Source organism: Cynocephalus volans, chromosome 2, assembly GCF_027409185.1.
Source record: "Cynocephalus volans isolate mCynVol1 chromosome 2, mCynVol1.pri, whole genome shotgun sequence".
Lineage (NCBI taxonomy): Eukaryota > Metazoa > Chordata > Mammalia > Dermoptera > Cynocephalidae > Cynocephalus > Cynocephalus volans.
Genome location: NC_084461.1, coordinates 211,462,014 through 211,534,102, shown reverse-complemented (window position 1 = coordinate 211,534,102; position 72,089 = coordinate 211,462,014). Strand labels below are relative to the sequence as shown.

The window sequence follows — 72,089 nt, the reverse complement described above, 5'->3', positions numbered from 1 at the left end:
ATACTATTGAGTGTTAAAAGCTTTTAAAGCTCAGAGGGAATTTCGATTGAAATTGCCAATGCTACTTCTAAGGCCCTAACTGGTGATCAGGCCTGATAAGGGTTTTTTAAGAATGCTTTGTAAAACTGTAATAGGGTTCCTGAAGATCATTTAAGGATCTTTGCTATAGGAAAGAGGGATTTTCTATAGTTAGAGGCTGTATTTCTTACCCTGCTTATACACAGAAAACTGAAACTGTTTATAGAAACAAGATCAACAAAGTGGTTTTCTTCAAAATATCTGCTTCAAAAGCATTCTACATTACAATTTCTTTAAGAAAAAGAACTAGGTTCATGTTCAGCTTTGTACAGTGAACAGCTCTGTTCACTGTCACTTCCTGGCTGACACTTTAAGGGCTGCTACGTGGTCTGGTGTCTTTTATTTTTCCTCCATGCTCTTGGAGGTACAGAGATGGAGCTTCTCTCAGCCTGAATCCCCCATGAGTGTCCAGTGTGAAGCAGAAATCCTCAACAAACCCACAATAGGCATGTAGCAAGAGCAAGAAATAAACCTTGATTTTGTAGCCCATTGAGAATTTGTTGGTATATACGCATAGGCTGTCTTATCCTGATTGATATTTCTGCTTACCTATGATTTACTTAAATAAATGTTCTTACAATCAATTTCTTGATTTATTAGGTGGAATTCTATAAAATTGTTGGTTTTAAAAATGATAAATACGTGAGGTGATGGATATATTAATTAACTTGTGGTAATCATTTCACAACATATCCATATATCAAAACATCCCATTATACAATGCAAGCATGTATCATTTTTATTTGTCAATTATACATTAATGAAACTGAGGAAACATTGCTGGTTTTAAGCTAAACACAGTCAAATGGGGCACACATATTTTTACTTGCCTGCAACCATTATTTATCAACAATTTTTCATTATTTTCTTTCTATTAACATTCAAATATGAATATTTTCATGTTACTATGAACCTTTTCATAGATTTTAATGACTCCATACCTCCTTTTGTAGATTAATTAGTTCACCCAAACATTATCTGCAAGATTGTGTACGTCTCGTTTTTTAGTACAATTTATTTTATAGTGGCCATCTCTGGGAATCTACTATTTTGTATTATGAACATATTTTGAGAAACACAATGGGTAAAATATATAGGTATTTAGAAGACATTTGATGCATAATGACAAATTAAATTCCAGAAAGCATTACTAACTAAAATCCTGAGGTCCTTCCATGTTTTTCTCGATGTATGTTCATGACTATAACAATTCCACCTCCACATGGCATGGATGAATCAGAACGAGGTGGTCGGAGGTGAGGCAGTCCCCTTTCCCTTAGTGTGAGCAGGGCCTAATGACTAACTAAGACCCAGCTCTCACCCAAGCCAACAGGTGTACAAAGTGAGGGAGGGGTGGATCCAATTGGCACTCCCTTCCAATCTCCTCTCTCCTGGTGTCAGCCGAGGCCAGCAGGAAGTAGATTTTGCATTTCTACTCAAAGGAAATGAGGTTGTACAAGTTGACACCACACTTTCACCAGGAAAGTATCAGCAGAACCAGGGTGGAGTTGAACACCCACTACACTCTTCTGCAATGAGAGGCAGGTTGCATCAGGGCCATGCTTTGCTGGGGTGGTGTTGACTGGGCCCAAAAGGAATGAACACACACACACACACACACACACACACACACAGCTTTCAGGCTACACCTCAACAGGGAGATTGCGTGCTAAAATAGGAAGATTAAATGGGATCTAGAGTTTCAAAATTAAAAGAAAATGACATAGCCAAATTTCACTATATAATCAAAAGTTACTTCTTCTATGAAGAATCAGAAAAATTACAATATAAATGAGAAAAGAGATCAACACAAAGATAAATCAGATGTTGGAATTATCTGACAAGGACCTTAAAGCAGCCAAAATAAAAACTAACAAACAATTATAAATTATCTTGAAACAAATTAAAAAAGCAGAAAATCTCAAACAAGAAATATGTCATTAAAAAAGGACCAAATACAATTTTAGAACTTAAAACTACATTCTCAGAAATAAAAAAAACTCCCTAACTGAGCTCAATAGTAGGTTGGAGATGACAGAGGACAGAATCAGTAAACTTGAGGACAGATCAATAAAATTACCCAATCTGAACAACACAGAGAAAATAGACTTTAAAAATGAATAAAGTTTTAGGGTCCTGTAGGACAATTTTTTAAAAAGCTAACTTTCATAAGAAGAGAGTCTCAGAAGTAGAGGAGAGAGTGAGACTTAAAAAGCACTCCAAGAAATAACACCTGAAAACTTCCTAAATTTGGTGAGAGACTACACCTCCAGATTGAAGAAGGGGAGAAAACCTCTATCAGGATCAACCCAAATAAATCATGCTAAGACACACAATAATTAAAAGTCTGAATATTAAAGACAAAGAAAAAACCTTGAAGTGTTCAGAGAGAAATTATGCATTACTTACAGGAAAACACTAATTTGAATGATGATGGATTTCTTCTCATGTAAAAACCTTGGAGGCCAGAAAGAAATCACACCATATTTTTCAAGCACTGAAAGAAATGAACTGTCAACTGTGAATCCTAATTCTTGCAAAATGCCCTTCAGAAATGAAGAGGAAATAAAAACATCCTGGACAAAGCAAAACTAAGATCACTTTTGCTAGCAAGCTATCCCTAAGAAATGTCTAAGGGAAGTTCTTTAAACAGAAAGGAAATGGTAACAGAAGGAGGCTGGGAACTTCAGAAAGAAAAAAGAAAAACAAAAAATTGGAATGTGTAAAATAGGGTTAAATATAATAGACTATCCTGATTCTCAAAAGTTTCTTAAATCATATTCGACAATTAAAGCAAAAATTATAATACCATCAGATGCGATATGCTCAATGTGTGTATAGGGAATACCTGAAATAATCATATTTATAAAACGGGATAAAAGGACCTAAATAGAAGCAAAATTTCTTCACTCAAGATCATAAAATTTTTAAATTATTGGACTGTGATAAGTTATGTTGTAATCCACAAAGCAACCACTCAGAAAACTCTTTGAAGCACTGTGCTCAACACACAATAAGTAAATCAAAATGCAATTCTAAAACATGTACAAATACCAAAAGGAGAGTGAGAAAGAAGAAACAGGAATGAGAAACAGAGAAAACAAACAAACAGGAAACAAATAATGTCAGATTTATGCCCTAATATATCAAAAACTAACTTTTGAGTTTATAAGCTATTTTGAAGTATTCTGGCATAAGGTATAAAGTTAATGTTGAGGGGTTCTTTTTCTTTTCTTCTTTTGCCTATGAATGTTCAATTCTTCCAGAAACATTTGCCGAAAAGTTCTCTATAGAATTTATTTTGCCCCTTTTGTCAAAAGCCAATTGGACATATTTGAGTCAATCTATTTCTAAATTTTCTATTCTGTTCTATTGGTCTATGTGTTCATCCGTCTGCTAATAGCTCAAACAAGAACATAAAACAATCCTAAATATGTATGAACCCAATAAAGAAGCTTTACAATACATGAAATATAAATGGATAAAGATCAAAGGAATAGACAAATCCAAAACTATAATTGGAGATTTCAAAACTCCTCTCTCGGCAATTGACAGAATAATTGAACAAAAAAAATCAGAAAAGATACTGTTAAGACCAAAAATTTTACGTGCTGCACCGGCATCTTCGAGCCTCACAGGGCCCCAGAATCCTAACCATGAGTTCCCCTGCTGCTGCCACATATGCTCTACCCGCCCAGCTAGTTCCCCTCTAAGCCGGACCACCTGTCACCCATCCAGCTCCTCAACCTCCCTGCCAGCCCACGCAAGCCAACCACATTCTCCCACCCCACCCAGCCTCCTCAGCACAAAGCCTGCCTCCCACAGTCCCTGGTTGCTCACTCTCTTGCACAGTGCAGCCCCCATGTGGCCCTGTATGGTGTGTGGTGTGTCCCCCCACCCCCACCCCCAGATCACATGTGACTCATAAACTGCTGCTCATCTCATTTGTATGGTTCTGGGCATCATATGTTTGGCCATCTTATACTATTACTATTCAGGGCGAGGCATCCCTGTGGGGTGAAGAGGATATGATCAGAATAGATGTAGATCCTTGAACCACACTATCGATGAACTTGACTCACTGATATCAAACACTGAACTCAGCAACAGCAGGATATGCATTCTTTTCAAGTGTTTGCAGAATATTTACTACAATAGATCATATTCTGTCTTTAAGACAAGTCACAATTAATACAACAGGATTCAGATAATACAGAGTGTATTTTGTGATCACTGCAGAATCTAATCAGAAATAGCAGATATATTTCTGGAAAATCCTCAATAACTGGAAATTAAATGCATAATGTTGGTCAAAGTGGCAAATCACAATCGAAAGTAGAATATGTTTTTTAAATGAATGAAAAAATTTTTTAAAAGATTGTGAAATACATATTACACAGTTTTCAAAAGAAATGTATAGTTTTAAACAGTTACATTAGAAAAGAAAGATCTAAAATTAGTGGTCTAAGTTTCCGCCTTAAAATGAAAGAGTAAATATCCCCAAAATAAGAAGGAAGTAATAACAATATAAGACTAGAACACAATTCATTTAAAAAACCCACATTTTTCTACATTTTTCATCTATTTTTTTAGTTTATCTGTCTCTATTTTCTATTTCTCTTTTGTTTAACAGAAAAAAATACAATCAATTAGAAAAAGCAATAGAATTAAAAGCTATTTTTTGAAAAGAACAACAAAATTGACACACTTCTAGATAGACTGATGAAAATAGAGACGCAAATCACACTATTAGGAGACATAATTACACATCCTATTGACCTTAAAATGATAAGGTAATATTACAAACAACTTTATATCAATAAATTCAATAACTTAAATAAAATGAATGAATGATTTGAAAGGAAAAAAATAGTAAAACAGATTCAAGAAGAAGTAGTTACATTTGAATAGCCCCATGTCTACTAAAGAATTGAATACCTAGGTAAACGCTTTCCCACAAATAACACTTGTGGGTCCACATGGCCTCACAGGTAAGTTCCATCAGATATTTAAGAAAGAAATGACACCACTGCCACACAAACTCTTTCAGGAAATAGAGAAGGAGTAAACACTTTGCAGCTCATTTTGAGAGGCCAGTATTAATCTAATATTAAAACCAGAAAAAAACCAATAATTTTAAAAATACAGAACTATGATCTGTACAGTTTGACACAAAAATTCTTTAAAAAATCAACAAATAGAATTAAACAATACATAAAAAATGATAGGACACCATGATCTAACGGGGCCCATTCAGAAATCCAAGTGCGTGTTTTTTTAACCTTTTTGTTTTGATATAATTACAGACTTTTTCTTGTGGGAAGTTGCAACAGTAGTATGGAGAGTCCCCATGTACCCTTCACCCGGCCTCCCCGTTGGTTATGTCTCACAAAACTGCAGTGCAACATCGAAACCAGGAAAGTGACATTGGTACAATGTGTGTTTAGTTCTTACTATGTCATCTTTGGTTAAAGTTCTGGCTTAAAACTTAGAAATTAGAAAAGCAACTATTTATCCTCTGAATTCTGTCATGAAATAACATGCATAAAAATGTTGAAATAAAGATTGGAAAGTGTCATATGCTGAGAGATTAAAGAAACTACAAAATGGTTCACGTTACATCTATTAATATTGTTATACTTTAATTTGTATGTTAAGGGAAAGAGCGTAATTTTTACTTGCATATTCTACTGCTCTGCTTAAACACAGGAGATAAAATTTTTAATTAAATACAGATGTGTATAATCCAGGCTTATCAGTTAAATCCCTGGTGCAGAAAATGTCCTTTTTTATATGTACACGAGAGGCAGTATGTTTTTATTTATTCAGACATATAGAAATTAATTTTTAGTGGAACTTGCAGTTTAACAAAAACTTGGATTATGCTAGACACAGAGATAAACACTTATTTATGGGCTCTTTATTTAGTTCTCGTGGGAAGCCTGTAAGTCAAAAACCAGATCATAAAAATGAGCTCATCACTCTTAAGAAGCAGATAACTTACTCAGATAAGATAATAAATGTCCCCAGTCTTTACTTTGAACTCAGATTGAACTGTGCCTGAACCCAGGAGGCTGGATTCCCACCCTAGGCTGCCTTTATTTTCTTCATCCTTTCACTTCCTGGTTGAAGCCAAGGTGTCAACATGCCAGCAGCTTCTAACCCAAAACCACGTCCTCACTGTCTATCGAGCCAAACACGATCACGGACACGCTGGGAGTCCTTCGATACAGCTGGTTTCTATCACGCTTTTATGAGGTTTCACCCGACACACCATTGAATGAGTTTAAAAAGTTGTACATGAAAAAATCTTTTAGAGTTTATATATTCAGTGCTACATCTTGGTGATGCCAGCTCTCTATTATTCAACAATTTCCTGAAGACAATTTATGTGCTTAAGCATGGCACTCAGGATTTCAGCAATGCAGCCTCCACCTGTCCTTCCAGCCACGTCTTGAGTCGTACTGCCACCTCCTGAAGCTTTCTCATTTACACGGTGGGTCTTCCTCTGTCCTCTGATGAGCCTGAATAACTTTCACGTGCTAGTTACTGGTCCACCTTTTGTGGGTGCTGAAAATATTCTTCCCTGTGTTTATAAGCAGTTGTACTTCACGGTCCAGCTCTCTCGATGAAATGTCCAGGGACTGCATGTCTGATTGACTGAGCTTGGATCATTTACCATCCCTTCTGCTGGCCAGGAATGTGAGGATGTACTTGGATTGTACAGGATAAATCTGTGAGCAGATGCTGCCCGTCAACTTAGGGGGCTATCGGGTTCTGCTGGGAGAGAAGCACAGGAAAATACAGGAGTGTGATAAGGAGGTCGTTTAGCCCTAGAACTCGTAAGACTGACTGCAGGTGGCAAATGAGGGGAGGTACCCTGTCACCTCACTCAGACTCTTGGCTTGAGGGATGCGGGCAGATGGAAAGGCCATTTGTCGAAACTGGAGGGCCAAACTTCCATGAATCAGTGTGGAGTATGTGTGAATATAAAAAAGGAAAGTGCCATGTGACAGGTCCAGTTTCTGATGTTTCTGTCCAGTGTCCAGGGGATTGCAGAGAGACTGCATGCACTCCGCTGGAAGCCATGGCAGTGTTCTGGACTTGAGACAGTGCATGAGGACGCGTCCATTTAAAGGAGGTGGCTGGTGCCATGGGCAGAAAAGGCTCCAGTCTTGTGGCCTCCCCTCAACTGCAAAGGCTGGCCACCATCAGCACTGTCATCTACTTGAATTTCTAGAGTCTGGTGTGAGCTGCACACTGTCTGTGCATCATTGTGATCTTCGGTCCACTGATAACGTCCCCTAATAATTATGAAGGACTCATTTTAAGTCACGTGCTATTCCAAGAATGTGTTTTAATTTATTTAATCCACACAAAACCCTGAGAGATAGACATTTTTAACATCCCTATTTTACAAAAGAGGAAACTGAGGTACAAGGAGATAAAACCAGACATTACAGAAAAAGTAAGAGTGAAAGTCAGGATTCCAACCCGAGACTCTTTTACCCTGAAATCCATGGGCCTCACCACGCGTGAACCGCCTCTTCCCAAATTCCACCAGGTGTCACACTGCTCATCACAACTTGCTTACTAAGAAGGGGCTACAGGAGAGCTGAAGGGGCCCCTCTCCTGAGGGATTGCAGGGTTCATGAAGAGAAGATTTACTCTCTCCTATCACTGTCCCCAAAGCCAGGCAAGGGTGACCACCAGAGCTGTATGATGTTTAGAGGAGTCTGCAGGAAGGAAAACCTGATCTTGTTAAGTCCATATTACAGGAGATGCTGTACTAAATTATAAATTTCTGAGCTTTACTTCCCCATAGGACTTGAGTTTTTGAGGGCAAAATTTAACATTAAACACTTAAGCCCTTAAACGTTAGTGCTTTGTCAGAAACATGCTGCCTCTACCCCTCCCTAGGGAAGTGGGAGGAGAAATAAGGCATTTTATCATGTTTTTTGATCATACAAGGTCCAAATATGTAAACATATTCTTTAAGGAAATTTTAGACATTTAATTGCTAGACATAATTTACAGCCCATGCATTTCAGCCATTTGGCTTGTAGAGGAAAGAACCAACCACAGAGAAAGTGAATTCCCTACAATCATATACACAGTTAGCACTAAACTTAACACTTGAACCTGAGTGTTCAGACTCTCCATCCTGTTTAGTGTAAGCTGTACCTATCATTCTCAATTCTCTACATATTACATCTATAAATCAATTTTTTCAAAGAATATGAGTCCTGACATTATAAAAATGCTCCCCTCCTTTCTTTTATAAGAGAAAGGCATGTATGTTTTAGCAGGGATTCTGCTCTACATTTATTATTTATATCAAGTTTACAGGCAGCCATTCTTGGCTTTTGGGAGATCACAATACCTTTGACTATCTAATGAGACATTGGTATCCTTTCCTTAGAAAAATAAGCATAGACATGCACCCTTAGCTAGTCCTATAATTCCAGGGTGGGGGCTGGGGGAGGCTAGCATCTCAAGTTGAGAAACTTAGGATGTCGTCACTTGGTCAATGTTCTTCCAAATTATTACCACCTGAATTGAGCCTAAGAAGCTGGGTAATAACAATAATAAATAAAAGCAATGTCTGAAATACAGGAATTGAACACGTGAACAATAAAGATCACTTAAATGCCAAATTCTGTATCTAAAAGCTGCCCAAATTGATGCCAGATGAATGGTCTGGGAGGCCCAGTAATCATCCTCAACCTACCTCATCGACTTACCAGGTTCTTGGCTTTGCCACAGGAAAGAATTCAAGAGCAGAGGCACAGCAGAAAGTGAGAACAGTTTCACTATAATGAATAAGAGATGCAGACTTCACAGAGAGAGCAGGACATAGCTCCAGAGCCTGAGCATAGCCTGCACCAAGTTTAACACAAAAGTGAGAGACACACTTAAGTTCAGTACAGAGTACAGGATGGCTGAAGAGAGTGAGCAGCCACTTGCTGAAAGTAAGTTTGATACAAAAGAAAACATACATAACCTCAGCCAGAGATGCGTGGGTTGGCCCCAGGAAAGTTTGGACCGAGGAAAGTGAGCAACAGCCCCACCTTCTCCTGGGATTCCGCTTTTATAGTTCCACTATCTAATGCATATTCATGACATCTAATGCATATTCAATTAAGGAGGTGGTTCCCTGTTATGTAACAGTCTTGCACATGCTCCGTTGGTCTCTTCTTGAAGCATGTTTGTTGGTCAGATCCTATCACATGCACCAGACATAGTCAAGAATATTCTGTGCTCTTTAGTGCCCCTAGTGGAATGTCATTCAAAGGATGAACTCCCTTCCACTGAGCATGCTCAGCTACCAGGGTTCTATAAGCCTTCTCTACTGAGCATGCCCAGCCACTTAATCTGCATAAGCCAGCTTCTTGTGGTCTCATTTTCCCCATGTTGGTGCCAAAAATTGGTCTAATAAGCAACCATAACTTTCCTCAATGGGAGGGCACAGAGGAGGGGCCTGAGACCTTGGAGAATGGCTTGAAACCCAGAGGTGTGTCCTCAAACCTGAACCTATGGAAACTGAGCCCCTCCTATCACAGCATGGTACAAATTAAGAAACAGATGATGGCATTTATGAGACTCCATCAAACCCTTCCTTGTAATCTGGTCCAGCCTCGCTTGTCTATTTCTGATGTTAGTGGTGGGTGTGTTACTCTATTTTCTCAGCAGGAGCCACACCTGGCCTGCCCAGAGAGCCCTCCTTGATTGGGACGCGTGACTACAGAGAGAGCAGCCTCCCTCTCTGCATCTCTTTGTGTCAGCCTCTACCTGTGTGTAGTAAAGGCCACATTTGATATTTGCGTCTCATTGCATGGAAGTGCAAGCATACTGGTACCTTCCTCACTGCTATGTTGCATGCCGAGTGTTAAGATACAGAGGCACCCCTTGCTACTCATGGTTTATTTATTCATCCTGTCCTGAAGCATGGATCTGCTTGGATGTGCAGCATTTCAATACTTCTGACCCTGGCTCATGCTCTTCCCCCAGAATTAGGGCAAACAACCTCACTCCACCAAAAGACCATCGATTTTCCCCTCCTGCTTAACAAGCTTCTGCCTCCCCGTTGGTCACCACAGCAGCCCCCCTCCTGCTTTCTGCTTCTCTGTTCCATTTTTCTTATGTTTCTCTTCACGTTGTAGAAACCAGGAGCCATGAGGCCTGGCTGTGAAATTCAGTCCTCTCCACCAGCTGACTGTTAAAACTGGGAATGTTTCTCAAATTCTCAAAGCCTTTACATTATCTGAAAAACAGCATGTAGCTCACAGGGGCATTGTGAAGACTAAATAAAATAATGCACCTAAATCTATTTATACAGGATTCTGTCCATAGTACACAATCAATAACGTGTCACTCAACTATCATAATTAAAATATTGGTGCCAGTCTCGTATAACTGATGTTGGAGGTAGGGAACACAGGGCCCAATAGTCAGTCTCAACCCACTCCATCCTCTTACCAGGTTCTTGACTCTGCCACAGGAAAGAATTCAAGGGCAGAGTCACAGTAGAAAGTGAGAACAAGTCTAACATAACAGATAAGAAATACAGGTTCCACGGAGAGAGTACAGCATAGCTCCAGCCACTGAGCAGGGCCCACACCAAGTTTAACACAGAAGTAAGTTCAGTGCAGACATCAAGTCTAACACAAAAGCAAGAAAAACACACTTAAAGTTCAGTACAGAGTGCAGGCTGGCTCAAGAGAGGGAGCAGCTGCTTGCTGAAAGTAAGTTAGATACAAAGTGAAATATACACACCCCAAACAGCAAAGTGCACATTCCCTCCAGGAAAGTGAGCAACAACCCTGCATTCAGCTGGGATTAGGCTTTTATAGTTTCTCTGTCTCATGAATATTCAGTTAAGGGCGTGGCTCCCAGTTATGTTCCCCAGGCATATTGAAGAATGCTGTGTGCGCTCTACTGAGCGCGCCCAGCCACTAGACTTTGCATAATCCAGCCCCTTGTGGTCTCATTTTCCCTGTGTTGGTGCTAAAAATAGGTCTAACTGGCAACTGTAACTTTCCTCCAGGGAGAGCTCAGAGGAGGGGGCCTGAGACCTCGCGGAGTGACTGGAAACCCAGAGGCATGACCTGAAACCTGAGCCCAGGGAAACTGACCTATATTAAAACCACTGTTTCTTCTCTACCCACTCCCACTACTGCTAAGGATAATTCCTTCTACTTTTTCCTGGTGACATCCTATCCTCTTCTGGCCTCGATTATAATATGCCTTTTCCACGAAGATTATGTGGATCCTTCCAACAGAATGCATCGTGTTTCTGCTATAGAGCTGACCTTGTTGTGTTATAACTAGTTATAAGTGTGTTCCTTACATTGAGCTGTGAGCAAATCAGGCTTAGGGACAGCCTCAGTATCACTCATCCCTGCATCCCCACAACCCAGAAGATTTATTACATAATCCTCACTGCACTGAAGGAGCTGATTTACTTATTTCCTCCAGGACAGTCACCTCCTCACAGATCTTTGCTGACACTGCTGGTGTGAAACAAATGGATATATGAATGAGTGAATGAATGAATGAGAAGGGACTGAGAAAAGCAGAGGTAAACTGGATAACTATGAATGTTTCCTCAGAAAGAATCTTCCATTCCATTTTGGGATAAGGGAAACCATCAACAGGGTATAAGCCACGACCTTTTGAAAATTAAGACAAGATATGGTGGATAAATATTACACAGCACTTGTAATGCGTAGGTGGCTCCCCTCAGATCAGCTCCTGGTAGACAGTCTTCCATGCAGGAGGAGAATGTTGACTCAAAAGAGGAATTTGCTCTGTTGTTACAGAAGGATGACAGCTACTGATCCCATTACAGTGAGCACAGAGCTGTGTCTAGGTGGGACAGTGTGTAGTACCAAGGCAGGACCTGTTCCCTCCGAACAGCCTCTCCAGAGAAGCATCTCCCAGGACAGGCTGGGCCAGGTGGTTAGCAAGTGTGTGCTGCATTCCTACTCTGCATGAGGTCTGGAGATGCACGTGGGGGCACTCTCTCCAACATGTTCTCAACTCAGAAACAATGGCCAATAAGGGTCAATTTTACTAGGGACAGATTTGGGTCCATATTTCTCAGGTGATAACTAAACTCACTACCAAAGAAATGGTGGTTGCAAGTGGGAAACATGGAATTGCACTTCAAGAAGGAAGGAACTGAGGGTAGGATAAGGAAGAGTGAAATACCTCGGGCCCTGGAGGCAGGTAGGCAGATACCACCTGGAGTAGGTAGTGTACGGGTGTCTTCATTTTGGGAGCTGGGTGTGGCTCACATACTTGAAGAGGTTACATCACAGGGTGAGGTACAGGCAGGAAGGTACAAGAGTTTCAGCAGATCTGAGGCTGTTAGTGTGTGCAGAGGTTCTGGCTCGGTCCTTGGACCTGAGAAGACCTGAGACTGACCTGAGTTCCAGGAGTTCACTGCAATGTCTCTGTGACATGGCATCTTGCCACTCCCCTTGCAGGGCTGGGGGACTGATGCAAGGCCGTGTTCCTGCCACACCCGGCAGGCAGTGGGCAGTCCTGAGTGGCAGCTAACACTGTTGTCACAGACACATCCTCCAAGTTCACTGGTCACTTTAGACATCACTACAGATATGCCAGGTCTTTATCTCACAGGCTGGTATGTACAGCGTGTTTGCTTTATGTCAGCACCGGGACATGATGTGAAGGAACTGAAGAAAAGGCTAACCCTGAGCTCAGGAAGGCCCCACTGTCATCGTGAGTTTCCAGTTTTTTGGAGGGTGTGCCAGTTTATTCATTGCCATTGTGTGAGCTCTCCTGGCCTTTCCATTTACCTTGAGCTGCAAGTCACCATGAGGACACTAAACATGATCTTACAAGAAGGTCTCAATCCTCCTTCTCTTCCTCATGTCCTTGCCCCAGCAACGGACACGAGGAGCAGACAAAGGAACACCTCATTCCTTCTTAGGACACTTCTTGTGGGTGGGCCTGAGAGAGAAGATGCAAACAGGTGTCCAAGTGTGCTGAGGCTGTCCTGCCTGTGGCAGACAAGAACAGGGACATGGAGGCAGAGCTGTTTGGGGGAATGGTGCTGGGGACAGAGTGGGCTCCAGGGCTGGAAGATGCCTGGTGAAACAGGCAGGGTGCAAGAGCTCTCAATGGCGGCTCAGGGGTTCTCAAGGCTGAGGTCTGTCTTGGAGTGAGGGGCATAACCCAATCAGCAGGCAAGACTGTTCAGAGACCAGCCAGGCTGCCCACCCGCTGGCAGTCCTATGAGCACACTAGAGCTCTTGCAGGGGGTGAGGAGCAGTGTACGGGATGGCAGAAGCAGGCAGACCCAGGTCTGAGCTGCCAGGGGCTATGCAGAGGATGGGGGTGTGATGTTGGTGTTTTCAGCATCATGCCCATAGCTGGGGCAGCTCAATCCAAAGTGACCTGGTGCTGAATGTCACAATGATGGATAAGACTGTGGTTTAGAAGCTGGGGAGCCCAAGTTTCCCTGGAGGATCTTCAGGGGCATTTGGGGGGAGAGATGTGTAGCCCTCCCCTGCTTCACCCTTCATCTCTTGTGTCTACTGAGTTTGCACTTGAAGCAAGAGATTTGCCTGTGGAATTTTCTAAAAACACCTGAGTAACCCTTTATGCATGGGATGGAGCTGGATGGAGGAGACAAAGGAAATCTAGAACCTTCCATGTGCCACCTCTATTTCTGGACAGTCATTGACCCTTACTGATTTTCTATAGATTTTCACACAAATGAAGATAATGTATATTTTCTCATTCATGGTATGAGGCTGCATGAGACGACCTGTGCGAAGCGCCTAGGCTCTCACAGAAGCTCGGTGACTGTGGTTATGCTTCTCCCCCTCCCCTGCTTAAACCTCAGCCCACCTGCTACGGAGAGACCACACCTGCAAATCAAGTCGTCACAGCTCTCTGGAAGGGAGGAAGCAGTGGCCTGGGCCCTGCAGAGGCTCCATGGTGCAGGGCTTTTATGCTTACCATGCCGCCTTGCCTTTGAAGCCACCTTTCTCTTGGCCATCTCTTGCCTGCCCATCCCACTGCCCTTTTGCTGGGAAATGGCCCCAGCAAGCAGTGTGTTGCAGACCTCCTGGCCCTAAAGGGAGGAATGCTTCACACAGCTGGGGTGTGCTGGGTGAGCCACACATGGGCATCAGGTGCCAGAGCAGGTGTGAGCCAACACCTGACATTGTGGTCACCAAAGCACTCCACCCCCAGCAGCCCTACTGAGGGGGCATCAGACTAACACATATTTGTCTAGAGGTCTGGAAGATTAGAGTGGGGATTTTGAGAGGCATGCATGTGGGATTTCCTGTACTTCCTCTTTCTAGTCAGGCCCCAGAGGCTAAAGAGCATTGCGGAGCTGTCTGGAATACCTGGCTGAGAACAGCAGGTGCAGATAAGTCTGGACACACCTGAGGAATGGAGAAACCAGAGGCCAAAGAGCTCTCTTCCTCTCTTTCCTGGTGATTATTTAGTAAGTCAAAGTTTATTTTATAGAAACTAATGCATTTATCCTTGTTTCTTAATCTTCCGGCAATTTAATTAGAAAGCTTCCAAAATGAAGACAAATAGATAATTTACAGGTCCAGTAACCATTCACAAGAAAGCAAGAATCTGAAATGAAAATACTGGATCATCTAAATTATGGTTTGTTTTATCCCAAAGAAACAAATATTATTTAAATCATGTGAGTCTGTAGAAAAATTCGTACTTCAAAAAGTTCATGGACATTGAGATACCACCTCACTCCAGTTAGACTGGCTATGATCAAAAAGATGGTGAATAACAAATGCTGGCGAAGGTGTGGAGAGAAGGGAACACTGCTGCACTGTTGGTGGGAATGTAAATTAGTACAACCACTTTGGAAAACAATTTGGAGGTTTCTCAAACAACTACAGATAGATCTTCCATATGATCCAGTAATCCATCTTCTGGGCATATATCCAGAGGAATGGAAATCATGTTGAAGAGATACCTGTACTCCCATGTCTATTTCAGCTATGTTTGCAATAGCCAAGATATGGAACCAACCTAAATGCCCATCTATGGATGATAAGGAAACTGTGGTATATATGCACCATGGAATACTACTCTGCCATAAAAAAGAATGAAATACTCCCATTTGCAACAACATGGATGAACCTGGAGAAACTTATATTGAGTGAAACAAGCAAAGCACAGAGGGATAAATGCTGCATGTGCTCACCCATATGTGGGAGCTAAGAGACAAAGGAAGGCAGGAAAGAAAGACCACAGTCGTCCCATGATCCAACAGAGGGAGGGAACGTTCCTAGGGCTACAAATTGAAGTTGAGGGGAGAGCGGGAGTGGGAGGGAGGCTGGGGGATAATTGGAAGGGGACAAAGGGTACAAAAGCAGTTTCTGGTACTGAGTATGTCCCCAATATGAATCTGGCCCCCACATCATGGGCAGGAGGGGGGACAATCAGCTTTTGTACCTCATGAATATTTGAAATAAGTTTTTTTTTAAAAAGTCTGTGGAAAAATAGATTAGTGTTATCTTTCGATTCTATTTTCCACAAACTTTTTGACATACCCTTATATATGATAGACTAGTATATTATAAATGTATATATTTTTTATAATACAGTTATGCATTTGAAGGAAAAAAACAATGTTTTGGCAACACCATGTTTAAGTCAGTAATCAACACACATTTATTAAAGCAGGAATGTATGTCTGTGACGCTTCCAGGATGTCCAGGTTGCAGGGGTTGGAGGGTGGAGACCAGTCACCCCCTACTTTGGGCAAACTGTGTCCCTGAAGACGGGGCCATGTGCAAATAACTGCAGCCAAACCCCAGGGATTGGAAGAGCAGAGGCGAGTGCTTGAGGGTCTCCCCTGTGTGGCTGTGAAGGGCTGAGGCCGTCTTCCCACGTCACATTCCAATGCACCCTTTAGCTGGTGGCTCACCGTCCTCCGCAGCATAGTCCATTCTTCAGCTACACTAAGGAGCAGTATGAGCCAGGAGGACAGTGGTCCTGCAGCTGTGCCCAGCTGTGTGGAGCTTCCTGGAGGTCTCTGTCCCTACTCATACCACCCGCGGCCAAGTGGCCAACGGGGCCGGACCCCAGGGACAAGGCAGTGGGCCATATCTAGGAAGTTCCTGAAGTGTCCCCGCCCCAGCCTCTGTCCACCTCTGCAGGAAATAAGGGGCTGTGGACCTCACACGACCTGCATTCACTTCTGACAAGAAATCTGCTCTTATCCCTCTTTGTCTCTCTACCTCTAAAAATCATGTTCTCTCCAGCTGCTTTTAATATTTTCTACTTGCTGGTTTTGAGCAATTGCACTGTGATGTGCTTTGGTACAGTTTTCTTCAGGGTTTTTGTGCTTGGGGGTTGTTGAGCTGCTCAACTCTGTGGTTTACAGATGTCATCAAATTTAAGGTCGTTTATTCCTTCAAATATTTTTCTGCCCCTTGCCTTCCTTGGAGGCTCCAATGACACATCTTCTGACCGCCTGGTGTGGGCCCACAGCTCACTGATGCTGATTCTTTATTTCCCTGTCTCTCTTCCTGTGTGTTGTTTGGACACTTTTCATCGCTGTGTCTTCATACTCACCAGTCTGCTCCTTAGCATTTGACCTGTTACGCCCACTCGGTGTGTTCTTCCTCTGGTGTTTTGTCATCTTCATCTCTAGAAGTTTGATTAGGATCTTTTTTAATATCTTGTGTGTCTCATCTTATCACGTTCAATCTTTCCTCTGCTTCTTAAACTTGTGGGACACACGTACAGCAACTGTTTTAATGTCCTTTCCTGCTAATTCTAACATCTGTGGTCAGTTTCAGTGATTCATTTCTTTCCCCTCTTTCTCTGCATGGTTCTCGTCTTTGATTGGATGTCTCTTGAGAATTTTGCCTTATGATGTGCTGGATACTTTTGTATTTCTACAGATATTCTCAAACTTTTCTCTGGTACATGATTAAATCGCTTGGAAGCAGTTTGATCCTTTCAGGTCTTGCTTTGTCAACTGGGATCAGAGCTGCTATTTGTTTTCTCCACTTCTGAGGCAGAACGCTTCTGAGTCCTTATTTCTTTCTCTATGTGAGCCACAGGGATGGTTCCCTCTAATCCTTCCAGGTGGTTCTCTCTCCAGACTGTGCAGTTTCCTCATGTGCATGGGCTGTTAGGTACTCAGCTGAAGTTGAGAAGAGCCCTATGCTCGTCATGGAATTGTCTCTGTCACTACCTCTCTCTCCTCTCTGTACTCAGTTCTCTGAGCTCCCCAGACCCCAAGCTCCATCTTGCACTCAGAGAGACACCTGGTCCCAGGTGTGCTCTTCCTGCACTATGGCTTGGAAGTGATCTGGGGCAACTGCAGGCATCACCTCCTCTGTTCCCTCCTCTCGAGGGTCAGTGACTTGTGCTTCCTGACATCCAAAGTCTTGAATACTGCAATTGCATAAGCTTTATGGGTTTTTGTTTCTTTTAGTTGTTTCAGCTGGAAACGCAAATCCGGTTTCTCTTACTCCGTCTTGGTTGGAAACGGAAGTCCTCATGCATGCTTAAACGTTTTCACTGAGCCCACTTTTCACTCTGAATTTCTGTGCCAATGTCAGCGTGTCCATGTGCGTTTGCCTTTTCATGCTGTTCTGCAGATACAGTCAGAGGGGATCACTGAATTAATCGCATTAATAGATCCATTCATTTATTCAATTTTATTCATTTTTACCAAATGACTCCTAGGCTGAAGTCAGAAAAAAATAGTGAAGAAAAAAGCCATTGTGCCTGCCATCCTGGGAAGTGGAATTTGGAGTCTGTCTTGTGGTGTTGACCACTATCAGCAAACACAATGCCCAGAGGAAAGCACATTGACCAATTTGACACGTTCTAGTCAAGACAGTAAATGGGAACTCTGAGAGAGTGCATGAGGGAGGATGAGGTCAGAAGGATGCTCAGGCTGGCTGCTTGAGCAGGTGGCTTAAAGGTGAGCCCAAGGACAAGAGAAAGACATCGGTACCACTGAGCAGGAAGAGGACTCTAAGGAGGGAAATTGCATATAGGGTGGTCCCAAGGAATGCATAAGGACTCTTTGAGGACCTGAAGAAGACCTGGATAGATGGAGGATAGTGAGCAAGGTGGGTGGACCCCAGGAGGTTGGAGAGGGAGACCAAGGCTTCATCACACAGGGCTAACGACCAGGAGTTTGGGTTTCATTCCAGGTGGAGATAGTTGAAGTGGTTAAGTCTAAGGTATGAGGGTGTGGAGTTCTATGACAAGACTTGACTCTGGATTTGTGGGGATTGAGTTGTAGAAGCGGCAAGAGGCACAGTGAGGAAGCCAGTTTAGGGGCCGTGGTGGTAGTATTGCAAGCCACGGGGGTCTCTTCTGCTGTGGCAGCAGGTGTTGGGGATAAAAGGAAGTGATATTTAGGGTGTTCTAGAAGATCTAACTTTTCCTTATGTCTCCTTCCACATTCATTTTATAACAGAGTCAGCATTTCCTACAAAATGAATCTCTGACAAATGGGATCCCTGTGATGGATCTTAACCAATGATTCCTAGCAATGTCCCAATCCCCATCAGATCACAGTGTGATGCAGCCACCTGTACGCCCAGGAGAGAAAGATGACACAAGGTCCTCATAGAATTTTATGTCTCATAAAAGTATTCATCAGCTGTTTATTGGGCACCTACTGTGATAAATCAATATGATAAATCTTCTAGAGCAGTTTTAAATTAAGGACAAGGGAAACAGCTTGTGGAGATGGTGATAGCTCTGTGGATAGACATTCCTACGGGGCTGAGGCTGGCAGGAGGAACACTGTGTTCACTTTCCTAATCAAGAATGCCAGAGCTGAGAATGCACCTGGGAAGAGAGGCAGTCAGAGAAAAGTACCCCACTGTGGGGCCAAGTGAAGATGGGGTTGCCATAGGGATAAGGACTCGGGTGAGCCAGAATTCCATGTTGAAGGAGCAAGAGTGGAAGGCACTTCTGGATGTGTCCATTGCACAGGTGAAAGTCCCTGTGGCTAGCTGTCAGAGGTCCTCTGTTTTGAAACAGGTTTCGTTTATGGAACCAAGAGTGGGCTTTCCTGAGCCCTTAATAATCCACAACAGAAAAAAGCATGTCTCTCGACCACAGACCACTGAATACTAGTAGTAATAAACAAATAACTCCAAGCAATATGGATAGTTGCACAGAGCTTCACAGTTACTCATCAAAGCACTCTACTATCCCTTCAATTCTATTATCCCTTCAGATTTCCAGATAAGCACCTTCCCCAGGGCTGATCCTTAGGAAATAAAGCCAAAGTGCACCCTGCTTTTCTCTGATGTAGTCAGCAGGGCCAGATACATAATTTGTGGATCTCAGTGCAAAATGCAAATGAAGGGCTGCTTGCAACTTAAGAATTGCAAGATTTTGACAGCAGAGCTTGAACCAAGCGTGGTTCTGAGTGAGATCCTGGATGACCATGGGCCTCAAACCCGTGAAGTCGGCCCCACACTCAGACCTCAGCCCCTACCCACTGAGTGCAGACCTCTGACTTAGTCCTGGTCAAGTCAGGCTACTACTGTGACATCTGTACTTAAAGGTGCTAGGTCAATTTCTTTCCCCAAGAGACGGAAAAATCTCTTGAAAGTGTGGTTCGACAGCAACTCAGCAGTGTCCCCTACTGGCCATCACTCTCTGGTATAGAAACTGGATCCTCTATTCAGTAAAACGCAGAGGCCTCCCCAGTATATACAACAAGTCATTATGCCTTGGCTGCATGGTTATGACAGGAGATGCACCCATGATAAGCTCTATTGATCTAAACTCCACTGTTCTCTAAAGTAAGGTATCATCATCCCTAACACAGGCACCTTCCATTTTCCCTTCCTGCTTCCTTATAAAGTCTTCTCCAATTTTTGAGCCATATTTGTGAAATTAGGGATTTATAAAGCATGGTCTCAAGGTCATGCATGTTCTTATCACACTCCAAATAAATGATGTTTCAGGGACGGCTGGGCTGATGCCACATCCTTCAGCTTACTAGCTGAGGTTATAAGGCCAGCATTCCAACCAGACTGGAGGAAGTGAACTGTCTCAGGTTCAAAGAGGGAAATTTAGCTTATGCCTGGCGACTTCTCAGCCTTACTGGGGGCTCCTTCAGTTCTGGGCATTTTTCAGATGGCACTAGTGTAATCCTAGTTCCAAAACACAGTCTTCCCTGAGATGTAGCCTACTGATCTGACTTGGTGGCTCCTGCTTCACTTGCCTTAATTCATACTCTCTTCAAAATTCAAACAATACCTTGAACAGAGACATTTGATGCCTGTCCTTGAGTGATGGAATTAACTCCGCAACCTTGCCTGTGCCTTCCGGGCTGCCGTGCTCAGCCTGTGCCACCCTGGCTACAAATTGTCCACTGAAATTGAAACTTTTCATGCTTCAGAAATGGTGACTTTTACTAACATTTTTGCTGAGCGTAAACTGACGTCCTCTTCATGTCACCAGCTACAATCCTGCCATTGCCCTATCCACATGCTCATATGAGAATGTATAGGTAGATCCATCTCTGTAGCTTCCCTTTCAGCCATTTATCCATCCATCTGACCATCGCCAAATATGTTTGAATTTCTTTTATACACCACTGCACTGTTTTAGATGCCTAACCGTAAGTCTCCTAAAGCCTAATCTGTTGGGCATCGATGCCCAGTGTGAGGACAAGACTGGGTGTAGGCTTCAGTGGGAGGGAAACTCACTCAGACCAAGAGGGGTGGGCTAAGGAAGGGGTCCCAGGAAGCCAGTGCCCAAGGTGAGAAGTCAAGGACAAGTAGGACATGACCATCTGCTGAAGGTACAAGGGTTCTGGGCAGCAGCACAAAAAGAAAACGAAACCATCAGAGTTGGGGGAACTGCAGGTGGTTCAGCATCACCACAGCCTGGAGTGCAAGGGGGTGAGGCACAGGACCTGTGCCTGAAGAGGCGAGTGACAAGGAGCACAAACAAGGCCCACTTGCCACATCGAGGCATCTGGACTTGACACTGACCATCACTGGTGAGCTTCTGAGTAGAGGAGAGACGTGGCCAACTTTGAATTCTAGAAAGATCCTTCTGGGGACCGGATGGAGAATATACTTTTCAAAGATTGTTACAAGAATCCAAATGAAAAATCATTACCTGAATAAAGTTAGCACTGGCATAGGGGATGGAAAAAAATGTGGGCATTGGAGTGAATAAAAGAGATGAACTGTACAGAATCTGGCAGTTGTTAGGAGAGACGGAAATGAGTGTCAGGGGGGACTCCCGAGTTTCTGGCTTGATCCGTGTGGTTGAATGTGGTTTACTCTACCAAAGTGAGGAACACAGGGAGAGAAGCAGTTTAGGGGGAATCGATGAGCTCCGTTATAACACGTGTTGACTATAAGGGGTCTGCTGACCTCCAGGTGGAAATATCAAATAGTATTTGAGCAATGGGTCCAGAAGCCAAGGAAGGGGAAACCATCTAGCCTGGGATAACGCAGATATAAAGTGTACACACATCATCATGAGCGCAGAGGTGGCTGCCGAAATCATGGGAGTGAGTGAGATGATCCTAACAGTCCACACATACATATTACTTCCTACATGCCTGGCACTGTACCCAGGTTACACACGTACCATTAACCCAGCTAGTCCTTATACCGTACAAGGATTTTTTTTTTTTAAATAAGGCAATCCTGGCATGTAGAGATTAAGCAACCTGCCCAATTACCCCAGCTGGAAATAGGTAGAGCTGAAATGGAAGTCCAGGAAGCTAGGCCCAGAGTCTGAACTTCCAAATACTGGGCAATCCTAGCCCTTAGAGAGGCATGGAGAGTGCTTGCCACAGGGGAGGCATTCAGTAAATATTTACAGAGTGAGTGAATTAAGGAACGGAGTTCACAAGAAGAAAGGAGATCCCGTTATAAGCCCAGCTCCAATGTGTCCACAATGAAGAATGTCCTGAGACACTCTGGTCAGAGTGGCTCATCCTCTCCATATTTCAATGGATTTACAGAGAAGCATCTCTCTACTGTGCATAGAATGTGAAGCCATGGCCAGGGGAAGTCTGCACATCTAGCTAGTGATCAGTGACCATGCCACCTTCTGGTTTCACGGAGTCACAGATAAAGCACAAGCTGAATCGTGGGCCCAGGACACTGAGCTGTCACATCCAAGGCAGAATTGCCCAGGTGAGAATAGAAAATGGGTCCACAGCAGAAGAGCCAACTACATGGATCCTTGCAGATTTGGGTTAACCCTAGGAACCAGGATCTAATGGCAGAGTTGCCTCATTTTTCTGAGCCTTAGTTTTTTCACTCTCTAAAACAGAGTTAAATTTGTCTGTCTCTCAGGGTTGATATGGGATCCAAACTTTCCAAAGTCTTTAAGCAAAGAGCCTGCCATAGGGGAAACTGTTTTATCAATAATGCACAATGCCAAGGGTTACTGCCACCCTAAAAATTATGCAGTGTGATAGATCTATATTATATCAAATCAAAATCACAGGTGCCAAGTGCCAACAGGCATGAGCAAAATCAATGGAGTCCAGAGTCAAATCTGAGATCAGGGCTTGATAAAGCACCATGGCCAGGGCTAGCAATTGGAAATCACATGGCATGCTTGTTGGTGACCTGGGACCTTCACACTCCACCCTCTCCAAGCCTGCACAGTACTCTGGCCTAGGTGATTGACAACCCCTCAGAAGCCCATGAGTATAGGTATTTCACAAACAGTTCATTTATCTCAATTCTTTTCCTTTTACATTTTCCTAAGATGATGGAAGGGAAATAAATACACATTCACCCTTTACAGCCAACATTATTATAGAAGTTAAATGATATAACTGCTCTGTGGAGTCACCCCCTTGAGTCCTTTCTGGGAACTCACACAGGTCTTTTACCTGGCACAGACAGGTGGGGATTCTATTGTCCCTTTAGGTCCCCAGTACCTCCCATAATTTTGCTAAAGATGAAATGTCAAGCCCCCCAAAATGTATTCCTAGAGCGTTCTTTTCTAATTAACTGGAATTCACACAATAATTCTGTGATTCAAAGAATTTTTGAGCTGAAAAAGGTCAAGAGTAGGAGGTACACTTCCCAACGGTGTGGTGAAGAGTTTTCTCAAAGTCACAGCCAGGACCAAAACTCACGTCTCACTTTCTAAATTCTGCACCCTTCCTTCTCTTGAACGCCAACACCTCTCCACATGTATAGTCTTTAGCGATGGTTATACTTGTGATCTCTTCCTGAAGAGATTAAAAATTAAATTAAATTAAAAGGGTTTTGGGGGGGCTGGGCTGGTGGTGGTGTTGGTGGTGGTCATGGTTTGTTTTTTTTTTTTTCTTTTTGTCTAATTTTGGGTTAATCTGGGAGTGGCTGAAGCTCATCTTTGCATTGATTTAAATAATTTCTATAAATATGCTCATTTAATCCATGTCACAAATATATATAGTATAATTGCTTTATATCCTGATAGAAATTGTTCTAAAAAAAAAATGTGCATGTTAACAAGGAAATCACAAGGCAGGCCACGCCCTCTGCCAGTTGCTACCCGCAGAAGGTCAAGACGGTTCATGGAGGCAGCCCTTGACGGCTACAGCATAAACTGTCCATGTCATGCTGCGTGCAACCGTGAAGGAAACGGGGTTAAGGAGAACGGACAAGGAGGCCAACGTGATGACATCAACCAACAGATCCTAAACGGTGGGACAGAGAGGAGTCCCAGGATAAGCAGTCTGCATCTGAGAATGCAGTGAGATGTATGAGGATGTAGTGAGGATTACGAGGTTTCGCTTTGGCAAATAACATGATGGACGTCAGGACTGGAAAGCCTGCTGACACATAGGGAAGGGGAAATTACCATAATTACCAGGAAGTATTAAGTATCTCTGATACCATCTCATTTTTCCCTTGATGGAATAAACGTATTTGCTCTAAATCGAGGGGGAAAGAACAGGGAAGTACAGCAACTGGAGAGTTATGTGAGTCTAGATCACCTGCAGAAACACGGCGTGACTCGTCCATGGCGGGCTTTATCTGTATGCGCCACGCGTATTCGCAGGAGAGCGGGTGAGATGCAGGCTGTTCTCAGACCATGATTAAGAAGTACTAAAAAGAGGGTTAAACCCGACGTCTTGGATCAGACACGTTTGGGCATTTTCTGACCCTTTCCTGAAGAAGTTTATCCCACGTCCTTAGGAGGGGACCCTAAGATGCTAAGTGTTGGTATGACTAATGAGCTCACCAGCACGACAAGGAAGGTCACCAGGGAGAAGCATCAGGGAAGAGAAGAGGAGCCCATGAGAGGCAGGCATAGACCCACATCACCCCAGAACCCACCCAGATGATGGGGACCACACAGGCCAGTGACAGGGAAGATATCATTTATCCACGATTCTGTTCTGGACCTCAAAGCTCTGACTCCTGTCGCTCCCAGTGTTTCTGTCAATTGCAACATTCACCAGACTGAACTGACATCATTCACTGGCTTTTGTGAGTCTCTCTGGGATAGGAGTTTGATCTAATTTTTAAAAATTTCAGTGCCTCACAAAGTATTAAGTACAGAGTAGGGACATGAAAATGTTTGTGGAATTAGTTAAACACATATAGACATATCTTTGTTTATAATGTATGTCTTAATTCCTCTCTTCTTCACCCTTCCACTTCCCCCTCAACCTGAGAAGGGTTCGGACTCCCCCCTGGGCTTCCCAAGCCATTGCCCCTATTTTGTCTCACTGACATTAAATGCGGATGTGTTTGTCTCCTGCACTATTCTTGAGCTGCTCAAATCTTGGCATTCCTTATTCTCTTTGTTTCCTGGTATGTAACCCAACAAGATGCACAGATCAGGGACTTGGTAAACAGGGGCAGAGTGGACCAAAGAGTTCAGGAAATGGTCATGTGTTGGCCTGCTCATAATGTGAGAAAACATGGGGTAAACCATTCAGACACAGACTGGACGGAGTAGGAGCATGATGTGACAGGTGGGGTTCCTGGTTCAAGATGTCATTGACACAGTGGTTCTCAAAGTGGGGTTCCCAAACCCAGTCTCACCTGAGAACTTGCTGGAAATGCCAACTCTCAGGCTCCAGACCTGCTGAATTGGAACCTCTGAGGCTGGGTGCAGCTCAGCCCTCTGTGTTGCAACAAGACTCTCAGAGACTCTGACGTGCACTCAAGATCAGAGAATCACAGAATTAAGGAACTCTACAACAAGCATTCATCCATTCCATTGATATTTAGTTATAATCTATGAAATAGCTGTTGATATAAAAAGATTTTATTGTCATTGAGGATCCTAAAATCACATGGAGGAGAAAGCCATAATCATAAACAAAACAAGGTATAGATTAGGTAATCAGGGAAGATTAAATGAATAATTTGAGCTGGTCCTGTCAGATATTTAGAAATATGTTATGTTATTTCTGGGACTGAATTCTTGCTTACTAGGTGTCAAATTTCTTTCCCAAGATTGCAGATGTTCTTGGCATAATGAACCATATCTCATTTATATGTGTACTCTCAGTTTTGAGCATAGTAGAGCACATTGAGTTTAGGTGAATGTGCAAATGAATGCATGAATGAACGAATGATTCCTGGCAGAAGAGTGGACAGTAACAAAAGTAACTGAGACTAGATCCAGTCCAAGTAATGAAAATGTAAAGAACATGCTGTGGCTGGAGTGTAGGATGCCCATTTCTGACAAGTAAAAATAAGGACAAAAAACTCATCAGGAGCAAGATTATTGTGGGATCAGAATGTATACACAAGGACTCTGTACCTTATTTCAGTATCAGAGGGGTACTTTAATCTAATTTACGTGATTGTGACCTAATTAAGTAAGTTTTACTCAACTGGTGAAAATTCATAACCTGAAGTTAGTGAAACATTTATCCCCAGAACATGTGTTTTATTGATGCATTGAAGGTATTCTGTGATCATTGGCAGGGCTAAAGAGTTATACTTTACATAATGTCACTAGGTCTATGTAACCCAAACAGTCTGACTCCAACACAATTGCTGCAATTAACAAAAATCAAGCAACTTGATATTTGGTGCTGCCAATTGCTCCACAAGGAAGTGTGAGAACATGAAATGATAAAGTGGCAGAACAATAATCCAAGACCCACACAGTCACACCCTATAAAAGTCCTCATGATCCAAGGGTGACTCTCAGACACAAAAGGGTTTGGGAAGTTCACACGTTTTGGAAGCCACATCAGATGGGTGATTCTTCTGCATCCTCTACTATTTAAATACTGGGGAAAATGGTTTGTATTTATGTGGTCTAATTTGGAATGGAATATCAATCGTAATGCATCCAATAGATGACATCATGTATGGTTTTAGTCTCAGGGGTTTAGCAAAGCTCCCTAGTCCCTTAGTGCTCATTTTATTTCTCTTTGATTTTTTAATACTTGCCTTCAAAAAATAAATAAGTACAGCACATATAACTTTTGTAACTCAGAGTTTCTTCACTCTGATGTGCTTACAATATGACTTTCAGCTATTGGATTTTCCCCAGCAGATGAGAAGGTATTAAATAAACCACACAAAAAAATCATTAATGGCAATGCAGGAGCCCTTGCAGTAAACCACTGTTCCAGGAGTTCCCCGAAGTTATTCACAATCACAGCATCAGTTACAGGTAACCCTTTGATACCATGTAGTGATTCAAGTTAAAATGTCCACCTCTGGGATCTCACTCTCTTATATCCATGCAAGACAAAACTCTGCATGTTCCAGGAAACACACCTTGTCTTGGCTCCCTCTGGACATCAGCTGACCTTACTCCTCCTGTTGGAAGCCCTCAACTTTGCTCATCTGCTGATTTGTCAATCCACTTATCTCCCTGATCTGTCCTGCAGATGTTGAGAGAAGAGTGTATTTTTTCACTATGGCAAAAACAGTGAACACATTCAGATTCAGAAGTGTCCCTAAAGAGTCATATGTTTGGAGAATGACAGCACACCCCAGCAGGTCTCTTGAGAACCTCCATGGTCATTGATACATGGAAGAAAATGATGGGGTTCCTTGAACAACTTCTATGTGAGGGGTGAGGTGGGCTTTGTGCAGGCTGAATGCTAGCCAAACACACAACTTATTAGAGCATAAATACCTTAACAATGTAACTACTTATAATATTGAATTTCAGTGACAATGGTCCATAATCTCTAGATTGAGGACTATAGGATCAGAGACTAAAAACTGAAGAACTTCACATTTTGAAGGAATCAGTAAGTATTTAAGTAACCCCAGATCTCCAAGATTTCAAAGTAGAGAACAACTATGACATTCAGTTAATCTTCCTCTCAATTCAAGAAGACTTTTTCCTGGTAGCTGGTTTAACATTATTTAACTTCTGGGCCCATTCTCAAATGCACATTGAACTGGTATATTTGATGGTATAAATCCTTTAATGGTTTAAATCATGGACTGTAAAACAAAACATTTTAAAATAAAATAACCAAAGAATATATATATTCCTCTTCAAACATTAGTGTGGTTCTTTTAGCAGGAGAAGTTCACTATGGAAGCATATAAGTGCCTCCAAGGAGCTCCACCATGTCGACCTTTGTCTGCGAGAATGCATGTGCTAGACACGTAAGGGAAAGAGTGCTAACACTTACAGCAAACTGCTTACAAAATGATTAAGTCATCTAGCATGTGAGAAGGTATTTTCACAACTAAGCAGAATTTAAAAAGCAGTGGATTAAAAGGCTAAGTATCTGAACATGAATTTTAACTCTACAGTTCAATAAGTTATTAAAACACCCTGAATCTAAATTTTCTCCTCTACAAAGATTGAGATGGACTTTTACATGTGTTTGACTGTAACATAATATACAAAGAGGTTCTTGACACACAATGGCACTTCAGGATGTGACTGAATTAAAGGCACGTGCTCTGGAATTCAATTAAGCAAGAATCACACACACACAGTTTTCAAAAGCATCTCAATGAAGATAGAAACTTCCAGAGCTCTTCCTACTTTCTGGTCCATCTGCAGCCAGATGGAGTCAAGGGGACCAGATGCATAGAAGCTAGGTTGTCTTTGGGAGACTTCAGTGCTATTGACCAACACCCCGTTCTTTTCCCACCCCTTTGATCAAGGTATGTGACCTGCTCTTGCCAATTCAATGTGAGCTGAAGAAAGGTATTTCCCACTCGGGTAGAAAACATTCAGAGCTGGTACACAATTTACCATGTTTTTCCTCCTGCTACAGAGACCAGAAATGCTCCAGGTGGTGAGGACTTGGTCAGCCTGGGTCTCTGAGTCAAGACGGCCTGGATCTGACCACCCAACTTGCTTATGATTGACATGCAGTAAAAGTGATAAACATGCCTGCATTGTTTAACCCACAGACAGATCCTGGAGGTGTTAATGACTACAGCATCAGATAGTGTCCCAACTCATACGGCAAATGCTACCTGCATTAGTTTGCTAGGACTACCATAACAAAGTTTCACAGACCAGGTGGCTTAAATAACAGAAATGTATTCTCTCACAGTTCTGGAGGCCAGAAGTCTGAGATCAAGGTGTCAGAGGGATTGGTTCCATCTGAGGACAGTGAGAGAGAATCTGTTCCAGGCCTCTCTCCTAGCTTCTGCTGGTTTGCTGGAAATCTTTGGCATTCCTTGACTTCTACTGTAAGACCCAATCTCTGCCTTCATCTTCACATGGTATTTTCCATGTGTGCTGGTCTATATATGTCAAAATTTCCCCTTTTCATCAGGACACCAGTCATATTGAATTAGAAATGAGTATAACCTCATTTTTATTTAATTAATTACATTTACAATGATTCTTTTTCCAAATTGAATCAAACCCCCAATACATTCATAGGAACTGAGGTTACAACTTTAACACATAAATTGATTGGGGGGGCACAATTCAACCTATAACAGTACCCAAAGTTTGGCAGAATAAAGGTATATAATACATAAACTAGTTGTTGCATAGTGGCTGGAAATGAAATAGTTAACCAAGTCTGGAATCCAGCAATCTATTATGATGTAGTAAAATATTTGGTAACACTTCCATCTCTAGTAATTTGTGAGATCTAGGAAAAGTGATTAGAAAACAGAATATTAGTAGCATGTGCTAGTTGCTGCTGTACAGTATTGAGCAAGGCATTGCAAAAAAAAAAAAAAAGGAAGCATTCAGAAAAGAATTGACCATTTTGCAAACATGAATGAAAGGTAGTAGAGAACCCACAAATTTAGGAGCTTGCAGTGCTGTAAAGAGAATAACACATCACCCACAAACATTACCAGGAATAGTGAGAAATATTCTAAAAGAAATAAAAAACAGAATGTTTAAATCCCAGATTTGCAGCAAGGATCAAATAAAAGCCATGCTCTTTACATCCAGTGTAAAAACCTTTGAACAGATGTTTCAGAGTTAGAATTTAAGTGTGGCATCCAGTAAATTATTTTCAATTTTATCCCGTGCCTTATGGAAGCATGACTAAATATATAGCTTTCCCACTAAATCTAATAAACTGAAGTTACAAGAAATGGTAATTAAATCAAGAGATAGATGAGAAGAAATAAGCAAAGATATTTAGCAACTCTGAGGGCCATGTCTAAAAAGCGGGTGGGTGTGGCTACTGGCATGTAGAAATCACATAGACGAGGTGCCTATTATGTATCTGAGATAAATGTACTGCCAAAAGAACAATAAACTGGACAAGATAGACTCTGACCACTAGAGATATAGTGACCCACACACCCACCTGCATGTCTGTGGGCAGAAGATGGGTAAAGTAAAGAATCTTCCAGATGGCAGATCCATCAGCCATGAAGAAAAGTAGACAAAGGGGCTGTTCCCAAGAGAAAGAATCTGAGTCCAAGCAGGAGCATACCCTGGCCCTCAAAATGTATGTCCAGGGGAATTCAAATTGCTCTATCCCAGAATATCTTTGTGTGGCTTCTGTCCGTTTGCACCTGGGATACTTGTTAAGGTCATTCCAACTCTATTCCACCATTACATAGTGAGTGTGTGGTGAGGAGGCAGGGGATTTGCCAGGCTAATTGCAACTCACCCATCAGGTTCAAGGTATGTACCATTTTCTAGAGCCTTGCTGAGGGAGTGGGGTTTGCCACAGCATGATACTTCCATGCGTACATGCCACATTCCAGCCTTCACCTCAGGGTGCAACCCTTGCATCCTAATCTGGAAGCTCTGCAAATAGACTGTAAGCTCCTGGAGGTCAGAGGGCTAGTTTTTGCTCCTCTCTGTAGTAGGCTAGTGACTTTTCAGGTGTGGTGAAAAGCGGGTACCAATAAACAGCTGTTGAAATGGTAAATACAGGCTGATGTGAGACCCCTCAGCCCAGGACAGTCCATGGCGCCCAGAGAAGCCCAAGAGCCTGCAGGCCCACAAGCCCCAAGCCACCCACACCAGAACAGGCAGGCATCACTGCAGGACTCCCAGCCCAGGCCAGTCCACACTGCCCAGGGAGGCCCAGGAGCCACCAGGCCCACAGGCCCTGAGCCACCCACACCAGAACAGGCAAGAGCCACACCACAGGAACCCCAGCCCAGGCCTGTCCCAGCGACCCAGAGAGGCCCAAGCTGCCGGTCCACAGGCACTGAGGCAGCTGGGATGAATTGGCAGTTCCTGAAGGGTCCTAGCCAGACACTAGGGTTAAACAAATGGACTGTGAAATCCCCTGCCACAATGATTAAACACCAAAGGAAAGATACCAGAAATATGAAAAACCAAGTACAACACCACTGAAGGAAAATAATAACTCTCAAGCTCTGTGTCCTATAGAACAGGAAGTCCTTGAAATGACTGGCAAGGAATTTCAAGCAACAATTCTAAGGAAATTAAATGAGGTACAAGAAAACTCAGTTAGACAACACAACAAAATGAAGAAAAAAAATACAGGACTTGAAAGAAGAAATGTACAAAGAAATCAATGCCCTGAAAAACAGTGCAGCAGAGCTTGCAGAGCTGAAGGATTCATTCAATGAAATAAAAAACACAACAGAGAGTTTAACCAGCAGGCTAGAACAAGCAAAAGAGAATTTCTGACCTTGAATATGGGCTGTTTGAAATAACACAAGCAGACAAAAAAAAGAATTATAAAAAATTGAAGAAAATCAGAGAGATAACAGACAACCTTAAGTGCTCAAATATCTGAATCATGGGTATACCAGAAGGGGAGGAAAATGGAAAAGCCATTGAAAACATATTCAATGAAATAACGGCAGAAAACTTCCCAGATATAGGTAAAGACACAGGTCTTCAGATTCAGGAGGCTCAAAGATCCTAAACATTTTCAACCTGAAGATGTCCTCTCCAAGAAGTGTTATAGTCAAATTCGCAAAACAAAGAGAGAAACTTAAAAGCTGGAAGAGAGAAGTGTCAAGTCACCTATAAGGGAGCCCTAATCAGACTAATATCAGACTTTTCATCAGAAATGCTAAAAGACAAAATACTAAAAGACAAAAATTGCCAGCCAAAAATACTTTACCCAGCAAGGTTATTCTTCCAAAATGAAGGACAAATAGTATATTTCTCAGAAAAACAAAAACTGCAGTATTTCACTACCACATGACCAACCTTACAAGAAATTCTCAAGAGTACTGGGTTTCGTTCCTGAAAAACCACCACTACTGCCATAAATATTCAAGAATGAACAAAACCCACTAGTAAAATTAAAATGCTAACAATAAAGAGGAAAAAAGTTCATCTATCACCCCAAGAAACACAGAAGACAAACAGTAAATCAAAAAGAAAGGAACAAAAGATACTTAACACATCCAAACAAAAATCAATAAAATGCTAGGAGTAAATCAATACTTTTCAATAACAACTCTTAATATAAAAGGGTTAAATTCCCCACTCAAAAGACACAGACTGACTGACTGGATTAAAAAGGTGTGCCCAACTATATGCTACCTTCAAGAGACTCACCTCACCTGTAGAGACACACATAGACTGAGACTAAAAAGATAGAAAAAGATATATCATGCAAATAGAAACAAGAATGAGGTGAAGTAGCTATACTTATGTCAGATAAAACAGACTTTAAACCAAAAGCCACAAAAAGAGATAAAGAAGGCCTTTATATAATGATAAAAGGATTTATCTATCAAAAAGACATAACAATCATAAATATATATGCACCCAACATTGGAGCAGTGAGAATTATAAAGCAGACATTATTAGATCTAAAGAATGAGATGGACACTAATATCATAATAGCAGAAGAACTGAACATCCCACTCTCAATATTGGACAGATCATCTAGGCAAAAAGTCAACAGAGAAACACAAGATCTAAACAACACTTTAGAACAATTGGACTTGGCAAATATCTACAGAACATTCCATCCAACAACCGCAGAATGTTCATTCTTCTCATCAGCACATGGAACATTCTCCAGGATAGACCACATATTAGGTCATAAATCAAGTCTCAACAAATTCAAAAAAATTGGAATTATTCCACGTATTTTTCAGATCACAATGAATTAAAATTAGAAATTAATAACAAACAAAGCTCTCAAAACTATACAAAAACATGAAAATTAAACAACATTCTACTTAATGGCATATGGGTCCAAGAAGAAACTAAACAGGAAATCAAAAAATTTATTGAAACTAATGAAAATAATGATACATCATACCAAAACCTGTGGGATACTGCAAAAGCAGTACTAAGGGGGAAATTTATCGCATTAAATGCTTACTTCAGAAGAAAGGAAAGATGGCAAGTAAACAACCTAACACTTCACCCTAAAGAACTAGAAAAATGAGAGCAATAGAAACCAAACATTAGCAGATGGAAAGAAATAATTAAGATCAGAGCAAAACTTTATGAAACTGAAACCCAATAAACAATGCAAAAAATCAATGAAACAAAGTTGGTTTTTTGAAAAGATAAATAAAATTGACAAACCATTAGCAAGACTAACTAAAAAAAGAAGAAGAAAGGCCCAAATGACAAAAATTAGAAATGATAAAGGTGATATTACAACTGATACCTCATAAATACAAGGAATCAGAGACTATTATAAACAACTATATGCCAACAAATTTGAAAATCTGGAGGAAATGGATAAATTTCTGGACACACACAAACTATGAAAACTAAGCCAAAAAGATACAGAAAATCTTAATAGGCCAATAACAATAAAAGAAATTGAAGCTTTTATCAGAAGGCTCCCAACAAAGAAAAGCCCAAGACCGGATGGGTTCACTGCAGAATTCTACCAAACCTTCAAACATGAATCGATACCAATTCTCTACAACCTACTCCAAAAGATTGATACAGAGGCCATTCTCCCAAACTCATTCTATGAGGCAAACATCAACCTGATACCAAAACCAGACAAAGATACAACAAAAAAAGAAAACTACAGGCCAATATCCTTGATGAATATAGATGCAAAAATCCTCAATAAAATACTAGCTAACAGAATACAACAACACATACCCAAAATTATACACCATGATCAAGTGGGATTTATCCCAGGGATGCAAGGTTGGTTTGACACACACAAATCAATAAATATGATATGCCATATTAGTAAAATCAAATAAAATCAATAAAATCAAGGACAATGACCATATGATCATCTCTAAAGATGCTGAAAAAGCATTTGATAAAATTCAACATTCGTTCATGGTCAAGACTCTCTACAAGTTAGGTATAGATGGAAAGTATCTCAACATAATTAAAGCCATATATGATAAGCCCACTGCCAATATCATCCTGATATTGGAACAGGAACTAGACAAGGATGCCCACTCTTGCCACTCCTATTCAACATAGTGTTGGAAGTACTAGCCAGAGCAATCAGAGAAGAGAAGGAAAAAAGTGCATACAGATTGGAAAAGATGAAGTCAAACTGTCCCTGTTTGCAGATGACATGATCCTATATATTGAATGGCCAAAAGCCTCTATAAAAAACTCCTAGAGTTGATAAATGATTTCAGCAATGTTGCAGGATACAAAATCAACACACAAAAATCAGTAGCATTTCTATACTCCAACAGTGAACATGCAGAAAAAGAAATCAAGAAAGCTAGCCCATTTACAATAGCCACCAAAAAAATAAAATACTTAGGAATAAAGCTGACCAAGGATATGAAAAATCTCTATGAAGAGAACTACAAAACACTGTTAAGAGAAATTAAAGGGGATACAAGAAGATGGAAAGATATCCCTTGTGCTTGGATTGGAAGAATTAACATTGTGAAAATGTCCATACTACCCAAAGTGATCTACAGATTCAATGCAATCCCCATCAAAATTCCAATGATGTTTTTCTCAGAAATGGAAAAAACTATCCAGACATTTATATGCAAAAACAAAAGACCATGCATAGCAAAAGCAATCCTGAGCCAAAAAAATAAAGCTAGAGGCATAACACCACCTGACTTCAAACTATATTACAAAGCTATTATAACCAAAACAGCATGGTGCTGGCATAAAAATAGACACACAGATCAATGGAATAGAATAGAGAACCCAGGAATCAGTCCATATGCCTACAGCCATCTGATCTTTGACAAAGGCAGCAAATCTACACAGTAGGGAAGAGACTGCCTTTTCAACAAGTGGTGCTGGGAAAATTGGATACTCATATGTAGGAGAATGAAACTAGACCCATACCTTTCACCATATACCAAAATCAACTCAAAATGGATTAAAGAATTAAATATACATCCTGAAACAATAAAACTCCTTAAAGAAAACATAGGGGAAACACTCCAGGAAGTAGGAGTGGGTACAGACTTCATGAATATGACCCCAAAAGCACAGGTAACTAAAGGAACAATAAAAAAATGGGATTATATCAAACTAAAAAGCTTCTGCACAGCAAAAGAAACAATCAACAGAGTAAAAAGACAACCAACAGAGTGGGAGAAAATATTTGCAAAATATACATTGGGCAAAGGATTAATACCCAGAATATATAAACAACTCAAACAACTTTATAACAGAAAACAAATAACCCAACTAAAAAATGGGGAAAGGAGCTGAACAGACATTTCTTAAAGGAAGATATACAAATGACCAACAGACACATGAAAAAATGCTCAACCTCATTCAGCGTCCGGGAAATGCAAATCAAGACCACTTTGAGATTCCATCTCACTCCAGTCAGGATGGCTAAGATCCAAAAGACTGAGAATGATAAGTGCTGGAAAGGTTGCGGTGAAAAAGGAACTCTCATACACTGTTGGTGGGGCTGCAAAATGGTGCAGCCTTTATGGAAAATGGTATGGGGGTTCCTCAAACAATTACAGATAGATCTACCATATGACCCAGCTATCCTACTGCTGAGAATATAACCAGAGGAATGGAAATCATCATGCCAAAGGGATACCTGCACTCCAGTGTTTATTGCAGCACTATTTACAATAGCCAAGAGTTGGAACCAACCCAAATGTCCATCGTTTGGTGACTGGATAAGGAAACTGGTATATCTACACAATGGAATACAACCGTGTTATAAAAAAGAATGAAATACTACCATTCGCAACAACATGGATGGACTTAGAGAAAATTATATTAAGTGAAACGATTCAGGCACAGAAAGAGAAATACCACATGTTCTCACTTATTTGTGGGATCTAAAAATAATTAAATCAATAAATAAATATACAAGCAAACAGGTGTGGGCGGGAAGAAGACACAACAACCACAACAATTCCTTGAACTTGTTAAGACAAGTGAACAGATATGATGTTTATGGGTGGGGAGGGGGGAGCAGGAGGGGGAAAGAGGACACGAAAATCAACTACATTGTATATTGATAAAATAAAATAAAATAAATGGTAAATACAAGGTAATTGTGGGAAAGCTCCACTTAAGAAAGGAAGAAGTTCAGACTCATTTTTTTTTCCATAAACACTTAAAAGAGCACAGGCTTTGGAGAGTCTCTACATGTGGTTTTGCAAAGAACACATCAAAACGATAGGAACTAGCAGCTCACAGAGAAATAATACATCTGAATTGCAGCTAGCTGGTTTCCTATGGATTCCGTCCTGTGCTCTGCATCAGGCTACAGGGAGGTTGAGGTCACCTGACCCTGGGGGAAGCTGACCTGGTCTCAGGAAGGGCAGAAATGACAAAGGCTCTTTGACTCTGGCAGAGTCATATCTGAGCAGAGCCTTTTCCTTATCTGTAAAACCAGGACAATAAACCTGCCCATCTTATCTGAAATACCACCACAGAAAAGATGTTGAATACTGTACAGGAAACTCAGTTCACACATTGCAGACAAAAAAATCCAACAGTCCACATCTCTGCTGGCTCCTGTTTCTGCCTCGCTTCCACTAAAGTGTGGCTGGAATGTTGAGGGGAAGAGCGGCTGCCACCCCAAGGCCGCCTAGTTCTCCAGAGTCACGAGGCAGGGGAAGCCACTTCTGAGAGTCACGAGGCAGAGGAAGCCACCTCTGCAGCTGCGACTCAGAAATGGTCACATGTAGAATGCAGAGGAGGTGCCAGCTCAGGTCAGATGCTCTTTGAATTTGGGGGGACAGGGAAAGAGACAAAGAGAGAGGGTGAAGGAGAGAGATACAGAGAGGGGGAGAGTCAGTCCCAGAGAGAAGGCCTGAAAATCTCTCTTCCCGACATCCAGCTTCTCCTGCTGCTCTTCCTGGGAACCGTGGACCAGGGAGGAAGGAGAGAGAAGGTGCGGAACCCGCGGCTCACCGTGGGCCTCCAGCATGCGCTGACTCTGTGACCTGGGTGGTGATCCAGCCTCCTTAGCTTGCTCTCCTGACTGTAAAATGAGGATAACAGGGCCTTGCTCACGTGGTTTCTCTGAAGATTAAAAGGGGCCCCACAAATGGTTGCCTGTAGACATGAGCTGATCTTTTTCGAGGAAGCGGGATGCTCACACAGTCATAGAGTGGGCAATCCCTGTGGAGGACCAGGTAGTACCTCTGTGCACATTGGCAGGGACACTTCCCAGAAATGCCCTGGGGGCCTGAGGGCAGGACAGGAGGACCCCGGTTGCTGCAGGGGCCTTGGGACGTGCTGCCCAGGGACAGGAAGCCAGGAAGACCTCCCTGCAGAGGGAAGGTTGTTGGCCCCTGACTTTACACTGAGAGCCCCTGACTGAGAGGAGAAGGGAACATTGGTACCTCCAGGACAGGAGACGGTGGTCTCTGCTCCTTTGCCAGCCTCTGTGACCTAAAACTTAGGTGTCTCCTACAAATATGAACATTTCTCTCCCAGAGTGCTTCCACTTGTGGAATCCAATCCGCTTAGGACGTCCGTGTTTACAAAAACAGCTTGTGCAGACAAGCTGGAGCAGACCCTCCACCCATGAGTTATGGTGTGAACACGTTTGTAACACTTTTACCAAAAGGCAAGGAGACACCGTCAAAATTTGCACTTTTGTCTTAGAAACCTAACTGAAAGAATGTGAATTCATGATATTCAGCACAGGTACGAAACAGGAAGGAAATATTGTCCATTCTAATTATTCCATATCTCTGTAAATGCCACTCAGGTGATTGCCAGAACTAGGGATAGATTTGCTATTACATTATATTCTCTTTTTTCATCCTAAACCTTAGAATTGGGGGGAAACAGAAGACTCTGGCTTCAAGCCTAGGTCCCTCCTGCTTTCAAAACATCCACATGTGAACAGAGTAGGAATGAACATTTCACACAGGAGAAACCATTCACATAAAGAAAAATACCCAGCTTCTCCAGGAAGCAAAGGAAGCTGGTGAAAGTAACTATAGCTCTTATTTCACATGACAAATGAGTAGAGATTTAAAAGTGATATTTCCACATAAAAAGGCATGTAGTTGAAGAGGCACTTTTAGGCACTGTGGATATCATGCTCCCCCCAAATCAATTTGGTTAAATATAGCACAAGCTCTAGAATGTTCAGAATCCCTGTACCAAAATTTCCATCTCTGTGAATATGCTCTAAACAAATAATATACGGAGATAGCTCATCACAGAAAAGCAAAAGCAGACATAGACATCAATTACAGTGTTTATTTGCAATAGCGAGCATTTTTTTAAAAATCCAAATTAAGGAAATTGTTCAGCAAAGCATGGTGCATACTATGTCAGACCGCTATGAACTGTCCAAACGATCATTTCAACAACTCAGTAACAAGATGGAACTTTGTTTTAATGCTATGATATAACAAGATATAAAATGACATATGGTACTAATGAAGCTATGATTTAAAACACAAACCAACAAATCAAAAAATAAGACAAAATATTAATAGTTTTGTTTGAGTGACAGGGCTAGAGTGATTTATTGCTTCTTAAAAACTCTAAATTCTAACTAATATATATTTCTTATCTTTTTACAAAAATATTTATAGAAAAAGAATTATAGAAGAGCATCCCGTCCTTAAGTTTTCTAGTCTTTTCCCATCTCCATATCATTTTAGGAAAATACCTCCATTTATATCATTTAGATCCATGCAGACAATTTTCCAAACTACAAATTAATAGCATGTTCTGAGTTTTATTAGGCACTTATACTTATGAAAGAATTATTTCTTTAACATTCAAAACATTGTGCCCAGTTACATTTGAGAAAAGGACTCCTACTTTCATCTGTCATAGTCCATCCGGCATTTGGCAAATTCTCACCACAGGTAGGCAGAGAGTGCAACGTGAGGGGTGATAGACTACACCAGAGTGACTCTTAACATCTTACGTACATGCAGAGAGCTTAGCCTGTAAACCACATGCCACACCAAACCTCTCACCTGGCTCGTGCTCATCTGGGTTGGCAACAGTCTTTAAAGTCAGTAGTGAGGACCAGGAGGAAAGTGGAGGGAGAACAGAACACAGTCGCATTCCTAGAAAAAGAGCCCCTGCTAATCACATTTTTGTGTTCCCATTGGAGCTGGTTGTTATTTCTTCTTCAAAAATCCTCTGCTTGTTTCCTGGATGAGCATATCCCTGGGGAGTCCTTCCTGCTCTTGCTGACCCCACAGTCCTGTTTCTGTTCATCTTTCTCTACAGCTGTACATTGTCTCTCTGCAAAAACACACAGCCATTTATCAGTAGAGAGTAATACTAGTAGTAGTAAGAGCATCAGTAGTATTAGTAGACTAGCAGTAGTAGCAGTGGTGGTGGGAGTATGAGCAGCAGCAGTAATATTAGAAGGAGCAGAAACAGTAGCAGCAGCGCTAGTAGCAATAGTAGTAGTAGCAGCAGTGCTAGTAGCAATAGTGGTGGCAGCAGCAGCGCTAGTAGCAATAGTGGTAGTAGCAGCAGTGCTAGTAGCAATAGTGGTGGCAGCAGCAGCACTAGTAGCAATAGTGGTGGCAGCAGCAGCGCTAGTAGCAATAGTGGTGGCAGCAGCAGCGCTAGTAGCAATAGTGGTAGTAGTAGCAGCGCTAGTAGCAATAGTGGTGGCAGCAGCAGCGCTAGTAGCAATAGTGGTGGCAGCAGCAGCGCTAGTAGCAATAGTGGCAGTAGCAGCACTAGTAGCAATAGTGGTGGCAGCAGCAGCACTAGTAGCAATAGTGATGGCAGCAGCAGCGCTAGTAGCAATAGCGGCAGTAGCAGCAGTAGTATCAGGAGCAGCAGTAGTGGCAGTAACAGGAGTTGAATGAATCCGACCTATATGATCGCCTACCAGAGTTAGGTAATACACTGACATCATGATTGTAATGTTTAACATTTATGTATCCTCAACACTTATTATGCATTTGCCACCTGTGAAATCATCTTATTCTCATAAGAGCTCTAGAGGAAGGTGCTATTACCATGCCCATTTTACAGAAGAGAAAACCAAGGTTTTCAAGCCACAGGCCCAAGGCTACCAGCTGGTACATGATCCCTCACCACCAGGGAGAAGGCTGTGTGGGGTCCTGACTGCTGCTCCTCATGTTCACACCACCCCTGCCTCCTGAGAAGGCACCTGCAAGGAAGAATGCTGGTCTCGCAACGTGAAACACCTCCATAGCCAATTCTCAGGTGCCCCCGCTCAAGGCCTCTTGCCTGATGGAGGGGTCTCCTGAAGAGAGGGGCCATCTGCCACAGCCCTGAGGTGACTCAGCCCTAGCAGGCTTGCTTCCAAGCACCCACATGATCCTTACGTTGTACAGGCTGGGGACCTCACAGTCAAGAGAGGTATCTGCAGCTGACCATGTGCTGGAATCCCTGGGGGCTTGTTAGAACTCAGACTGCAGTCCCCACCCAGGATTTCTGACTTGGTAGGTCTGGGCCCAAGCTGAGAATGTGCATTTCTAGCAGTTCCCAGGTGGGGCTGACACTGCTGCTCCAGGGACACTTAGAGCCACCGAGTGAGAAGAACATCCCTTCCTCACTGCTCACATACCGTGCACAGTCTCTTGGTATAACATCCATGTTTCGCTCTATGAGACCAGCACATGCAGAGGACAGCACATCTACAGTGGGAATGATGTTCCTAGAGTTCAGGAAGGCAGTGGCTGGCATTTCCCACCTGAAAGATTCTGCTGACCCATGTGATAGATTTTCACGAGTAATATTTGTTTGCTCTCGGTATGGATAACACAGGCCTGGGGTCCTATGTGATTCTCTGTGTACAAGGTTTGCCCCAGTCCCCATCCTCATCTGCAGGCCTGTATCACACCACGGTATGAGAACGGCATTGAGAAACGCTGACATAGGAATAAAAAGCCACAAGTCTATCGCATGACCTTGACCTCAACTCCAGCCTCCCTCACCCTTCCCACATGGCGTCCTTTTGTCCGACTACAGCACAGTAGCTGGCATGGATGTGTCTGGGGAATGCCGTCTTCCTTCCTGCCAGCCCAAACATCATCCTTCCCAGGCCCCGTGGTCGGCAGCCAGCAGCTCAGGAACATCGTGTACCCAGTCCTAGGAGAGCTCTCACCGCCCGCCAGTGCTTCCTGCTGTTCACATCACTCCGTCCCTCATGGGGCTGTGTGTTCTTGAAAATAGTAACTGGGTCATATTTTCTGAAATTTTAGCACAAAAACAACACTAGCAGACTTTCTGTAAACATTTATTAAATTAATATTTTTTTATGTTTCTAATTTTAAAAAATAACACGTGTGATCGATTGCTTTAAACATTTTGGGCTTCTCTCCTAACCAATTGGCATATGTTTCCTGCTAGTAGATAAAAGCCAGGGGAGGCATTTTGTTCTCATTTTTGCTGCACTTAGGAAGCTGAAAGGCACATTCCATACTTGATCTTAGAAATATCTATAGAGCTTCTTCGCTTGGTGAGGCAGCTTTCTCTCTTTTATTTGTATTTCAGGGATAACATAAGTAGGCAGGATATTAATAATAATTGCAATTAATGTTGCTCTGCTTTGACTAGTGATTCATACTTTACAAAATAAGTTCACATTAACTGTTTCATTTATCTTCATTGTAGTACAGCCAGATACCTACTAACAATATGCTGTGTTACACATTAGAAAACTGAAACTATGTTCAGGCTAAGGAGCTACCAAAAAGAAAAAGAATGTGGTTTCCAACTGAGGTTTTGCACTCTCAAATTCAAGGTTTCATTTTGTCAAACTCTATTGGAAGCAAATAACCAGTTGCCTGTTGTTTCTAGAAGGATATGCTAGAAGATACAAACTAGTATAGCTTCCTTAAAACAATTTCCGCAACCAAGCTATTTAGAAAAAGCCCATGGCAGTAGAAGGTAGCTCATATCTGATGTATGAAGGACAGTGGGGGTAATCTCACAAATCAAAAAGCCACGCCCTAAAGTCAAAAAGCCACCCAATCTATCAAGGTTCTCAGAAGATAATCACCTTCCTTCTAATGTTCTTCTCCTCCCTTTGCCTCTCTTTTGTATGTTTTCTTCAGTGCTGTATCCCTGTTGGTTTAGGTGACCTGAGGAATGTAAAGCACTCAGTAAGGGTTTGTTGAGCAAATGAATGGGACCCAACTATCCTATTGCATAGGACTACAAGCATAGCTCATAACTCTATTTCCTCATATCCAGTGGGTGGTTTGCACATTTTCATGGACATTTTAATGGCATGTAAGCTTCAACCCATTGAAACAATTCTTTCTTTAAATGCCTGGGCAATCGGGAATTGTGGAGGGGTATGGAGGGATATACCTGTGGACAGGTGGAAGAGTCCAGCAGGCCTGGCTGGCCATGCTGCTCTCATTTTTATCATCTACAGGTGTCATCAGCAGGATCATAATGGGAACCATGACTGGGTCCAGTTGTCCTGGTGCCTGTGCAAACCCTGACCAAAGCAGGAAACAACAATTGGAATGGGATTAAAAAGGTGTGTTGGAGTTGAAGTCCTCTGCAGACAGCTTCTGGAACCACTTCTGGAATTGACTGGCAACTGGGACCCGGTCCTCGGTGGCACAACTCTATCAATTTTCCCAACCCTGCCCAGTCTTGGAGCGTTTCCCACTGAGCTGACTCATCCATCCTCTTAGCATTATGGCCTCAGTTTTGAACCGCTTGTCAGGACCTACACCGTGCCCTGTACTTCAGTTATACCTACCTCTCCTGACTTCCGATCTAGGAGATGTACATCTGCCTACTCCTGGCCCTGCACACCTTCCCTGGCTGGAACTGTAGCTTCCTTCCTAGGTTACAATGACCGTGTCTTTCTGTGGATTCAGCCTTCCTGAGACATTAATTCAGCCCATCCTGCTTGGCCTCTAGGACCCTCTAAGCCATGTGCCCACCAAATGACACCTCCCTTAGGAACAGGATCCAAAAGATGACGATCACAGGGTGGGCCATTTTGAAGGAGACAGAAGGTGGGGATCATCCGAGGAAACTCTGAGATCAAGTTTTTCGATAATCCTCGAAGAAAAAGAAAAAGGCAAGGCAGAACGAATAGACAGATTTTGAGCCAGGTGCCAACAACAAGGAATAATACAGAAGAGTGCTCGTAAGGTCAGGGGAGGCCCCTCCTGCCCTCCCACTGCAGTCTGTGTTCCTTCTCTCCACTGTAACAGTCATCGATCAATACTGTAATTTTCTGCTTATTAATTGCATCCCCGCTAGAACAGGAGGTTTTCAAAGGCAGAGTCCACGTCTTGATTCATTTTCTATCTATAATCACCAGAGCAGGGCCTGGCACACAGCAGCTCCTCAAAATAGTTATTGGAAGAAAAAGGACGGTGATTAGATAAACAGTGAACGCTTACTCCAGACACTGTAGAGCAGGCTCTCACTAGCACAGCCTTTGGTGGGGACCACTTTTTACATTGTACAGTTTCTCAAGTTACTTTTTGCATATTTCTCTCCAATAAGTAAAAATTATTTCCAGAGTAGGGAACAGAAACTAGGAGAGCTAAGGAGAATTTACATGAATTCTCTCATTCTCTTAGCGAGTCTTCATAGAGAAATTGAAGTACCTGGTGTGAGGTTGCGCAGGCGGCTACGCTGAGGCAACACGGTGGCCTCCTGCTTCCCCATTTTTCTTGTTGGTGCTGTGAGGCCCCTCAGGCCCCCTCCTGGGAAACCAAAGAACTTCCTCTGCCTTGGAATGGGTCTGCAGTCTTTCGTGGCCTGACCCTCTGATCATTCTGTTAACTTAAATTTAGCAGTAAAATATCATGTGTACAGTGTGGTAGAGGTCGTTTGTTGGACTTCACAAAGCATTGATTAGTTTAAAATAAGTTAGTTCAGAGTCTTATTTTGTTTTCTCTGAGCTGTTTTCCTCTCCCTCTCTCTGCAGTCTGCTGTTGTGGATGAAGTCCACTGTGGGGTCTGGTATGGTTTTTGGACATTCTTCGTGTTCCCTTCTCTTGCTAAATTCTCAGCATGGCTTTTTAAAAATTTTAAATTCCTCAGATTTTGTGGTTATCCTGGGCTACTTTGCTGTAACCCAGAAACTCAGGGATCTTGCAGGTATGATTCAGGTGGGCCCCAGCCTGCTGCCACAACTTCCACGCTGGGAAGTTTGGGGCCATTTTTCACTTATCACACAATTTTTTTCCTTCTGTCATATTAGAGGAGTCTTAAAAGCTTGTGTCTCCTCTTAGTCCTGCCCTTCCTATGTTTGCCCAGGGAGTAAATACTTAAAACCTTCTTTTCCAATAATTATAAATGGCATATATATTTTTCTAATAATTGTAAATGGCATATATAAATCTCTATAAATGTATTTTATAATATTTAGTATATATGTACGTATAGATAATTATATAGGTACATAATTACAGTTTGGACACATACATACATATAGAATATATGTGATAAAAATATACATATTATATGCATGCATATACATATAGGAGAGTACTTCAAAAAGTTCATGGAAAAATATAATTGAAAGATAACACAAATCTTTCCATAAACTTTTTGAAGTACCCTTATACTTTTTCTCTTTAAATTTGAAGGGAAATTTTACGTTAATTTTGAAAAATTGCAATCAAAAGGTCCCCAAAAGTTTCCAAGTTTGTCAAAATCTTTGTAGGTACCCTAGGATGACATCAACAATATTGCAATTCCATTTGAGAACTAAACTCATATAAAAATATATTTGTGCCATTTTATCTTTCCATCCTGTATAAAGACATATACCTTGGTGAAATTGTTTCTACTAATTCTGGAAAACTGATAATTTTTTTTAAATTAAGAACAATTTTCATAATCATCAAATTAACTAAAGCACAATACATTCCTGAATGTTTCTTTTTAAGCCCACATATATTTAATATAATATTATTTGTATAAATCAAGTCATAGTATGTACATGTCTTTGTTCTTAACTTTTGCCTTTTAGTTTCTTATTATCTAAGTTTGGCTCAATTTATGTAGCACTAGAGGTGTCTTTACACAAAATTGGCTTCCATACTGAAACCGCCTATTCACCCATGCTGACTTTACCTCTCCAGTGCACCCTTGACTCACGTCCCAGCCATATGCAATCACCCAGTGAAGTTTCTGCAATCCTGTGTCTCCAATCGTGTTAGAAGAGAATGAACAGAATCACCTCTGGGTCCTTGCATGGGATACTTCTCAGTAGGAAATAAGAATGGACTATTGAAATATACCCCAGTTTGGACAGAACTCCTGGTATTATGTTGAGTTTCAAGAAAAGCCATTCTCAAAAGGTTTCACACTGTATGATTCCATTTACCTAACATTCTCAAAATAATGTGATTATAGAGACAGAAAATTCTAGCTTGTGTTTGCCAGGGACTAGGGTTTGGGGGTAGGACATGATAAAACTGTGTAGAGCTACGCACACATGCACACACACACACTCACAGATAAGTGCATGTATAAATGGTAAAAATCCAATAAGCTCTATTGACTGTACCAATGTCAGTGTCAGGGTGTTGAGGTTTTACTACAGACATGTAAGGTGTTGATATTGGAAGAAGAGTATGCAAGCTTCTTGTACATTTTTTCTACAAATTCCTGTGAGTCTATAATTACTCTGAAATAAATAAAAGTTTCAAAAACGTAGTGATATTGTTACTTATCCCATATGGGAAATTTACTACCAGGATGGACTGTTATGTCACATGGCTGCCTTCCCCATCATGGCAGTGAGCAAAACTAAAGAAAGATTCCAACAGAAAAAGGACCAGGATTCCAGGGAAAAGCTTCTCCCTGAGGGGATGGTGTCACTCACTTAGATATCTAGGATATTTGACTGGGTGAGAGTGTCATTGGACATTTATGGATTTGGCTGAACTTAAAATTCCTCTTAGATATCATAGAAGGGTAACAGTGTGCTGGGGGAAGGGGGATGTGAGAATTTTGTATTCAGCAAGAAAATGAAAATATGACATTCATTTGTTCGTGTTGCTCATCCTAATGAGATTTGAACACTGGATAAGTTATGTAAATATGCCTGTATTTTTGATAATTTATAAAAGGGTAGATTATGACCAATTTATTCTTTCTTTAAACAAATAATGATGAGACTGCCTTCCACATGTCAGGAACTGCTCTAAATGCTGGAAATACAACAATGAACTCCACAGGCAAGACCTGGATTTCTTGAAGTCCCATTCCTGTAGTCAAGGCTGTGGACAAAAGGTTAGCACATCCAGAAATAAAAATATTTTAAACTTTAACTTCCATAGATTTTGAAGGATTATAGAAGATTTAGATCTAGGGGTTAAAAAAAGCATGCAAGATGTCTCCCTGTATCTAGCTTGAACAGTAATGGTTTCATTTTCCACAAAGCAGAAAATTTATTTAGTAAGGAGTAATCCCAAGTGGTTCATTGTGGGCACTTAAGACAATTTAATAATTCAAAGATATATATATCAAGGATGATGGTTTGAAAGTCCTAGATCTTCATTTATTTAACCTTCAGAATCATGGTAACAGCACCCATCACTCGTATCACACTTTTTTCTTTTGTTCAGTTGATACATACCACTCTTGGCCAGTCACTCTTGGACCCACAGAGGAAACACTAGAGTGCCATGCAGAGCCCAGAGCAGTTCTCAAAGTGATTTCACATACAGTCGTTCTATTTCTTCTTGATGATAGCCCTGGGATGTAGGCATTAGTATCTTCACTTTCCAAATGAAAAAAGGGAAACTCAAAGAAGATTTGGTTGCTAATTTGTATGTAATTGCTAATTGCAAAAACATCAGAGCTAAGTACAAACTTCATTGCTTCTGCCTCTCTAAGACTAATCCATATTATAACCCACCATGTGGTTCCTAGCAACTGCCACTGTCAGGAGACCTTGGGCTTAGTTAGCCATTCAGATGTCATTCATTAGGCCGAATGGTCTCACTACAAGTCAGAGAATGTAGAACTACAACTGAAAGCCATTCCAAGGAATGATGACCTAGACAATGACATGATCAGGTGATAAAAATAAAAGGTGTGACCACACGCCCTGAGGCACCCACGCTGGAGCCAGTAGGTGCTGGCACAGGACACCCCAGCCCAGGCAAGTGCGCACCACCCAGAGGCCCCCACCACCAGAGAGACCCAAGAGCTGTCAGGACCACATGCTCTGAAGTGCCCATGCCGGAGAAGGTAGGCACCACCATGGGACCCCCAGCCCAGGAAATTCCCCACAGCCCAGAGAAGCCTGAGCCTACTGCCTACAGGCACCAATGCAGCCATACGAAATTGGCAGTCCCAGCAGGATCCGAGCGAGACAATAGGGTCAAAAGTGGACCGTGAAATCCCCTTCCACAAGGACTAAAGACCAAAGGAAAGATACCAGAAATGTGAAAAATCATGAAAGTATGACACCACCAAAGGGTAATAACTCTCAAGCTCTAGATCCTGTAGAACAAGAAGCCCTTGAAATGACTGACAAAGAATTTCAAGTGATAATTCTAAGGAAACTAAATGAGATACAAAAAAAAACTCAGCTAGACAACATGATGAAATGAGGAAAACTATACAGGACCTGAAAGAAGAAATGTACAAGAAAATCAATGCCCTAAAAAAGAATGTAGCAGAGCCTGCAGAGCTGAAGAATTCATTCAATGAAATAAAAAGCACAACAGAGAGTTTAACCAGCAAGCTAGAATAAGCAGAAGAGAGAATTTTTGACCTTGAAGATAGGCTGTTTGAAATGACACAGGTGGAGTTTGGAAAAAAGCCTAATGAGTTTCTGGTTGGGAATAGTGTGGTAGGAGAGTTCCCAGGTCCGCTTGAACCTGCCAGAGAGCAGGCTGCAGGCGGGCACTAGACTCGGTTTATACCGGGGGGATACAAAGGTGAACAAGACCCGAGAAAGATCTACACAGTGCTACAAAGGCACCCAGAGAGACCGGTCGTCTGTGCCTAGCAGAAACCTGGTAGACTTCCTGGGCGAGGCGGTGCTGAGCAGGGTCTTGAAGGCCCAGCTGATAGACGAGGGGTGCAGAAGACACGCCCCAGCCCAGCACAGTGTGCACAGAGGGGGGAGACGTGCGGCCAGGGAGGCGGAGACTCGACAGAAACCACACACCCGGTGGGGCCGCCACTGCACGATCTAACAGCCTGGGCCAGAGCACACGGAACGGGGAGAAGTCCTGTACAGAAAGTGAAAGCTCAACAGAGATCACACACCCTGTGGTACGTGATCCACCAGCCCAGCAGAGTACAAGCTGACCAGAAAGGTGGATCCCCGGAGAAGCCCAAGACCCAAGGCAACCACACACACAAGACACTAGAGGCCAACTGAGCAGTCACGGCGGGAGCCATACCAAATTGGCAACCACAGCAACATCCTAGTTAGTCATTAGTCTTAAACCGGTGGACTGTGAAACCCCCTGCCACAATGAATAAACACCAAAAAAAAGACACCAGAAATACAAAAAATCAAGAAAGTACACCACCAAAAGTTAATAAATCTCATACTCTAGATCCTATAGAACAAGAAGCCCTTGAAATAACTGACAAGGAATTTCGAGTGATAATTCTAAGGAAACTGAATGAGATACAAGAAAACTCAGCTAGATATCATGATGAAATGAGGAAAAGTATACAGGATCTGAAAGAGGAAATATACAAGGAAATCAATGTCCTGAAAAAAGATGTAGCAGAACTTGCTGAACTGAAGAAGTTATTCAGCGAAATAAAAAACACAACGGAGAGTTTAACCAGCAGGCTTGTCGAAGTTGAAGAGAGAACCTCTGAACTTGAAGATGGGCTGTTTGAAATAACACAAGCAGACAAAAAGAAAGAAAAAAGAATCAAGGACATGGAAGAAAATCTGAGAGAGATATCAGACAACCTCAAGCGCTCAAATATCCGAGTCATGGGTATTCCAGAAGGGGAGGAAAATGGAGATTCCATTGAAAACATATTCAACAAAATAGTGGCAGAAAACTTCCCAGGTATAGGAAAAATCACAGATCTTCAGATCCAGGAAGCTCAACGATCTCCAAACGTATTCAACCCAAAAAGGCCTTCTCCAAGACATGTCATAGTCAAATTGGCAAAACTCAGAGACAAAGAGAGAATCTTAAAAGCTGCAAGAGAGAAGCATCAAATCACCTATAAGGGAGCCCCAATCAGGTTAACATCAGACTTTTCATCACAAACCCTAAAAGCTAGAAAGGAATGGGATGATATTTTCAAAATACTAAAAGACAAAGATTGCCAGCCAAGAATACTCTACCCTGCAAGGCTATCCTTCCAAAATGAGGGGCAAATAGTATATTTCTCAGACAAACAAAAACTGCGGGAATTCACTACCACAAGACCACCCTTACAAGAAATCCTCAAGGGAGTACTGGGTTTGGTTCCTGAAAAATAACTACCACTGCCATAAAAACCTAAGAAAAATCTAAACCCGCTAGTACAATAAAAATGGCATTCATGAAGAGAAAACAAGCTAACAAAAACACTATCTACAACCTAAGGAACCAACAAACAAAGAAACCAAACAGTAAATCAGAAAGCAAGGAACAAAAGACACCTAAGACAACCAAACAACCAATAAAATGCTAGGAATAAATCAACACCTTTCAATAACAACTCTTAATGTTAAAGGCTTAAATTCCCCAATTAAAAGACACAGACTGGCTGACTGGATCAAAAAGCAGGACCCAACTATATGCTGCCTACAAGAGACCCACCTCACCCATAAAGATTCACACAGACTAAGAGTGAAAGGATGGAAAAAGATTTACCATGCAAACAGAAAAGAAAAACGAGCTGGAGTGGCTATTCTTATATCTGACAAAATAGACTTTAAACTAAAAACCATAAAAAGAGACAATGAGGGACACTACTTAATGATAAAAGGACTGATCCATCAAGAAGACATAACAATCATAAATATGTACGCATCCAATGTTGGAGCAGCCAGATTTATAAAACAAACTCTATTAGACCTAAAGAAGGAAATAGACACTAATACCATAATAGCAGGGGACCTGAACACTCCACTGTCAATATTAGACAGATCATCTAGGCAAAGAATCAGTAGAGAAACACAAGATCTAAACAAGACTCTAGACCAATTGGAATTGGCAGATATCTACAGAACATTCCACCCAACAACCTCAGAATATTCATTCTTCTCATCAGCACATGGATCATTCTCCAGGATAGATCACATATTAGGTCACAAATCAAGTCTCAATAAATTCAAAAAAATTGGAATTATCCCATGTATCTTCTCAGACCACAATGGATTAAAACTAGAAATTAATAACAAACAAAACTCTGGAAACTATACAAACACATGGAAATTAAACAGCATTCTACTTAATGACATATGGGTCCAAGAAGAAATCAAGCAGGAAATCAAAAAGTTTATTGAAACTAATGAAAACAATGATACATCATACCAAAACCTGTGGGATACTGCAAAAGCAGTATTGAGGGGAAAATTTATTGCATTAAATGCTCACTTCAGAAGAATGGAAAGATGGCAAGTGAACAACCTAACACTTCACCTTAAAGAACTAGAAAAACAAGAACAATCCAATCCTAAAGTTAGCAGACGGAAAGAAATCATTAAGATCAGAGCAGAACTGAATGAAATTGAAAACCAAAAAACAATTCAAAAGATCAACGAATCAAAAAGTTGGTTTTTTGAAAAGATAAATAAAATTGACAAACCATTAGCATGGCTAACAAAAAAAAGAAGAGAGAAGACTCAAATAACAAAAATTAGAAATGAAAAAGGCGATATTACAACTGATTCATCTGAAATACAAGGAATCATTCGAGACTACTATAAACAACTATACACCAACAAATTTGAAAATCTGGAGGAAATGGATAAATTTCTGGACACACACAAGCTCCCAAAACTGAACCGTGAAGACGTAGAAAATTTGAACAGACCAATAACAATAAAGGAGATTGAAGCTGTTATCAGAAGGCTCCCAACAAAGAAAAGCCCAGGACCAGATGGATTCACAGCAGAATTTTACCAAACATTCAAAGAGGAATTGACACCGATTCTTTACAAACTATTCCAAAAGATTGAAACAGACGCAAATCTCCCAAACTCATTCTATGAAGCAAACATCATCCTGATACCAAAACCAGGTAAAGATATAACCAAAAAAGAAAACTACAGGCCAATATCCTTGATGAATATAGATGCAAAAATCCTCACTAAAATACTAGCAAACAGAATACAGCAACACATACGAAAAATTATTCATCACGATCAAGTGGGATTCATCCCAGGGATGCAAGGTTGGTTCAACATACGCAAATCAATAAATGTGATACACCATATTAATAAACTCAAACACAAGGACCATATGATCATCTCTATAGATGCTGAAAAAGCATTTGATAAAGTTCAGCACTCATTCATGACAAAGACCCTCTATAAGTTAGGTATAGAGGGAAAGTATCTCAACATAATTAAAGCCATATATGACAAACCCACTGCCAATATCATCCTGAATGGGGAAAAGCTGAAAGCTTTTCCTTTAAGAACAGGCACTAGACAAGGATGCCCACTCTCACCACTCCTATTCAACATAGTGTTGGAAGTACTAGCCAGAGCAATCAGAGAAGAGAAGGAAATAAAGGGCATCCAGATTGGAAAAGATGAAGTCAAACTGTCCCTGTTTGCAGATGACATGATCCTATATATCGAACAGCCTAAAACCTCTACAAAAAAACTGTTGGAATTGATAAATGATTTCAGCACAGTAGCAGGATACAAAATCAACACACAAAAATCAGTAGCATTTCTTTTCTCCAATAGTGAACATGCAGAAGGAGAAATCAAGAAAGCCTGCCCATTTACAATAGCCACCAAAAAAATAAAATACTTAGGAATTGAGTTAACCAAGGAGGTGAAAAATCTCTATAATGAGAACTACAAACCACTGCTGAGAGAAATTAGAGAGGATACAAGAAGATGGAAAGATATTCCATGCTCTTGGATTGGAAGAATCAACATAGTGAAAATGTCCATACTACCCAAAGTGATATACAAATTCAATGCAATCCCCATCAAAATTCCAAAGACATTTTTCTCAGAAATGGAAAAAACTATTCAGACATTTATATGGAACAATAAAAGACCACGAATAGCCAAAGCAATGCTCAGCAAAAAAAATAAAGCTGGAGGCATAACACTACCTGACTTTAAGCTATACTACAAAGCTATAATAACCAAAACAGTATGGTACTGGCATAAAAACAGACACACTGACCAATGGAATAGAATAGAGAATCCAGAAATCAACCCACACACTTACTGCCATCTGATCTTTGACAAAGGCACCAAGCCTATTCACTGGGGAAGGGACTGCCTCTTCAGCAAGTGGTGCTGGGATAACTGGTTATCAATATGCAGGAGAATGAAACTAGATCCATACCTCTCACCGTATACTAAAATCAACTCAAAATGGATTAAGGATTTAAATATACACCCTGAGACAATAAAACTTCTTAAAGAAAACATAGGGGAAACACTTCAGGAAATGGGACTGGGCACAGACTTCATGAATACGACCCCAAAAGCACGGGCAACCAAAGGAAAAATAAACAAATGGGATTATATCAAACTAAAAAGCTTCTGCACAGCAAAAGAAACAATTAAAAGAGTTAAAAGACAACCAACAGAGTGGGAGAAAATATTTGCAAAATATACATCTGACAAAGGATTAATATCCAGAATATATAAGGAACTCAAACAACTTTACAAGAAGAAAACAAGCAACCCAATTAAAAAATGGGCAAAAGAGCTAAGTAGGCATTTCTCTAAGGAAGATATCCAAATGGCCAACCGACATATGAAAAAATGCTCAACATCACTCAGCATCCGGGAAATGCAAATCAAAACCACATTGAGATACCATCTAACCCCAGTTAGGATGGCTAAAATCCAAAAGACTATGAACGATAAATGCTGGCAAGGCTGCGGAGAAAAAGGAACTCTCATACATTGTTGGTGGGACTGCAAAATGGTGCAGCCTCTATGGAAAATGGTATGGAGGTTCCTTAAACAATTGCAAATAGATCTACCATACGACCCAGCCATCCCACTGTTGGGAATATACCCAGAGGAATGGAAATCATCAAGTCGAAGGTATACCTGTTCCCCAATGTTCATCGCAGCACTCTTTACAATAGCCAAGAGTTGGAACCAGCCCAAATGCCCATCATCAGATGAGTGGATACGGAAAATGTGGTACATCTACACAATGGACTACTACTCAGCTATAAAAACGAATGAAATACTGCCATTTGCAACAACATGGATGGACCTTGAGAGAATTATATTAAGTGAAACAAGTCAGGCACAGAAAGAGAAATACCACATGTTCTCACTTATTGGAGGGAGCTAAAAATTAATATATAAATTCACACACACACATACCCACATACACACACAAACCGGGGGGGGGGGAAGAAGATATAACAACCACAATTGTTTGAAGTTGATGCAACAGACAAACGGAGGGGACATGGTTGGGGGGGAGGGGGGGAGGGAGAAGGGAGGGAGGTTTTGGTGATGGGGAGCATTAACCAGCTACAATGTATACCGACAAAATAAAATTTAAAAAAAAAAAAAAAAAAAAAAAGAAATGACACAGGTGGACAAAAAAAAAAAGAAAAGAAAAAAGAATTAAAAGCATTGAAGAAAATCTAAGGGAGATAACAGACAACCTTAAGCACTCAAATATTCAAATCATGGGTATTCCAGAAGGGCAGGAAGAAGGAGATTGCATTGAAAACATTCAACAAAATAGTGGTAGAAAAATTCCCAGGTATAGAAAAAGACTCAGATCTTCAGATTCAGGAAGCTCGAAGATCCCCAAATGTATTCAACCCAAAAAGGTCTTCCCCAAGACATGTTATAGTCAAATTGGCAAAACTGACCAGCCTTACAAGAAATTCTCAAGGGAGTATTGGGTTTGGTACCTGACAAACCACCACCACTGCCATAAATTCTCAAGAAAAATCAAAACCCACTACTAAAATAAAAATGCTAACAATAAAGAGAAAAAAAAGTTTATCTACCACCCCAAGAAACCAACAAATACAGAAGACAAACAGTAAATCAAAATGAAAGGAACAAAAGACACTTAAGACATCCAAACAAAAAGCAATAAAATACTATGAGCAAATCAACACTTTTCAATAACAACTGTTAATGTAAAAGGACTAAATTCCCCACTCAAAAGACACAGACTGACTGACTGGATTGAAAAGGTGTACCCAACTATATGCTGCCTTCAAGAGACTCACCCCACCTATAAAGACACACATAGAATAAGAGTGAAAGGATGGAAAAAGATATACCATGCAAACAGAAAAGAAAAACAAGGTGGAGTAGTTATTCTTATATCTGATAAAATAAAGTCTATATCTTATAGACTTTAAACTAAAAACCATAAAACGAGATAAAGAAAGTGATTATATAAAGATAAAAGGATTTATCCATCAAGAAGACATAACAATCATAAATATATACACACCCAACATCAGAGCAGCCAGATTAATGAAGCAAACACTCTTAGACCAAAAGAATGAGATAAACACTAATACCATAATAGCGGGGGACTTGAACACCCCACTCTCAATATTAGACAGATCATCTAGGCAAAGAATCAGCATAAAAATACAAGATCTAAATAATACTTTAGACCAATTGGACGTGGGAGATATCTACAGAACATTCCATCCAACAACCGCAGAATACTCATTCTTCTCATCAGCATATGGAACATTCTCCAGGATAGATCACATGTTAGGTCACAAATCAAGTCTCAACAAATTCAAAGCAATTGGAATTATCCCAAGTACTTTTTCAGATCACAATGGATTTAAATTAGAAATCAATAACAAATGAAATTCTGGAAACTATACAAACACATGGAAATTAAACAACATTCTACTTAATGGCATATGGGTCCAAGAAGAAATTAAACAGGAAATCAAAAAATTTACTGAAACTAATTAAAACAATGATACATCATACCAAACCCTGTGGGATACTGCAAAAGCAGTACTAAGGGGAAAATTTATTGCATTAAATGCTTACTTCAGAAGAATGGAAAGATGGCAAGTAAATAACCTAACACTTCACCTTAGAGAACTAGAAAAACAAGAATATCCAAACCCAAAGTTAGCAGAGAACAAGGAACCATGAAGATCAGAGCAGCACTTAATGAAATAAAAAACCCCAAAATGACACAAAAGATCAATGAATCAAAAAGCTGTGTTTTTTGAAAAGATAAACAAAATTGGAAAACCATCAGCAAGGCTAACTAAAAAAAGAATAAAGACCTAAATAACAAAAATTAGAAATGAAAAAGGTGATATTACAACTGATACCTCATAAATACAAGAAATTATTAGAGACTATTATAATCAACTATATGCCAACAAATGTGAAAATCTGGAGGAAATGGATAAATTTCTGGACACACACAAACTACCAAAACTAAGCCAAAAAGATACAGAAAATCTGAACAGAACAGACCAATAACAATAGAAGAGATCAAAGCTGTTATCAGAAGGCTCCCAACAAAGAAAAGCCCAGGACCAGACGGATTCACAGCAGAATTCTACCAAACATTCGAAGAGGAATTGACACCAATACTCTACAAACTATTCCAAAAGATTGAAACAGAGGCCATTCTCCCAAACTCATTCTATGAGGCAAACATCAACCTGATACCAAAACCAGACAAAGATACAAGAAAAAAAGAAAACTACAGGCCAATATCCTTGATGAATATAGATTTTAAAATGCTCAATAAAATGCTAACTAACAGAATACAGCCACACATACACAAAATTATATACCATGATCAAGTGGGATTTATCCCAGGGATGTAAGATTGGTTCAACATATGCAAATCAATAAATGTGATACACCACATCAATAAAATCAAAGACAAAGAGCATATGATCATCTCTATAGATGCTAAAAAAGCATTTGATAAAATTCAACATTCATTCATGATCAAGACTCTCTACAAGTTAGGTATAGATGGAAAGTATCTCAACATAATTAAAGCCATATATAATAAGCCCACTGCCAATATCATCCTGAATGGGAAAAAGCTAAAATCTTTTCCCTTAAGAACAGGAACTAGACAAGGATGCTTACTCTCACCACTCCTATTCAACATAGTGTTGGAAGTACCAGCCAGAGCAATCAGAGAAGAGAAGGAAATAAAGGGCATCCAGATTGGCAAAGATGAAATCAAACTGTCCATGTTTGCAAATGACATGATCCATTATACCGAACAGCCTAAAGCCTCTACAAAAAAACTCTTGGAGTTGATAAATGATTTCAGCAAAGTTGCAGGATACAAAATCAGCACACAAAAATTAGTAGCATTTCTATACTCCAATAGTGAACATACAGAAAAAGAAATCAAGAAAGTCTGCCCATTTACAAAGGCCACCAAAAAAAATACAATACTTAGGAATAAAGCTGACCAAGGATGTGAAAAATCTCTACAATGAAAACTACAAACCACTGTTGAGAGAAATTAAAGAGGACACAAGAAGATGGAAAGATATCCCGTGCTCTTGGATTGGAAGAATTAACATTGTGAAAATGTCTACACTACCCAAAGTGATCTACAAATTCAATGCAATCCACATCAAAATTCCAATGATATTTCTCTCAGAAATAAAAAAAAACTATCCTAACATTTTATGGAATAACAAATGATCATGAATAGCCAAAGCAATCCTGAGCCAAAAACATAAAACTGGAGGCATAATAATACCTGACTTTAAACTATACTACAAAGCTATAATAACCAAAACAATATGTTACTGGCATAAAAACAGACACATGGATCAATGGAATAGAATAAGGAATCCAGAAATCAACCCATACACCTACAGCCATCTGATCTTTGACAAAGTCAGCAAGTCTACACACTGGGGAAGAGAATGCCTCTTCAGCAAATGGTGCTGGGAAAACTGAAGATCCATAGGCAGGAGAATGAAACTAGACTCCTACCTCTCACCATACACCAAAATCAACTCTAAATGGATTAAATAATTAAATATACACCCTGAAACAATAAAACTTCTTAAAGAAAACATAGGGGAAACACTCTAGGAAGTAGGACTGGGCACAGACTTCATGAATACAACCCCAAAAGCACAGGCAACCAAAGGAAAAATAAACAAACAGGATTATATCAATCTAAAAAGTTCTGCACAGCAAGAGAAACAATTAACAGAGTTAAAAGACAACCAACGGACTGGGAGAAAATATTTGCAAAATATACAACTGACAAAGGATTAATACACAGAACATGCAAGGAACTGAAACAACTTTACAGCAAAAAACAAGTAACCCAATTAAAAATGGGCAAAGGAGCTATATAGGCATTTCTCAAAGGAAGATATACAAATGGCCAACAGACACATGAAAAAATGCTCAACATCACTCAACATTTGAGAAATGCAAATCAAAACCACACTGAGATACCACCTCACTCCAGTTAGGATAGCTAATATCCAAATGACTGTGAAAGATAAATGCTGGTAAGGTTGCTGAGAAAAAGGAACGCTCATACATTGTTGGTGGGACTGCAAAATGGTGCAGCCTTTATGGAAAATGGTTTGGAAATTTCTCAAATAATTGCAGCTAAATCTACCATATGACCCAGTTATCCCTGCTGAGAATATACCCAGAGGAATGTAAATCATCATGTTGAAGGGATATCTGTACTCCAATATTCACTGCAGCACTATTTACAATAGCCAAGAGCTGGAACCAGCCCAAATGTCCATGAGTGGATAAGGAGATTGTGATATATCTACACAATGGAATACTACTCTGCTATAAAAATGAATGAAATACTACCATTCGCAGCAACACAGATGGACTTAGAAAAAAATATATTAAGTGATATAAGTCAGGAACAGAAAGGGAAATACCACATGTACTCACTTATTTGTGGGAGCTAAAAATAAATAAAATGCACAAACAAATGGGGTGGAGGCAGGAAGAAGACACAACAATCACAGTTCCTTGACGTTGTTAAGACAAGCAAACAGATATGATGTTAATGGGTGGGGGGGTGGGCGGGGGGAGGGAGAATTTGGTAAAGGGACACAAAAATCAACCACTTTGCATATTGATTAAATGAAATTAAATTAAATTTTAAAATAAAAAGAAAAGAAATATGCTCATTTTAAAAACTCCAAAAGAAATAATAATAAATAAAAATAAAAGGTGTTTATAGACTGTAAAGTGTCATAAAAATATAAGGAGATGATTATTTTGGGTTTTCAACAAGAAATGGAAACATTATTTAAGAATAGACTTAATATTCTCAAATTGTCAACATGACCTTTCCTTTCAAATGAAAAAGCTTTTATTGTCTTCTTTCCATGGGAAAACCAGATTACCTTCCCAAAACAACTCTGAAACATTTCAGTTGTACAATCATGAATCGTGTACAGGAAAGATCTGGTCGTCTTCTCTGCTGATGGAGTGAGCTTATGCCAGAGGAAGGGTTATGACAAACTAATGCACCCATGCCAGGCTACCCTACATAATCTGTGAAAGTTCAGAGCCTTCCCGGGAAGCCACCAAAAATCCCCTTTGGGGAGCCATGCCCTTTCGTGAGCTCTTGCCAGAAACAAACACTCTTAGCTAACTGAAATCCTACCTGGGATCACTCGAGATCCACGAGTGTTTCTGCCACACCTCCCTGAAATTCGTGCTACTGAATTTGTTTAAACTTAGAGGTGCTCAAAAAGAGCCGGCAGAAGGCACAAGTTTCTTTTCTTAGACCACATTCCAGCCAGCGGGTCGACTGCACAGGTGGTAAGGGTAATAATAACCAGGTGTTTTTATTTGTTTCTTAAATTGAAATAATAATGCTTAGAATTTGAAACACTTGGAAAATGTTTTTGCTATTTCTGTTGTCATCCTGGGATCCCTTTTAATTGTGGAAACCCTGACCTGTATGTGTCAGTCCAAATGCCTGCTGTAGATCATTCATACTGGAGAAAACAAGGAACATAAAAGGCTGGCTACCCAGGCATGAGGGTTTTCTGAGTTGCCCGTATATTGTGATGGTCCCAAGTCAGAGTTAGGTTACAGGATTATTTATGCAGGCTGCCACAAGCTCTGGAGGAGAAGGCTGCTTAAACTGCAAAACAGAGACAACAGTGTCTCCCTAATGACTTTTCCGTGAAGATGAAATAAGGCAAATAATATGCAGAAATCCATACCGTGGCTGGCACAGAGTGGAAACTATGCAAATAATAGGAATTATTATGCTATTGTCATTTATTATTGTTGTTGTTGTTGTTGTTATGTATTTTCTGGGAGGCCCAAACTCTTTTCCCTCCTTCCATTTAATTTCAGCTACATCAAGCATTACGTGTGAAATGGGTTTTTGCATGAAGAAAACAGGAATGGAAACTAGATAGAACAAAAATCCAATCTTCAGGAGAAGTTCCCACCACAGGCCAAGCAAACAGGCCTCCCGCTAATTTCAAGGTTATTTACAAGACACATTCCTGCTTCCCCCACCAACTCCATACATTTCTCATTTGAAAACAGAGTTGCCAAGGATTCTTAATTCCACAGGAAAATATCTTGATTCCAAACAACTTGCAACACTTGTCCTTAAAAAAAAAAAAATATGTATATATATATAATATTTCAAACAATAGTGCAAATGAAGTATATTTATTATATTAAAGCTTTATCCATAAAATAATAATGAAAATTGTCTGGTTTTAATGATTGAGAGAAAGTGGTATATCTTTTATTTAACCAGAGAACATGCTTGAGTCAGATGAAACGATGACAATCATGTGACGTCTTAAAAATATGTCAACATTCTTCATTAGTTATTATTTATATTTTGAATAACTGAGAAATATCCAAAATCACTGACTATTTTCCATGTCCTAATAATTAGATTTTATGTATAACTGAGAAATATCCAAAATCACTGACTATTTTCCATGTCCTAATAATTAGATTTTATGTAAGTTGAAAATCAACACAGGGAATTCTTGGAGCAGCAATACCATAGGCTTTATTTCTAGGATTTTGCTTGTTTGTTGTTGTGTTAAAAAAAAAAACAAAAAACAGTTCTCTTTCTTGTAATTCAAGTCCATTTCAGTTTCAAAGGAAATCCAATCCATATGTTTCTTATTTATTTACACTTACTGTAATTCATCAAAGAGCTATTTAATAGGCTATTTAATGTCCAAAGAGTCTTCGTCACAAAATTTTTTTTTTTAAGTCTTTCATCTTGTGTAACAGGAAGCTTAGCTTTTCTTTGAAACAAGGTTCTAAGAAAAACCTTCTGGAAAAATGTGACCTTCCATTCATATTTTGAAATGTTACTAGGCCTGTAAATTAGGCTAAGAAAAGTGTAGACTTAAGCAATGCTTTGGTGAATTTAACCAGTTCTTCTAAAACAGAGGTCAATTCAGTCCCCCAAACTCTTTATAATAGGGAGGTGGCATTTTGGAGGGGGAAGAAAAGGATAACGTCCTCTGTATTTATTCAACAATCCCTCAAAAATGTCGGGCAAATACTGTGTGCCAAACATTATCCAATATGTGCAAAAAATTACTTTGATTTGTTCTTACCATGCAATGTTATCAAAATGCATCATCTCCAATTGCTGAGAAAATCACTCTGTGTATGTGTCTCTGTGTATATGCGTCTGTGTGCCAGTGCATGTGTGTGTGTATGTATGTATGTGCGTGTATGCCTGTGTGCATGCACCTTTGTGTATGTTTGTGCAGTGTGCGTGTATGTGTGTGCACGTGTGTTTCTGTTTGTGTGTGTGCATGTGTGTCTGTATGTGTGTGCATGTGTGTCTGTACGTATGCCCGTATGTGTCTGTGCATGTGTATGTGTGTATGCATGTGTATATTTATGCATGTCGGTGTTGTTTTTCATAACAGATAAGCATTGGGTAAGGTAGAGGAATGCATTTCACGATAACAAAACTCCAAACTCAACATTTTTGGAAGTGCCTGTCTATACCTGCAGCAGAAGCTTAGCTGAAGCCTCTTGTTGAAAGCTTTTGGGTACACAGCTTCCTGTGGCTAGGACTCCTCATTTCTCATAGTGAGCACCGATACCCCTCTCCTGGAGCAGAAACCTCCTGATCATCACTACACAAGTCCTCAAGTAACAATTCCAAATGATATTATCAAGATAAAGTTTTTGTTGATTTGCACTGTCTATGTTTTAGGGAAGGAGAGACATTTTTTAAAATACCATACACAGCACCTTTGTGAATTTCTCTAAGTACAGTCTGAGATTATCAGGAAGACTCTGGGGCATCTGCCAACTCTGCCTTACATACAGCACGTTCTCCGGGTTTTATGCTCTATTTTTTCTTTTACTAATTTAACAAGGATTCATAAAGAGCCTAGGTAGTTTGCTAACCAGGTAGCGATGTATATTTTTTAAAAAGACCTTGTCTTTCCTACTGTTGAAAACAGGTTTATTTATATAATAGGTACCTTTCTGAACGGAAATTGTCATAACAATCAATACAGTAAGTGCTAGGCAATTGCAGATTCATTATCTGTTTAGTTTCAGTAATAACCCTTTGAAGTAAGGTTGGGACCTGAAGTCCAGCCAGATTAAATAACTTGCCTCAAATCAAGCAGATATTTCAAAGAAAAGCTGGAAATTAACCAGGATATCTGTGATGACAAAATTCATTCTGTTATGTCACTATTGCAAATTCCATAAAATTTCAGAGCATGAAGAAATTGGTTGGGATTTAGAATGTCCTAAATTTGAGCTCTCAGCTCCAAAACTCATTTAATCAATTAAAGAGTTACTGCAGCACATTAAATATCTCCCTTGAGCCAAGGACATGGGGCCTCTTGATTCTGCTTGCCTTTGATCCTGGGGACAATTATGATGACTTTTGGCAGCTGTGTCAGAGTCTAGCCGTTAGTAGGTGGTCACCTGGATGAGTGAAGCCTGGCAAATCTGAGACCAGCATCGATTAGGAGTAAAATGGAACTTGTGCTTGGAGCCTGCAGACTTTGACTTACATCTTGGCTCCATAATTGACTAGCTACATGACTTGGAATACTTTATGCGAACTCACTAGACCTCAATTTCCTCATCTATGAAATATATGCCACCTCATAGGGCATTGTGTGGACTGTGAGTAGAACTTACTGAGCATTCTAGACACCTGTCACCATTAGTCATCTTCCCTTTGTCTGTCTCTGCGTCCTGACTCCAGCACCATTAAACTCTGACTTCTTCTATCCCATGGATTTAGGCCCCTCTGAGCTTTGACTTACCTAGTTGAGAACAACTTCTCTACCAGAGCAGGTGTAGCTGAGAGTCTTTGATAAGGTGATTTGAGGATGACCAGCTCTTGGCCCAGAAAAGGAGATGGGTTTGTAAAGCTAAGCCTAAATTGCAGACAAGTACTGGAAAAAACCTTTATTTGTGGAACACTGGATATGGGTGTGAGAGTCAGGGTAATAGTTTCAAATAGTGTTATAAACATGGTCTTCTTTCATTTCTCTAACAAACTCTGGTGAGTACACCGTATTCTAGGCATGATGCTAGGCACAGCCCACATGTTATCACAGATGCACACAGGAACACATTGAGGGAAGGTGCAAGCTTGGCCAGGTGGCTGGCTTGGGCCCACAGCCCAGGAAGGACCAGGATGACAGGTCCCACATGCACAGCTTGAAGCCCACTTCCTTTCTACTGAAATCTGTGTCTCAGGATGACTCAGCAGCCATGTGGTCCACCTGGGCGTGAACAGGTCCAAGAGCACTGGCTCCCCTTGGGAAGCAGTCCTCTGGGAACCCTCTCAGCTCCTCTTCCCCCGTCTCCTTCACTGGTGCTTCACTCGCCCTGCTCATGAGGACACCCTCAGCCTGTAGCTGCTTGTTGTGGAAAGAGAGAATGGGCAGGCAGAAACAGGAATGAACATTCAGACTGGCCACTGGTGACATCTAGAATTGGTTCACTTTTCTGAATTGGGGGATAGGAATACGGAGCAACAGGCTTGGACTCCTCACATCATGTCACTTGGTGAATCTATCAACATCCACCAGGAAACTATCAAGAGAAATAAGTCATCAGAAGCTAGAAAGCATACATACGAGAATTTTCATTGCAGGGTTATTTATTTATTTGTTATTTTTTAGTATATTTCTTTTTTTTTTTAATTGTGATAAGAACAATTAATATGAGATCTACCCTCAATATTTTTAAGTTATTACATTACCCTCTACCCACTTACATTTTTAAGTGCACAATACAGTATTGTTAACTACAGGCACAGTACTGCACAGCTGATCTCTAAAACTTATTTATCTTGCATAGCTGAAACTTTATACCTATTAAACAACTATTCCTCATCTCCCCTCCCCCCACCCTCCACCTCTGGTAACCCATTCGACTCTCTGCTTCTGTGAGTTTGACTATCTTAGATTCCACATATAAAGTAAGTTATGTAGTATTTATCTATGTGCCTGGCTTATTAATTAACACTACTATACAATTTTTGGAAAGCTATTGCTTGCCACCTAATTATTGATATACGATCGATGAATTTTTTTTCCTAAGTAGTTCATCTTAACACCCTAAGTAACTCACATCATCAAATTTCCCTCAGTGTGAAGGATGAGGCGTGGCTAGAGCCAGCACTGGTGACTGACTACAGAGAGGCTCTCATGGGCCTTTGGTGGAATGATGCTCTCTCTTTATTGGAGAAATGTTGAACATGTGGCCCCAGCAAATCCCATAACATCACAAAGCTTCAACTTTTTCATCTGTAAATAAAAGTGGCTCTGATAACTCATCTCTCAGGTGTTCCTGGGATCTCCCACTTCCAACGTGGTCCCCCCAGCCCTTGACTCTGGGATTGCCATTCATCTCACATGTTTGGTTTCACAAAGACAGCTCCCAGGGGCGGTCTGTGCTCATGCACAGAGCTCCGATCGTGTGCCTAGCAGGATCAGCTGACGGAAATTTTTATTCTTTGTAAAATAGAAAACACTAATGAGACTAAGATTAAACTTTAGTATTTTTCTAAAATAATTAAACACTTCTTAGAATGGTCTATGTATAAATTTAAACCACGAAACATAGAAGATTTAATTTTCCCTCTTTCACTGATGATTTGACCATGACTTCTGTATTACACAAATGTGCAGTAACCTGAATTTATATTTTTCCATGTCCATTCTGTGGTTATACTCAGTGTAGCTTGGTATTAAAAAGCTTTTTATGCAGCTTTCTCTTTTGCCGTCTCTCATTTATCAAAATGACCTCAGATGTCAGTGTCTACTTGTGCTGGTTATCAGTCAGAGCTTCCATGGGAAGGATGGTTTTCACCGGCTTTTTAGAAGCACCACAGTGCTCTCTCTCTCTCTCTCATTCACCAAGTGCAGCCTCTTCGCTTTATTCAATATCCTGAAATCTCTTTCTGCCTTTTTCTCTCCACTGGTATGAAATCTGTTCTCAAAAACTAAGACGCAGAAACAGTAGAAGCAGTTTAACTAAAACAAATTGGAGAGAGGTCATGGGGACAGGAGAAGATTATGCTTTCATCTGGGAAAACCGAGTTAGAACAGCATTTGTTATACAGGGGATTTGGGACAGAACTGTGCTCTCTAGGGCAAAACTCAGACAAAGGTCTGATGAACACAGTTGTAGGGATGTCTCTTTTTTTAATTTGACAGACAAGATTGTATGTATTTGTCAGGTACAACATGATGTTTAGAAGTACATATACATTGTGAAATGGTTAAACGTAGCTAATTAGGGAATGCAGTACCTCACATTATTATTAGATATCATTTTTGTGGTGAGGACAATTAATGTCTACTCTCTTCATTTTTCAAGAATACACTAAATTGTCATTAATTATAATCATCTTGCTATACAATAGATCTCTTGAATTTATTTCTCATAACTGTAATTATGTAACCTTTCTTTTTGAAATACAGAATTTTATTTAGAAACTGCTTAATGGATAAAAAAAAAAAAAACCCTGTCAAGAAAGACCAGGTGGAAAATTGGTTCCCAATAAAATGGAATTTTAGGGCAACAAATGTCTAAAAGGCCACAAAAGAGAAATAGCACCGCTGTCATTTGAACAATGGCTGGTTACTTGCATTTTTTGGCATTGCTAATCAATGAATCTGGGTTTTCCTCTGAATTCCACACAGAGCACGCACTACACAACAATTTTATCATAAAATACTTGCTTTCTATACACAATTTAGGACAAGCTACCATCAGAAACAAATCAATACAAATACATCAGGGGCTGAACAGTCTCAGTAGTGGTGACACACATTTTGCAGAACTCTGCCAAACAAGGGACTGAATAGGCTGTGGGAAAAGCAAATGAGGGAGAGTTAAGGAATGAAATATTTCAAATACTAATAATTAACTCAGACATGGTATTGTATTTTCTGCAAAAGAAAATTCACATTTAGTAACTCATTGATGACTTATATCTCCAAAGAAATTAGTGCACTGGCTAAGTATTTGGGTAACAGCAGAGAGCAGTGGACGGAAGATACCAAAAACTCCCGAGCCTTGCAGATCCCAAGGTAACAATGGCCTTCACTGATCACTCCTTTTGCCAGAGGTCCAGAAAGAACTTGCAGCATGAGCACCCGCCTGCTGTATTTTCAGCTCTAAGCAGCAGACTTTAAGGAGCCAAAGAGGAGTCCCCAGTGGGCAAGGAGAGTAAAGAAGAGAAAGCACATTAAATGTAAACTTTTTAAAAGACAGTAAAATGGGACACAACCCCCCTCAAATACCAGAGATGTGGGCAAGTCTCCAAAAGTAGCTGTTAGATTAAAAAACTGGATGCACCTCATTTCCCTAAAAACACAATACATAGAAATTTCAGGGATAACCGGAAGAATCATCAGAGAAATGCTCAATGAAAATCAAGCCCTTTGATTCAAACATCTCAGGGCTGAAACACACCCTCTATTCATCCAGGCAACAAGGCCTCTTGCTTCTCAGCAGGGATGCAATTGGTCAATGACACCAAATGGCTTTACAGAGCAACTTTTTCAAACTTTCTGGTTATTAACCTTATATAAATAAAAGTTACACAATTACAGTTAGGAGAAATAAATTCAGTAATGTTCTGAAGACAGAACCAGAGCCGGGTGCGGGCTGTGGACACGGTTCAGCCAAGAGCCCAAAACAGCAGTGTATGTATACTGGACGTCAGTCACCAGCAATAACTTAAGTCGACATGACATGCTGGGCTGGATCAGTGAATCTCTGCAGTTGAATCTGACAAAGGTTGAGCAGCTGCGCTCAGGGGCTGCCTACCGTCAATTTATGGACATGCTTTTCCCTTGTTCCATCGCCCCGAAGAAAGTGAAATTCCAAGCTAAGCTAGAACACGAATACATCCAGAACATCAAACTACTACAAGCAGGTTGTAAGAGGATGGGTAATGACAAAATAATTCCAGTGGACAAATTAGGAAAGGGAAAGTTTCAGGACAATTTTGAATTCATTCAGTGGTTCAAGAAGTTTTTTGATGCAAACTCTGATGGAAAAGACTATGAAGCCTGTAGCTGTCAGAGAAGGTTGAGAGACTACAGTGACTCCCTCCCTTGTTGCTCCAGCTCTGAATAAACCAAAGAAAGCTCTCAGCTCTAGCAGCGCAGCTCCACGGGGGCCCGTTTCACAGAGAACTACTGTGACTCCTAAGGCTGGCTCGGGGATGGTACAGAAGACCCTGGTGTCGGCAACAAGGACGAGGGAGCTGCTGAATTGACACAGCAGGTCAATGTATTGAAACTTACTGTCAAAGACTTGGAGAAAGAGAGAGATTTCTGCTTCAGAAAGCTAAGGAACATTGAATTGATTTGCCAGGAGAACAAGAGGGAAAATGACCCTGGAGCAGCCGAGCAACATCCGAATTCTTCACTCCAAATCATGTGCTTCACTGTAAAATACCCCCTTTTATTGTGAGAGAAGTCACGGTTCTCTTTTCATAAGCACAAAGTACCTCTTCTCAAAGTGCACTCTGCAGAGGTCTCACTCCTTTCCCAGTAAGTCTGAGTTAGGAGCTTTCGCTCCTAGCAGAGCAGTGTTGATTCACTTGTGGAACAAAGAGGCTGACCATGGGGCTTGCTGCAAGAATGCTGGTCATACTGACCCCTGGAGAAGGTGTCATGTAACACACCGAGGTGGTGACCTCAGATGAATTGGATTTTAAGCTAATGTGAAATCTTGGTGGAGAACATTTTAATAAATAAATGCTTTAAGAGTATTTAAAGTACGCTTCCATATTTCAAAATAGAAAATGTAATGTGACGGGAGATTTTGTGTGTTTAACATTATGTCTGGGAAGGAAGGGCCAGACCTTGAAACCCTCGGAACCTGCTGTCACAGGCCTTGCAGGGCTGCTTGAATGCTCACAGGCCTGGACCTCTCCCGGCACCCTCCTCAGGCTATGGTAACCACTATCAGTATCATAGAAGTAGGGATGTCTTTTTTTTCACATGCTTGTCTTGTAATCACACTTTCCCTCTGGAAAATGAGAACTTTTTGGGAAATGACATGAAAAATCTAAGTCTTAATATAACCCAGTGGCAATAGGCATAAGCTTTGGAGTGACGTGTAAAATTCTAAGACCTACCTCTTGTTCTGCTATCTTTTGAAAGTTCACCAATCCCTTTCTCATCTCTAAAATGAAAATCATAATAGCTCACACAGCATTGTTGTGAAGATTACATGAAATAGTGCATGTTAAATATTATTTTACTTTCAAACTTTGTTTTATCTTTTATGACCGTGCATTTTAAACAGCATGCCTCTTCTCCCTCACCTCTTAAAATTCATTCTGACAATAATGTCTTCAACTAGAAAGTCTGGGTCATTTAGTTCTATTGGGAATACAATTATATTTAAATTTAAATTAATTTTTACTTTGTTAGTTTGTCATTTTTCTGGCCCCCTTTCAACAATTCTTTTGGTTTTCTTCCTTTCATACATTCTTTGAAATGTTTTCACTTTTATCAATTTCTAGCTACTAAGTTTGAAAGTTATCTATTTTTTAAAATTTTGTTTGTATATACTAGAAATTTTAACATGCATGTTTAACCTAACAAAGTCTGATTAGAGATTTTTCTCTCTTTCCAAAACAATACCAGGGTCTAGGACATTTAAATGCAAGTATCTCTCTTTGGACTTATAGCCTACACTTGCCTAGTATTATAGTTTCATGTCATTTTATAATCCTATAAATTAGATATTATCATAATTATTATTTTATATTATTGATATTTATTTAGATTTATCTTCATGCCTACAATTTTCTTTGCCCATTTCCTCTTGCATCTCAAATATTCCTTTTAGGATAATTTATTTCTTAAAAGCACATCTTTTAAAAATTCTCCCTAAGAAGGTTATTGGTAATAAACTTCCTCAGAGCTGTTTGTCTGAAAATATGAGTATATTTATTTTCCCTAATTCTTTAAAGACAGTTCCATTGAACCAATACTTTTAGAATGTTAATTATTTTCTCTTATCACTTTGAAGATATTTTTCTAGTCTTCTTATTTCTGTTGTGGTTATGGAGAAAGTCATCAGTTGGTATATATTCTGTTTGTTTATACATAATCTCTCTTCTCTCTTTGTCTTACTGAAAGTAAATGTTTGTCTTTATCTTTTTTTTTCTTCTTTTTCTTTTTTCACTTAAATCTGTCTAGTTGTCTTGGGCTTTCCTAACCTAAGAATTAGTATCCTTTACCAATTTTGAAAAAAATTTTAGCCTTGTCTCTTCAAATATTACTTTTTTTTCAATTGTCCTATTATTTCCTTCCTGAACTCCGATATGACACAAACACACACATATAAGTTCTCAGTCAGGTTTTCATGTCTTTTAATCTTTTTTTAAAATATTTTATTTTACTGCCTTTCTATGCTGTATTCTGCTTAATTTTGCATTTTACTTTAGTAATTCACATTTTTTTTGAAACTCATTGTTACTTCTTTTAAATCATGAAATACATTTATTTTCTATTCTGCCCTTGATAGTCCAATACCTGAAGTCTTTGAACATCTGATTCTGTTTTTTCTTTTCTTCTTGCTAAATCTTAGTCCTGGCTGCCTGTTACCTCCTATGCTTTGAAACATTTCTTTTTTCATTTGTGAACTCATCTTGATTGAAACTTTATTGGTTACAATTGTTTCAGGCTCCTTTTACCTGTATTCCTTAGAGAGTTTTTTCATGGGCTTCCAACAGGTGTCAGGACTTTGGATAACTACAATGTAAACTCTCAGCTTGGGCTGTTTGATTTTTTGTTTGTTTGTGGAAGACAGATAGTGTGACTTCATGCCCCATTACAAATTCTCAGTGAAGACTTGTTTATTTTTTTTTCTCCTCATCACAGGCAAGGCTGGGAAATCCACTTGGTCCTGCCCCCTGCCTCAGCCGGGTACTCTTGTCTCTGACTCCCTAAGCATGGTGCTGGTTTCATGCTGGAGCATCTGCTTCCACTTCACTCCCTGCACAGGCTCCAGCCGCTGCAGTCTATCCCAGGACCCACCAGGACTAAACCTTGGGGTCACCAGTGATCAAAAGTACTTCCATGGGAATTGCCCATGTCCATACAGTTGCTTCCCTCTTGGATTTCATTTTTGCATCATTTTGGGCATCTGAGAATTTCCCTTGTCCTGAAGGCTCACCTGTGCATTTGTTTTTGTGTTTTAGCTCCTTCTCTTCAATGTTTTGTGCTATGAGATATTAGAGCATAGAGTTTGCAATATGCTTAATTCCCTCTTCAGATGTATCCAATACCACAGTCATCATGTCTTTGGAGATTGAAGGCATTTTTAAACTGCATGATTGTAGTCTTCCTTCTTAATGTAATTTTCCAGGTTTTGTTTGTTTGTTTGTTTTGTTTTTTGGTTTTTGTTTTTTGTTTTTGGCAGCTAGTAGGTATAAGAATCAAACCCTGGACCCTGGTGTTTTCAGCACCATGCTCTAACAAACTGAGCTAACTGGCCAACACTTCTGTATTAGTCTATTTCTGTTGCTTACAAAAAAATACTCAGAACTGGGTAATTTGTAAAGAAAATGAAATTTACTGCTTACAGTTTCAGAGGCTGGTAAGTCCAAAGTCCAAGGAACACATCTGGTGGTGGTGACAGTGACCCAGGAGTCTCACATTGCAAGATAGTGGAAGCAGAGAGAGTGAGAGACCAACCTCCTCATTCACTCTCCTTTTAAAGCCCTCAGAACCATGCCCCTGATCACCATTTTTAATACATTAAGGCATGTTCCTACAACCTAATCACCTCTTCAAGGCCCCACCTTTCAATTACCGTAATAGGATTTTCCACCCTCAACAGTTACAGTGGGAGTTAAGTCTTTGGGGACATCCAACCCAAGGCACCTTTAAAGTAATTTCAATCGTAAACTGAACACACACATGCACATGCACACACAAACACATACACACACGGTCCATGTACCAAGAACATCCACACCAAATGGGAGTTTGCTAGAAATGCAAGTTTCTAGAACCTCTGGGGTGAAACCCAGCAGTGTGTGCTTTAGCAAACCCTGCAGAGAATTCGGCATAACTAAAGTTTGGGAAGCCCTGCTCCACCACTAGAGGAAATTTACAATCAGTTCAGTCTCACATCACCATGCATTCTAGAGAGCATTTTTTCAAACACATATGTACTGTGGCTTCAGGTCTCATGTACAGAAACTCTCAATGGTAATAGCTAAGATTTTCAGAGTATAATTCTTAATCATATTTGATTAAAATAAATTTTAAATTCTCCCTCATCTCTTAGATATTGTAGTTTTAAAAAGTTCCCTCACATTTTCTCTGAAACCTCCATGAGATAATAGACCAAAAAGAGAAGATTTGTTCAAAACAAACCAAAAAAAAATTAATGGTGTTAGTTAAGTGTTTGCTGTTGTACTAGCTATTTTGCTTGATCTAGGATGTGTGCTTTAGTAATTTATGCCAGTGCCTGAGCTTCTGGAATGCTGTTATGCTTTCTCTAAGTCTGCAAAAGTTGACTCCAAACATTGTATTTTATAGTGGATACAGTCACGTAATATAAAACTGCTCATGTTGAAATGTGGTTTTCAATGATAGATATCTGTATTAATATTACCATTTCTAAAGTGGTAAAAATCGCTAAATCAATTAGGATACTTGAAATGAAACATACTCCCCCAACACACACGTTCTAACTCTAAACCAGCACAGGGGAAAAGTAAAACATAACCATACTTTTCCCTAGTCGCCTTTTGCTTCTATGCCAGATACAGAAAATAGAAGCACTCAAATTGAGGGAGTTTATGTTTTCAACCTTCTCAGAATTATAAATGCATTGTATTCCTATAAGATACTTATTAACAAGGCTTAGACAAATGTTTTTAAAGTTTGATTTAAAGTGTTTTTAAAATAGTGCCAGAACCACTATTTTACCCATTGGCCCATGCTGTGGATTGACTGAACCACGTTTCCCAAAGTCCCTATATTAGAAGCTTAATCCCCACAGTAATTGTTGAGTGAGAAATCCTGTTATGATAATTGAAAGGTGAGGCCTTGAAGAGATCATTAGATTGTAAGGACCATGCCCTAGTTCATGGTGGTTCTGAGGACTTTAAAAGGAGTGCACGTGAGAGCCTCTCTCTCTCTCTGCTGCTGCTGCCATCTTGCAATGTGATACCCAGTGTCACTGAAGCCATCACCAAGGATGACCCTCACCAGACACATTCCCTGGACTTTGGACTTCCCAGCCTCTTAAACTGTAAGCAATAAGTTTTGTTTTCTTACAAAGTACTCGGTTCCAAGTACTTTTTTATAAGCAACAGAAATAGACTAATACAGCCCAGCTGGCTCTGAGTCCCCACAGCTGTAACTGCCAACCTCAGGGTCTACCCCAGGGAGAGGAGAGTCATCTCATTTGGACAACAGCATTCACATTAGCCAAAACAGTTGTTCATAATCCTCAAAATACATCATAGAAAAATCTTGACTCTCAACCCAAGGAGAGAGGTAATGGAGTAGAAGAAAAAGCATCGGCTCCGGTGGGAGATGATTGGGTTCACAATGACAGCATCTCCCATGCCAGGCCACAGGGTTCAGAGAATGCCACATTATCTCTAGGGCTTCATTTTATTCCTCTGTAAGATAATGAGTTTAAACTATATTGCTAATGTGGTGCCTTT

The 72,089-nt window shown here is 40.5% G+C and overlaps 1 pseudogene; it reads left to right on the top strand.

The window, feature by feature from the left end:
* Positions 1–46,980: 46,980 nt before the first annotated feature.
* Positions 46,981–66,856, top strand: LOC134370812 (microtubule-associated protein RP/EB family member 1-like; annotated as a pseudogene).
* The last annotated feature ends 5,233 nt before the right edge of the window (positions 66,857–72,089 follow it).